Source organism: Sparus aurata, chromosome 22, assembly GCF_900880675.1.
Source record: "Sparus aurata chromosome 22, fSpaAur1.1, whole genome shotgun sequence".
In the NCBI taxonomy this organism is placed as follows: Eukaryota; Metazoa; Chordata; class Actinopteri; order Spariformes; family Sparidae; genus Sparus; species Sparus aurata.
In genome coordinates, this window is record NC_044208.1 from 17,346,338 (window position 1) to 17,418,426 (window position 72,089).

The following is a 72,089-nucleotide window of genomic DNA, read 5'->3' on the forward strand; positions in this document are numbered from 1 at the left end:
TAATCCTAAACTACTACTACTATCTAAACCACTTACTGTACAGTTATTTCAAGTACCACTGCAAATACTTAAGCTGTTATCACTACTACTCATTTTTAATATTGTATTGCTGCATCTTTGTAGTTGAACTTTTTCACATACATCTAGTAACCGTAGATATGCATGGTTAAACACTAATACATACCACTCAGAGTGTGTGGTGTCAACAGACGTGACACACCATGAGGGCTGAAATTATGAGCAGAACCTGGAGCTCTGAGTACCCGAGGAGGGTCCAGCCCAGCAGGAAAGAATCACTCATCGCAGAGACAAATGGATCCCTTGCCCGCTGATAGCTAAATGCTGTTAGGACGGCCATTTTTCTGAGCCGCTGACTTCCTGTTTAGACCAGGCTTCAGCAAATCACCAGTGGTATCATTTGAACGGTGCCAACAACACCACTTCCTGTCAACACAAACATTACCCTCAAATTTATGGCCTCGGTTTCCTTCTTCTCACCTCGCAGGCAAATAATTGTTGTTGCTGGAGTGAACGAACCTCTCCTCTCTTCTCTTTTTTGACCCCTTCCTAATTCTCGTAACTCATGCTAATCTGACTGCAGCCGACTGACAGGACGGAGCATGTTTGCAGGAAGTGCAACGTTCCATTTTCTTTCTCCTCCTAACTGCACATTGATGATGTCAGGGGTGATATATCGACCAGGCGGCTGGGAACCCAACCCTCGAGGAGGAATGTATTTGGACTCACACACGCACAAACACAAACGCACGCACACAGACACACACGCTGAAGGCCTCTCCTGCCGGAGGTGTTGAAATGCTTGTAAGTCTTGAAATGCCAGTTGAGACGCGGAGCTCGCCTTTCACACACACCGTGCAGCGAGAGACAAGAGGGCTGACAAATGGATGCGTTGAAACATATTAACCATCTCCCTTTGTGAGCAGACAAACATTTAATCTGGCTAATGACCCCTGAGGATCAAAACAAATGCAGGGAGATAAAGACGGGTAGGGGAAGGAGGAGGGGAATGCTAAAAAGAGCTCATTGACCTCCAGGAGGACTCTGCAGGGTTCGCTCAGGCCAAGGCTCTGTCAGGGGTCTGTGTGTAAATGAACAAATTAAAGCCGAAGTCAGTGGACAAATGAAATACCTGCTCTTACACATCAGGCTGCCGTTTCGGAACACACAGTGCTCGGATGTGTGGGGTGAACACATCCAAACAAAAGCTTTTACTATCGCAGTCCCCATCAGTGTTCATCACAATAAACAAGTCACTTAGCGCAACGCTATCTCAATAGTTCTCTTCCCCTCAAACCCACATCGACTCCCTATCTCCAGTCACGGTCATCGCGGCAGTACTGTTATGATAATACAAAACGCATCACGTCTTATCTGTTATCCTTATATCATGTCTAACCAACAGCTGCACCAACCAGTCAGGGGAGGTCGACCTTTTGTTACCTTTTTCAACTTCCAGCACATTGTCTCTGTTGAAATAGCCTGACACAAAGACTAAGCCTGTTGTGGTTGTTGGAAAAACTTTGCATTTCTTTGTTTGAACAGGAAAAGTGTACATGAGAACAACGGACACCCAAGCGAGCTGCAGTCTTTACCATACCCTTCAACTAAAATGATCTACCTTAAAGGGGCACTCTGCCGTTTCGGAGAAGAAATTAAAAACTTGGTATTTTAATATTTACCATATTAATAAGTAATGATACAACTGTTTTTTTCCCATAACTAAATAAACACGCTGCTCTCTGAGGACAATAAGGTCCCCAGAACACTGTTTGAAGCTAGGAAGGTGGCAGGGTCCGCCACATATGAACAAAGTAAAACAGTATGAAGTTGTTGTTCTTTAAGGTCAGTTTGTTTCAAAGAGAGTTTGTCTATTTAGGCTGTTTGTTGTTTGTTTTTATTTGTTTTTGTTGTTTGATTTGTTTGCTGAAGTTAGAAAAGCATTTATTTATTTCATTGTTTATCCCCCAGTGTATTTGCATTTTATAAGTTGAAAAATTACCAAAAAAGACGTTAAATTATTTTGGCTGTTTAGGCATAAATCCTCAGGCGATGAAGCTCTTTCTCTTCTGATTAAAATCTCTTCCCCAAAACTTCATAGCACACCTTTAAACTTTGATAAGCAGTGTGACACAGTCTGTTAGGTTCACATTCTTGCCTAACAAGATCACACAATGCTGATCAAGCCTTTTGCTGCCAGATAAATCTTTCATTATTTTGCAGTTTGTTTTTAATGTAAACTGTCTGGAACTTCATCTATCGTATGCTTGGTGCTGAGCAGGTAGTGTACGGTTATAGCTCTGTCACTGAAAACACTGTGGCAGCAGTTGGAGCGAACCTAATAATTAAAGTTACAGATTGTACCACCAAGACAGTGAGCTCAAAGAGGCTAAAAGGGGATCCACAGAGTTGGGTGATGTATCTCTGTGGCTGTTACTATGAGCAACACCTTTCACATTACACACAGCCATTTGATCTAATTTTTGTAGAAAAAAATATTGGTTATAGCAACTTTAAGGTAATCGCAACCAAAATATACTGTTTACATTACACTCCCACAACTAAACCCCTTCAACTTTAGAGAGTGATAACACACAAGTGGCAGATGAGCACAGTTCAACCACATCAGTGTCATGCAAAGCTGAACATTTCACCTTGGTGTCTTAAAAATTAAAAAAGCTTCTTCTAGAATATGATATGACAACATTGTGTTTTTGGTAGTAGAGCTGCAGTGATAAGGAAAGCAAGAAAATTAGTTGCCTACCACTTTGATAATCAATTTGTTATTTCAGTAATTTTCAAGCAAAAACAACACATATTTACTGGTTCCAGCTTGTTAAATCTGCGACTTTGTTGCTTTTCTTTGTCATTTGTGATAGTAAATGCGGTATCTTTGGCTTTTGGACTGTTGGTTGGACAAAAGAAGCAATCTGAAGATGTCACTCTGGGATCATGATGCACACATTTTGACACTTCGATTAAACGTTTATATTGTGAAAATAATCAGCTAATTAATTGATATTAAATAATCGTTAGTTGCAACCCTTTGTCAGATGATGTAACATAAATTGCTGTGAGAATGCGCTGACTGACTGTCGGCCAGGGGACCGACAGCTGCACCATCAGTAGAAGATACTTAATTTAGACAAAATGATTTAAAAGAGGCAAATAATATGATCTTAAGTGCGATAATGCTGCAGCAATGAAGCAGAACAGGTTTAGAATATATAATGGCCATTTAGGTGAGCAAGAATATTCATTGGATAAATAGTGTTGATCATTTTAGTGTCTTTGCTTATAAGAGCAGGGCTTCATTTCAGAGTCTGTGGCTCTCCTGTCTGTGTGATTGACCCCCACACTGACATAGGTTAAATAAGGCTTCCTTCTCCTGATTCACGACTCAACAAACTCACCAAAGCCTCCATTTTTTTTTTCCAAAGAGCAACAATAGGCCTATAAAACTGTCACAGCAAAACAAAATTTACGCGTGACACTTTAAACAGTCGGACTGAATGTTTCTCCCAGGCTGAGACAGGAGAGGCTCTTGTAAATGGGTGGTGGCTGTGGGCTTCATTGTGACACCGTGACTCGGGTCGAGCTGGCGGAGGAGCTTTTTTCTTTTTCTTTGTGAAACCGATCAAACCAACTGGATCGTGTTGCCCGCGCTGTTAATCCATCACTGATATTGATTTCCAGTTGATCGTCAGGCCTCCTAATGATGTTCACCTTCAGGGCCAAGCTCATTGATTCCCGGTCACTTGATCCATAACTGGTAACGCGATCCATGCAACAACAGTGATGCACAATTATCTCCCATTTTATGCTCTGATGGGAACTGGTGAAGCTGCAACTGATCAATGAAATCACTGGCATAAGGGCATTATAAAGCTCAATTAAACATCTAATAGTCATAATACATGTTAAGTGTATGTTAAACCCTCCCAAACAGTTATCTGTCTCTGATCTATACTTTCGTTTTCAGCAAAAGGATGAGAAAACAGACGTGCGTATCGCCTCTCATCTGTCAGAGAGCTCACACACAGAGAGGATGCCTGGTTACCGTCTGCGTGAAATCTCTAAATGCATTCCTCACCTGGTCCACTGGTGGTGGGTAATGGCATTTCTTCCAGTTAATGTGTCTGATACTTCCTTCACAGGAAACCGCAAATGACATAAGTAAAGTAAGCCCGTATCGTAACTGACACAGAGGTATGGTATAGCTTCATTAGGCTGTGTATCACTGTCGGTGGTAGAAGTGCTCCGGACGTTTACTGAGGTGAAAAAGGCAATACCACAGTGTAGAAATACTCTGTTACAAGTAAAAGTCCTGCATTCAAAACTCTACCCAAATACAAATGTATTAGCATCTAAGTATAGCTTAAGTACCAAAAGTACCCAATATATATTATCTTATTGGATTATAATTTGACTGCTCAATGTGTGTATGATTTTATTGTTGGAGCTGGTGATGGTGGTGATAATTTTATTTGCTTTACATGCCAGGCCAGTATGTAGCTTAATATATAATGATAATATATTGTATCTTATTTGGTGGTAAGATTTCGTATTCAGATTTTTGTCTTTTCTTTTTCTTTGAAATCCAAAATTAATTTATAAGCAAAATTGAGGAGAAATTATTTCTTCAGTAATTTCACAAAATACTGGTTGATTTATATATTTTACAGCATTTATTAATATGATTATTCTGTAATGTTGTTTTTGTAATTAGGGTTAGGTTACCAACCAACCAACTAACATATAAAACCAACAAATAGACCAACCAACCAACCTACCAACTAACATACAAACCAAGCACCTTACATACAAACCAACAAACAAACCAACATACATACAAACCTAGGAAAAAATAAACCAACATTTAAGAACTGTACCATCAAAAAGTCATCTGAATAAAGGCTTTTTGACATTTAGCCAGAACAGTGCTTTGGATCTTTGCTTTTTTAAACTGTGTTTCCCACCAACTTCCAAGCACTTTTGCTAAGGCACAAGTATCTGAAAATTGCACTTACTGTAAATTATAGTACTTAAATAAATGCACTTTGCTTTTTCACACCACCAATGACTGTAACATTTTGTGTCCCTTTCTATATATGAGGATATTCCCCCAGAGGAGTGTACCTTTAAATCCATTTTTCCAACTGTCTCCAAACACATTTGCTAATGTGACAAAGGAAGGATTAACCTGGGTGGAATGGATTGCACCTGAGATTCTGGCACTAATGTGCAGAAGCATTACTCAAGTGGAAAAAGTGATGTTTACGCACTCTGTGAATCATCTGATGTGCCGGTTTAATTGTACAGGTAGACCTGTGGGCATACTTAGACACAGTTTGGAGGGCAAGATCTAACAAGACAGCGGCCACTTCTCCTCACACAGGCACACTTTTGGCACTCTCAAAATCCAATATCGAAAAGACTAAAACACTTCCTCGAAGTTTATTCTTCCCAAAATAGACTTGATGGGAAAATATGCCCTCAAAATAGACATGGGAAAGCGTTCTTTTTTCCCCCCACAGCATACTTGTCGTATTGGTTTATATTCAAAATAACTTTGTAATTGTTAGGAAAATGCTTTGGTAGGGCTGTTCGCCGAGGAATTTTTATTAAGATCTCACACAGATTCCTCAGTGCTTTGTTGCAACTCGCTCCAGCTTTTCTCTACAAGGTTCAATCTCTTGCAAAATCTTGATGAAGTCATTCCTGGCAGAGAGATTGCAAAGAAAAAAAGCTTCTTTTTACCTGAATCATCATCTGAGGATCGTGTACAGTCAAGATTACGAGCAGTGTGTTTGGGATACAAAGCAGAAATTGTCCTCCACTTTTAGAAGAGTGCCCTTGGGCAATTTTAACAAGACACAATACCAAGGCACTGCATCTGACCTGATAACAGGAAAAGCATACTTGAACTTTATGGTATCACTCAAGAGATTCACTATCAAAGAAAACTGTTCATGGACCCGTCTTTACATTTGTTTTCGTCTAAACTGTGTTTCCTAGTGATGGACAAAACACATGTGGCACAGTAAATAAAGTCTGCCTCCTGCACAGTCAAAAATGCATAAAGGAATGGTAACATTGCCAAGAACTAAAAAAAAAAAAAAAAAAAGAAGAGTTGATCCAAGATGTAAAAGTGTTTGATTGGATTGCTGTTAAGTCGTTTTAGGGGATAACGTTAATGCCTGGCTTAGTTTTGGGGTGAGGTGAAGGTGAAGGGGGGTCGGTGAATGGGGGTTTGTATAGGCGCTGTGTCGAGGTGGAGGGTTTTCACTGGGGCAGGAGCAGGAGCAGGAGCTGAGATGTAATGATGTGGATCATGGACAAACACGGCCTCTTGTTGGTTTGTTTGAGGGGAAGATGCCACTGCGGAATCTGACCCGACATGATTAAAGAAGAGGAGAAGACCTAATGCCTTCCACAGACGTACTGAGCGAGAACGCAGTGCAGAGCTCAGAGCTCAGAGCTGCCGTACGAAACCTTCAGCCGGTTAACAAGCTCATTTCTTCTTGTGCAAGCTCTTAAAGAGACCATATACAAAGCGCCTGGAGTCATACATGAGCCTTTTCTACCACTATGAACGTTTGACTGCCAGTTCTAAAATAGACCTTGATCATTCAGGTGTGGAAATACCACAGTGACGAATGAGCGCTTACCCAATAATTAAAAAAACAAAACAAAAGTTGCTCAGAAAGCCGCGAAAACACATGATTCATGCATATTATATTGTCGGGCATTGTAAATTAGAAGAATGTTGTTTTTTTCGTAGAGCATGGGAAGGACAACGGAAGATTGTTTTTTTGTGTTGTTAGATGTAATGTTCATGTCCGACAAACATTTCACGGCTTCAACATTATTTTTGGGGTGTTTTATGCAAACTGTGACGTACGCACTTCAAAATCCACCAAGCACACATCTGCTCAAATACAAATACCGTTCTATTATACTGTCAGCTACTGTACAGATCAACTAGTAAAGCAAGCAAAAGAGATCTGTAACACGTTCTAATAACCATACTTAAAGGAGACAGTTTTTTTTCCCTTTCCTTCAGTGTTTTATAGGTTCTTGTAAAAGTTCTTGGAAGTTAAAAAGGTCCAAGTCCGCACCAACAGACGCTCCTCTCTCCCACAGAAAACACTGCTCCTGAAACGCCTCTTCAGTAGTTGCACCTTTAATTCTGTGGCTTCTCGATGTCCCACTACGTCACCATGTCACACATTCACATATTGTATGCCTAACAGCTAGTTTGGCACGTAAAGAATTCATTTAACACCATTGGGGAACATCCACCTGAGATTCATACAACTACGTATGAAGGATGAAGTGTAATCTGAAGTATACCAGAGCACACAGAAGGGGCAACAAACGTATTTATTTTACTTATTAAACTTATTAAATTCATTTCGTTAGTCATTTAATAAAGTTTGTTGGCCAAATGCGTGCGCTCCAGTGTTCCTGACATTTCTCCATGCAACATCACTCTGTTATTCAGGGGATAAAGCACTCTGTGGCACTTCATACAAGTCAATTTGGTGCTGTTGTGTCCTGTAATGTTGGTAATACACTATACTGATGAGGGGGTATTTTGATTTACCACTACCAAACAAGCATGTTCCCTTATCTCTGTCATGGTTTGGGTTGTTGTGGTTTGTTGATTTCCTGTTTTATTTTACAGGTATTTCCTCGTGTGTCTTGTTGTTATTTTCTACGTCCTTCTTACCTGTGTTCCCAGTGTTTGTGTGTCTGATTCCCCCAACACCTGTGTCACATCAACCTCATTAGTGCCGCCCTGTTTTCAATGTCTCCTCACCTGCACTTCATCCCCATGTTAGTTAAGTTCGTACTCTCGCCTGTGTTAGTTGGCTTGTTCTCTTTCCTCATGGATTTGTTGATGGATTATTGGACTGTTTTTTTTTTTTTTTTTTTTACGATTTTGGAATTTACAGCTTCGTTCATTAGAGCTCGCTTTTTGTTGTTTCATCCTGCCTGCCCTTTTGTCTGCTTTCGGGTCGGCATCATTTTGCAAACTGTGACGGCATCTGGAGAAAAGGATTTGTAGGATTTGCACCACAATGCTTTATTGTAAATGTTATGTCGTGACCCATTTTTACCTTTATCAGGAAACTGCAGCTCCTGCGATTGTGATTTCAATTAACTGCGGAGCCCTGGGGCAAGCTGTTAACAATGCACCACTAGCAAACCTATGTGAGATAAAAAAAAAACAACAAAAAAAACAAAAACACTTTTATACCACCAACAGTCAGTGTCGGTGTCACCCATGATGCACTCTCACTGATCGTTTGCCACATCATGTGTGAGATCGAGTGACGTGGTGACTGTACACCTGCTGTGTTCATTCAGGTCAGCTGCATCTCTGAAGTGTTTACACTGAAAACAGAATGATGACATCAGTAAGAAGCCTGCGCACCCACACAAACACACATACACACACTCGTACACACACACACAGTTCAAATATTGATACGATGTGCGTGCTCTATGACACAACACAGTTTGTGCCAATGTCACTGCAGCAGGTTTTACTCACAACAAGCTTGTCTTTGCGCTATCCACTGGGGTGACTTATGAATCTTTTATCAAAACTGGCCTAATTGCTTAACCATCCATGGCCCGGTCCAGCGGTGGATGGCGGGAGGGAGGGCTGGGCATGCCATAACTGTCATAAAAACAACAAGCAAAGACGCCAGCATTTAGTCCAAGTCTGCCTTTTTCCGTTACGTGTCTCTGTCTATTTCTTTATTACTTTTATCTGTCCAAGGGGGTCCAGTTTCTTTACTGGGGAAGGCTCCATACTGAGCAATGATTCTATCAATATAGATATATAAGCTGTCAACAACTGGGGAGAATAACATAATTTTCTTTTATTTGTGTGGGTGGATGGGAGGGGGTTTTACTGATATGAATACAAATCAGCAGTAACCAGACATAATAATCATATCAACATCTGGGCAATTTCAGTGCAAATCAGTGGTTGAACATGTGCAGTTTGTGTACCAGACAGCATAAAGTCAATATTCTCCCGATCCATGTGCTTATTTTCTGAAGTGTTTATTCTTCATAGGAAAGAAAAAAAAGCAACAGTACACAGCTTCCTGTCCTAACCCTGGACAAAAAAAACCACTTTCCCCTTCTGTTCTCACTCCCACTCTCTGCTCTGTGTTGCAGCAGAGGAAGCTGCTGCTGCTGCTGCTGCTGCTGCTGCTGCTGCTGCTGCTGCTGGTGGTGGTTCTGTGGTTCTGAAGGGGCAGAGCTGAGCAGCAGTTCGAGAGAAAAAAAAAAAAAAAAAAAGGAAAAGAGATCGGATGGACAAGAGGAGCCTGTGGGGAGTTTTTTTGACTCCCGAACCATCCTCCACACACAGTTCCTGGGAGCTGACGAGCCTGTCCCAGGAAACTCCCTGCTATTCCTACCCTGTGGACAAAACAGCTGCACGTTCTCACTTTTCGCTTTTGAACTCGCCCGAGGAACAAAAAAGAAATTCTGATAAGTCAAATGGCAGGGGCTGAAATAGTGAGTTGTTTGTAATAACTATAAAAGACAATTTAGTAACACTTTGTATTAAGATAACTGTAAAATGTATTAGTTTATATCATTATAGGATGACTATTAACATTTCTAAGTGTTAATAATATCATAATAAACACAATTATTGTTAGAATTAAGAATTTATAATACATTTGTTAAGACCATTAAAGGTGCATGACGTAGTTTGTTTATATGTGGCGGACCCTGCCACCTTTCCAGCTTCAAACAGTGTCCTGAGACTTTATTTTCCTCTGAGAACAGCTGGTTTATTCAGTTATGGACAAAAAGGGGAAAATATTTCTGATTTTGTATTATTACCTCATTAATATTGCAAATATTAAAATTAAGATTTTTTTTTCTCCCCAAAACTACATAGTGCCCCTTTAATATAAAGTGTAGCTGGTAATTTCACTATAGGCATACATATTCTGTTACATGACTTCTGTATTGCACCTTAAAAAGACAAAGCAAAGAAACAAAAGAATTACATAAGTCTACCTATTTTTATATTAAACGCTTGTTTTGATCATCTTCTATTGTCTGGCTCAAAAACACTGGATGTGATCCGTCTTCCTGCTCACAGCTGGAGCTCAAACCGAAGTCCGTTTTGCAAACGTTCCTTCCCTGAATATGTCAATATCAGAGGAGGCTGTGTGCGCCTGTGCCTGCGCGCATAATTACAGATGCGCCATTCCTCCTAAGCTGTCATTAGAAAAGGGAATGGGAATGACTCCAGGCTACAACCACCGCTTGCGGTTACGTAACATGCTCCCTCTCGGATCCTGTCTTATCCCGGAGACAGCTGAAAAACTCCCCGCTCCTTCACAGCCCCATTGTCTGAGGACATGGTGCTCCAAGAGAGAACCGGCCCCGGGAAGAGTTTGTTATTCTTTCCCCCCCGTAGTCTCTTCCATTTTATAAGAAACTCGACTGTGTGTGTTTTTAGGTCTTTGTCTGGCCGCTTCGCTCTGTCTGGTCGGTGGATCCGCTGCCGTTCCCTGAGTGTCCGTGTGAGGGCGCAGTGAGCCCGATGCTCCTCACATCCAGGGATGCTGCCGGTGGCCCTCAGACAAAAGAGAAAATGATATTTAGAGCGCTACAGGAGAACAGGAGAAGGGCAGGAGGGTTTGATGTTGGAGGAAAACACATCTCTACACATCCAAGTGTGTTCACAAGACGTGATGCCTGTGTCTAATTATTCATTTCATATTTGGAAATCATTGTTTTACCACTAGAATCTTCACTTTTCTGACCAATTAACCCCCCAAAATAAAAAATAAAAAATACGTCCAACATGAATTATTCTATATAAATAGCTGTGATGTGAGGATCATGTGCGTGTGTTTGTGTGTGGGGGGCAACTCTGCCTTTCACTTCGCAGGTTCAAGCCCCCTCGGGTCAGCAGTAGCATCCAGGCTGCTGCTGTGCCCTTGAGCAACCTGAGCAAGACATCACATCACTCCACAGCCTCTGGGTTACTTCGACTGTTTCGTAGCCGTTCTCAGGTCTGATGTCCCAGCGGAGAGGTGTGAGGAGAGATGGGGAAGACAGCTTCGCCTCGGGGTGTCAATCACATGTTTTTCTTTCTTCCTCCTCTTTTCTTCCGTCTTATTTGCCTCCTTTTCTTTTCTTCTTGATTTTTTTTTCCACTTTGCCCTTTGTTTTTCTTTGTCTTCTTCTTCTTCTTGCTTTCATTCTTCAGCTGCAGTGTTTGGGCTATTTTCTCGCTTCACCTTGAAAGAAAAGCTCCCAGCCAGCCTGTCTCCCGCGCCGCAACAAATGCAAAGCCCGACTGTACCACCCCCCAGCCAGGGAGGGGAGGAGTCTATACTTTCCTCCCGCAGAACTGAGTGTATAACACTCTGCAGCCAGCCACAATGTGTGTCAGAGGACTGTCTATGCTCCCAAAGTAGATGACTGCTCCAAATCTGGTGTCTGTATTAGTGACTGCGAGATACGAGGAAAAAAAATTGGTTCGCACGTTATCATCCCGAGTCAGGACAAGGTGAGCATCTTCTCGCGTACAAAAAACAAACAGAAATGTCTCGTTGTCTTCTCAGATTTTTCACACAGATCACACTCTCCGCTATGTTTAATTGTTGTCATTTCGTGTGTTTTTCTCTAAACATGCTTTTTTTTTGCGTGTGTGTGTCACGGTCATATTTCCTTTTTTAAAATTCTGGCGTGTTCAGCGAGCGCTGAGCCAAACGCGTCGTTTTGCACACTTTGTGCGTCACGGTCACATTTTACGCACATTCTCCTGTGAGATTTGTGTGGTTTTTAAACCCCACACAGGAGTGAGTGTGGAATTTAGTGGAGCAGACTGTGTGTCTGTGTGTGGGCTTTGACTCATGATCTTCCTAGAGCGGAGTTTTCAGGTGTGATAGAAGGGGAGAGGGAATGGGGAGAGACGCTCGTTCCTTTTGGAGACTAAAGTGTCTTTTGTTCCTTCGCAGGTTTTGTGATTGTGGGATAGAATGCCGGCGGTCATAAGTAAAAACTCCGATTTGGAGTTTGACTCCTTACAACCGTGTTTCTACCCGGATGAGGACGACTTCTACTTCTGTGGTCCCGACTCTGCGCCACCGGGGGAGGACATCTGGAAGAAATTCGAGCTGTTGCCCACTCCGCCCCTCTCCCCGAGCCGAGCCGCGCTACCGGGGGAGCCGGCGACTGCCTCCCCGGAAGCAGACCCTCTCGGCTTCGGCTTGGGGGACCCACTGGACTGGGCTTCGGAGCTGCTGCTCCTGCCCGAGGACGATATCTGGGGGGCGTCCGACGATGGGGACCTGTTCGGCTCCGCTTTGGATACTAACCCCAACAGCATCATTATCCAGGACTGTATGTGGAGTGGCTTCTCCGCCAGGGAAAAGCTTGAGCGGGTGGTCACGGAGAAACTCGGCAAGGCTATTTCCACGGCCACAGGAGGCGGCAGGAGCGTGTGCGTCAAGGCGCCGGAGGTGGTGAGCCGCAGCTCGGTGTCAGAGTGTGTGGACCCCACGGTAGTCTTCCCTTTCCCGGTCCACAAGAAGAACGGCAGCAGGGACTCATCCGGGACCGTAAACACATCCACGACCCACGCCAGCGTTCCCAGTGACTCCGGTAAGAATCTGAAGATGCGCTAAAAGCCTTTGTTTGCGTTTTTATACAGAAAGTCTGGTGCCAAGGAAAAAAAAACACATTATTATTATTATTATTATTATTATTGTTGTTGTTGTTGTTGTTATTATCATCATCATCATTATTATTGTTGTTGTTGTTATTGGAGTGACTCGAGCTTGTTCATGTGACTGGCCCAGAATTGGATTACCTCGTTACATTCCACGCACACACGCGCACGCACCGGAGTAGTGACACATTGAACGAGGTTTATGTAATCAGCGGGCCCTTCATCCGGCAGATGGCAGTAAAATGGGGAATTGTGCGCCTTCCTGAACTCAGTTGGCATCTGAGCCAAACAAAAAGACACCACACTCCGCCGAGTGCGGCAGGAGCAGGTCTGTAGGAGGAGGAGGAGGAGGGAGAGGGAGGGAGAGAGAGAGAGAGAGAGAGAGAGAGAGAGAGAGAGAGAGAGAGAGAGAGAGAGAGATGAAAAGGTGTTCGATGATGTGATGAGCTGATAAAGTGTCAGGTTCAAGGTGCAGTGGGTGCTTTCATTACGCATGGATTTGGGGGGGGGGGGGACGATTTGCGCACAGTGGGTGAGGAATTGGCACTTGTTTAGAGCGGCCTGTACAAACTGTCAGCTGATAACTGAGAGTAGCCCCCGAGAGCAACAACAGGAGCGGCTCACCACCACCACAACAACAAAAAAAGTCAAACTCAGGAGCGGAGACACGCTCTTGTTTTTCCGCCTCTTTTGAGATGTAGGAAGTAATATGTGTTTAGATTGTTTGTATTTAATCGCCCCGAGGCTTCATCTCCCATCTAGTCCTGCTTATGAGTTCCCTAAACAAACACTCACGAGTCCTTATCAGCGTGTTTTCGCTGCGAAACAGTAGTACAAAGGCCTCCAGCTTGGCACAGAGGGCAGACTCAGCCAGCCTTGCCAAACACCTCCTCCGCCGCGCGAAGAAAGGAGGACGGAGGAGGGCCCATGGCTGCCTCTTTTCAGGGGGTGAGGGGGTGGATGGGTGGGAAGGGAGGGGGGGGAGGGGGGTGACAGCTTTGAACAAGCGCTCCATCTCGACAGCTGTCTCCCTGGCGCCGCTCCAGCTCCGAGGCTTAAAAGGGTGGTGATCCGATCGCCTGCCGCCGCGCCATCCTGCGCGCAGCACCGCTCCAGTGCGCTTCCGCCGCTCGCAGCGTTGCAGGCGCGTCCCGTCTTTTGTGCTGCGCGCGTTTATGTGTGTACTGTTTCATCAAAGAGACGCGGACTTTGAAGGCGGGATTGCAGGTTTTTCTTTTTGTTTCTCTCCCTATTGTTAGGGCCAAGAAGTAAGGGGAAATCAGCTGTGCAGATGTGCGCCCGGAAAGAGCACTTTATCTCTCGCTTAAGGCTAATATTTTATCTCCCCGCACAGAAATACAGCTCCCTTTCTTCTATTTATACTCCCAATAAATGAGCTGTTCCCCTTCTGAGAGAGCGAAACACCAAACAGCTAAATCCCTGCTTCACATGTGGCAAAGCCAGCCACGCCCCCTCATCCACCCAGCTGTGCCCAGCTTTGTTTTGATGGCAGCGCCAGCCTGTGTGTGTGTGTGTGTGTGTGTGTGTGTGTGTGTGTGTTGAGACAGCAGCCCCGGTGCAGAAGTCTGAAGTGGGTTACTGTAAGCTGTAAAATGCCACACTCTTCAGATGCTCCTGAGCTGATAATGAGAGCCATTATCACAAAAGGCATTTTAACTGGGCCTCACACTCTCTGCCTCATGATTGGCTACTTCCCCTCATCTTCAAAAGGCGCCAGTCCGTGATAAGTCTCCGCTGCTCGGCACAGGTATTAAGATGAAGAGCTCAGCTAGGAGGAGATTGCGGCTTTTTCTTCTTCTTCTTTTTTTTTACTTCATCAGAGGTCAGAGTGAGTTCTTAAAGCCTCTGATGCTGAAGCGAAGTTCTGATCGGGCTAACGCTGTCTCGTCTCACCGGAGAAGATTAGCAGAAGTTTTGAGGGAGGGATGCAGAGTGAAAGAAATCCAGCCTGTCTGTTGAGCTGAGACTGAACATGTCAACGCCTGCAGAGTAGATTAGTTGAGGAGTGACTGACACTAAGCATTAAGAGATTTCTGCTTATGCAAACAGTGTTGAGCAACGCGCTCACTCCCACAGACACACACACACTCTCTTGATCTCGCTCGCATACTTACCTGTCACCTGCTGGCTCACACGCATGACATTGTGGGAATACTTGCGACTGAGTCACTCACATTCTGCTTTCTTTTTTCCCCAGAAGAGGACGATGACGATGACGATGATGAAGACGAAGAAGGAGAGGACGAGGATGAGGACGAGGACGAGGAGGATGAGGAGGAGGAGGAGGAGGAGGAGGAGATTGATGTGGTTACAGTAGAGAAGAGACGATCCACAACCATTAAGGCGTCACCCATGGCGACGGGCACCGTCACCATCTCCGTGCACCCAAGGAGCCAGGACGCCAGAGGAAGCGGGTCAGGGTCCGGCGTGGTGAGCCGCTTCGTCAGCCGACCTCCTCAGGAGCTGATCCTGAAGAGGAGCTCGGTCCACCAGCAGCAGCACAACTACGCAGCCCCCTCACCGTACGCCTCCGACGATGACCCTACCCCGCCTCCAAAGAAGCAAAAGACATCAGACGCTCCAAGGCCTCCCACCAGAACCATCTCCTCATCCTCCTCATCTTCCTCCACATCCTGCAGCTCGCTCAGCAGCATGTCAGGGGCGCGCAGCAAGCGCAGCGCCAGCGGGGACAGCAGCCCGCGCGGGAGCTCCGACTCGGAGGACAGCGAGCGTCGACGCAACCACAACATCCTGGAACGCCAGCGCCGCAACGACCTGCGCTCCAGCTTCCTGACGCTGCGCGACCACGTCCCGGAGCTGGCACACAACGAGAAGGCTGCGAAGGTGCTCATCCTGAAGAAGGCCACCGAGTATGTGAGCTCGCTGGAGACAGAGGAGATGAGGCTCCAGCAGGAGAAAGACAGGCTCCAGGCCCGCAGGCAGCAGCTGATGCGCAGGCTGGAGCATGCTAGGACTCGCTAACAGACAACCACTACAACACAGAAACACTCACATGTACCCTGGATGAACCCCCCCCCCCCCCTGCCCCACCCCCCCTGCCTCCGCTCAATCTGAAACACGAATAGATGCACACACACACACACACAGGTCTATACACTTAAAGCACAGACACATAGGCGTGCATATCTGTTCTACACACACAAACATCTCAGAGGACGTTTTTTTTCTTCAGATGCCGACACGCAAACGTAGAGGAGGACGCGGAGGGGGGTCACCGGAGGGATGAACGGACTTTCACTGCCGCCACTTTTTTTGCACATTTGTTGACGTTAAGAATGTTTAGGGTTTACTTTTTCAATACAGTCACATTGAGGAAAGATTTTTAAAAAGAAAAGAGAAAAGAAGGAGGAAGGAGAGAGGACACACCTTGTTTCAGTCTTCCCCCCTCCTCAAGTTTTTATATCATTTCTATTTGTATCTTGTTTTTTTTCGTTGTTTTTTTGTTTGTTTTTTTGTACTCACTGTGACACCAGCCTGGAATCAGGTGATTCCCCACAGGGATGGGGTGTCAGAGGGCACTTTGCTTGGAGAGTTTTCACGTACAAGAAAGCAGTGCACACTTACTTTGCCTTCACCACTGCAAAAAAAAACTAACAAAAAAATGTAAAGTAACAAAAAACTGAAGAGTATCTGACGACTGAGGGTCACGTAAACGATGCCACTACAGGTTCTCTTCCTCTCACTCCTCCCTCACACTGGTGCTCAAAACCAAGTCAGTGGATGTATAACTGTGCACCTTGCTAGCCGACACTTTTGTAAATAACAATAGTGTACAGACAAAAAAATACACTCAGATCTGCCTTGTTTTGTAATACATTTTGTCCTTGTTTTTTTTATACATGTCAGGAAGCTGCCAATAACTAGACTGGAAGTTTATATACCTTTAAAGTACTGTAAAGGCCTCGATTTTTGAGAGTCATGAAACTTTGTAATATAACAATATATTGTTTTTTTTTTTCTCCTTCTCTTTTACTTTGTATTGTATCATATTACTAATTCTACACACCTTTATGCTTTTAGTGTGAACCTGATACATACTAAATTTGATACTTATATTTTCGTATGAAAATGAGTTCCTGGTAGATATCACTTTATCTCGTCTTTTTTTTTTTTCTCCTTCTTATATCAAAAATAATTCTTTTGTACAGCAAATGTGTTCTATCCTCATGTACCTGGCCTTTTTTTTCTCCTCTCTTACTCTTTTGTTTATATTTGTAACTATCGGGTGCATAGAACTGGGTAAACGGATATAAGATGTTTGTTTTTTTCACTTTTAAAATGTACATTTAGTGCTGCAACTCATAGCACTTTGAAATACCTCATTTTGAAAAATAAATAGACATCAGAAAATCCTCATCCTCGCCTTTGTGGGTCTCTTCAATGTCCCCCCCCCCCCTTTTAACCCCTCCGCCCCTTTTTTTCATATCTGTGTATTTTCCCTGTCTGCCCCGACGTTTCCATATTTGTTTTTACGCTGCTTCTCAAAGACTCGTCCTGACAAAGAAATAAAGAGAGTGTCTTCTGAATCCTCTCTGTCTCAGCACCCTGCGGCTGCCTCCCCCTCTGTAGCCTCTCACACCCACCCACACACACACACCTACACACACGCGCGTGCTCTTCAAGTGCACCGGAGCACGCACGCACGCACGCACACACAGACACACACACACACAGGCACACACAATCACCGACATAGCCCTTCCTACCACATTGTTCAGGCTGTTGCCATGGAAACTGGAGCAGCTGCTGGGTGGCAGACACCGAGAGTGAGTCTTTTATTTGTCTGTTAGTGGTCTGTGTATTCCTGCCTGCATGTGTGCGTGTGTGTGTATGAATGCAAATGTCTGTATGTGAGTCTACCTTTTGTCCCGGGTCTGTGTGTGGCCCGGGCGCCTGATATCTGCGGCGTTGTGCGCTGCCTGCCACGATGCCAGGACAAGGCTGGATACTGTTTACCAACATCAGCCACATGGCTCTGGCCTCCTCCTCCTCCTCCTCCTCCTCCTCCTGCTCCTCCTCCTCTTTCCTCCTTCCCTCTGTGCCTCCAGTGCCGGGCCTTAGCCCAAAAATGTGCCACTCAGGAGTCTGGCCAGGCGTTCTCTGGAGATGACTGAAAGGGAAATCTGTTGCCACGGTCTGAGTAGCCATTCAGCGCGACAGTGTGTTCACAGAGGGAAAGAGAAAGAAGACTTGCCGAGAAGGGAATTAACAGGACATAAAAACACACATTGTTGATGACTTTGATTAATCCTTTTTTACCTAAGAAAGCGGTGACTGCATCGCGCCATATGATGCGGCGACCCTTTCTTCCTCGGTAAAAAAAAACGATATATTGGTTAGGCGACACGTTTTCGCTCCAATCTCGCCATTCACCCGTAGGATCAGGGCCCTAAATGATCCGGAGGTATGTGTACTATGTAATAGACGGAGCTATATGAAGACTGATGACTTTGTTTTGGAGGTGAGACAGCCCAGTACTGAGCCTCTCGGTGGGGGAGTGGAACTGGTGGATTACATAACAGGAGTCTGGTGGGTCTGGTGTCTTTGTGCGCACTTACTGTGCACGTGTGTGTATACGGGACAGGAGTCTAGTGTCTTTGAGTGTGTGTGTGTGTGTGTGCATGTGTGTGCGTGTCCTCTCGTGGGGACTTCCCCTTACCATCTGCCTAATGGCTTATCCTGCCTGGTTATAGGATGAAAACAAGTTCACGGACAATAACATCCCTCTGAATAAAAAAATTCAAGGCACACTTTGAGGAAATCCAAACTCAGAATTGTAATATTCACAATATCAATGAGGTAATGACACAAAATCAGAAATATACATTTTTTTTCCATAAGTGTATAAACAAGCTGTTCTCGGGGGGAAATAAGGTCCCCAAAACGCTGAGGCTAGAGAGGTGGCAGGGTCCGCCACATATAAACAGAGTAAAACAGTGTGAAATTGTCCTTTAAGGTCAGTTTTTTTTTAATCAGTCATGGAAACAAAGTCTTTTTAATAAAAAAGAGCAAACACACACACACACACAGGCGCGCGCTCAAACATACGCACGCACGCATCATAACATTGCCAGCGCCACATGTCCCGCCCACACTCCCTGCCTTAAACAAACACACAAAACTTGCACACCTCTCAGCTGTCCACACACACGCACACACACACACACACACACACACCCCCCCGAACACACACACCGCTAACGTGCTCACACGCTTCAGCTACAGTTAGGCTATCCACTCTGTGAAACGAGGCTAATTGTTTTAGAGGGGAGCTGACGTTCAGGGAGTAGCCATCTCCTGCGTTAAACAGACATATGGCTGTGGCTTTTCCCTGATTAATACCCATTATCCCTCTGCCCACTGACTGCCTGGCTGGAGCTGCCCAGACACACGCCACAAACTCTAATGGGCTTACACCCCACTGACGGATGTAACATTAGAGCGACACGCACGCACTATGTGTCATGTTTGTGTTTTTTGTTTTTTTTCCTCGTATGCGTCTCCGTCATCTGTTTGGAGATCTTCATTACCGCCGGCATTCATTGACAACACTTGTCGCAATGTTTCTATTGTCCTGTTGGACACCGGATCTGTATTCAGCATGTTAACCTTCCCATATGGAGGAAACAATGGCTGCTGTGTGTGTGTGTGTGTGTGTGCCTGCAATGTGCCCAACCTCTGCACAAAGGCATGCCCGTCACCCATGCGCCACACTGGGCTCTGTTTGCCAAGAGGGCCTGATATCTGTGTGTGTGTGTGTGTGTGTGTCACCATCTGTTGTGGGGTCCAGTGTCGCAGGTGCTCAGAAATGGTGCGTGTTGAGGTTGCGGTAGGTGGAGGGGCCGAGCCCAATAAGGGGGGTTAGGGTATCGGGGGGTATTGGGGCAGAAAACATGGATGTGTGTGTTTGTGGGGCAGTTCCTCAAGGGAACACGCTGCCCAAGCTGAGTAATATGCGGCCTTGACAAAAGAGCTGTGGAGCTACAGTAATTGCAGAGCACAAAGTGGACAGGGAGGCAAGAGGGGGGAGGGAGGGAGGGAGGGAAGGGAGAGAAAAGGAGGCCTGAGTGTTTGATCAAAGTTTACCAAAGTCTGAGGAGATTTGCATACAGATGGTACTGTAGCCCGGCCCCCGGAATACCTTTCCCTCTCTTTATTTTTCTTCGTCTCTCTCTCCCTCTCTCCCTCACACACACACACACACACACACACACACACACGCACACACACTCGCACACAAATGTAATAGGGTTTCATTGAAGAATCCATGAATAGCCTTTCAAGAGCGTGTTCTGAGGAAGAAACGGCCTTGGCTGCACAACACAGCACCTCGGTGGAGAAAGAGAAAGTGAGGGAGAGCTGGGGAAGAAAAACAAGGGGATGAAAAAAAAAAGTGAAAGAAAAAGGCAATGATTAAGACAGGGAGGGAACAAGAGGGAGCGGTAACAATGGGAAGAAAGAAGAGGAAAAGCCTCCGTCAGGCACTAATTATTAAAACAAATTCGCCCGGTACAGTTTACCTTTCAGCGGTCGTGAAATGCATTCATCGATGTAATATATCTGACGCCCGTTTCCCTCCCTTCACTCGTCCCGTCACATCTTCAGCCCTTATTGATTCTGAACGCCATTGTTGTCCGCGGGGCGATCACATAAGTGCTGTCCTCTGAGTAAGTTACATGTTCCTCTGAGGCCATTGTTTTGAGGCAAGCTTCAGGCAAATGGGCCTGCTGTGCCAAGTGTCCTCGCAATGCGTCCGTCAGCGCCTGAGCTCCTACACAACATGACATCTAACAGTTGACGACACAAGCGTGTCCGAACGCAGCCCGAACCCGCCGTCAGCCTCAAACAGCGCGCCGGGCTATTAGTTTCTAGGGTTTTAATGTTTCAATATCAACATAGCTTCAATCATCGCGTTACACACCTTCGATTGGGATAAACTCTGCTGTCAGTGAGTCATTTGCAGAGCACTTCTCGAAACAGCAGTTACAAAGTGCATTGCGGAAAACAGGAGACAGACAAGACGTTAAAAAAGACATCTACAAACTGCTCAAACCACTAAATATAGGTTAGATGCATCGCAATCAGAATGAAACGCCGAAGGACACAAGTGATTTTTAAAGGATCTCACATCACTGAAAAGGGACATTACAACATGGAAATAGCGACCTGGAGCTTGCCACAGTAAAGAGGAAGAATCTGCCGACCTCGGTGTGAACCTTTCAGTATTTTTTGGAGGCATTTTAGAGTTGATGGCAGAAAAATGATCAAAATAATCTGCAGTTTGTTTTGAAGCTCTATTGTGCAACGTTGACGAGTATCCTGTTTCACCACCTACTCATGCACATCACAGAGTTTCAGCTTTTTTTATCCAGGGCATCCACTCCCCCCCCCAAAAAAAATGTGTTGGTTTGATGGTTTAAATGTTCGTCCAGCTTGTTCTTGCAATCGTCAAATTTTGCGTTCACTCCAGCACGCCAAGTCTGACCTGACTTGTAACATCAGGCATCGCAGAAGATTGCAGTGTCCATCTTTGTCAAGTGTTTCAAGTCCAGTTCAAAGATGAGGTTGTTAGTTTCACTTTGTTGGAGATAGACCAATCATCATGTGTGTTTGTCAGAGCTTGTGAGCGAGACTCCACGGTGGGTAGCATGAAATGAAATAGAGACAATTCAGAAAGGATAAAAAATGAGCGGGGAGAGAGATGGTGGACGTTAAGTTTCGTGGTCAGCACCTGAAACCCCTACGACATTAGCCTCAAGGCATCTGTGGACTCACTACTCTCCTCTCTACTCATAAAGAAAACCCTCATGAAAACTGTCTTGGATAGAGAACGTCTCTGTGGTCTCGGCAGCCAGATGCACCACCTCTGGATCAGGTAAGGGGCTCAGTGTCTTGCAGTCACAGTCCACAGATCGACTTTGTCACTTTTACTTCATCAGGGAGGGAAAACGTTCTCGTCGTGTGGACTGAACCTGTAACCTCCCAGCCACATGTTAGTTTTTAGTGTATATGGGTACCACCATCAGCATTTCATCACTGCTATACAACAGCCCTGCATATGGGTGGGCTGTAAGATAAAGCTTTTATTGTGCCAAGTTTTAACACGCAGGCCTATTGTAAATATTGGGATTCACACTTGCAGCGGCCTCATTAATGTCGCGCCCATATGTAACGGAGACACATATCCACTATGTCACAGTGATCATTACTCTTTTAAAGAACGTGCGTGTCCGTGTGCGAGAGTGGGTTTTGCGCCGGTCCCTGTGTGTGTGCGAGCGTGCACCCACGCCTCCCCTTTCTGTGTGTGTGTGTACTTGTGTTTATTTGGAGTAATCACCGGGGCGCTTCTGTGTTTGTACATTGGTATCGAGATTGATTCATGACTGCTCCTCCAGAGGAAACAGATAACAAATGGTTTTCTGGTCCAATAAACACCGTCTGCCTGTAAACCAAATTAGTCTAAACTAAACCATCCTCCGCCTGCACCTTCAGCACCGGGGATGAATGGACGGCCAGGGCTGGGAGGCTGTCGTGTTCCGCAGTAATACTCAATGAGAGACATATTGATTGAGGGGCTAATTGTGGAGTGCCAGTGTCACCTCAGGCCTAGGCAGGACTTTCCAGACTCCCTTGTGATTTTATGCTACCAATCAATGGGTTTGTGTTTGAATGGGGCCACGCTCAGCTACTGCATTTTTCAAAACTCTACTAATAGTCCCTTCCACTTCATCTGTCAACCCAAGGGATTGGGTTTAAGATTAGACGGGAAGAAAAAAAGGAGAACACGTGTGTTTACGCGTGTCAATCTAAGGTATCTTTTCCATGCTACCTTGTGATGAAACGACTGATTTAATGGTCATTTAGGGTCCACTGGGGGCTTGGGCGTGTCTGACACTTGACCTTTGTGCCTGTTAGGAAGGGTGACATTGACCAGTGGGGAGAAGTTAAGGATTAAAACCTATTAAAACTGATATTTTACATTAATTTTTTGCATAATATGACTCTTTGCAAAGTAATTGTTAGGTTTAGGTACTGCATTTGCTACTCTTAGATGAACCTACAGAATTACGTCAGAACTACCAGGTACCGATTTGGGGTGAACCACGTTTGGGTGAGAGAGCGAGACTGTTCATACTCATCGTCACAGGGGAACAGGGAGCCAAAAGCGGTAACACTTTTCCAAACTTGCCGCAGAAAAGCACTGGCTGCAATATTTGTAATGCAAAATGAAAGCTGGACCTCGCAACACGTTCAACCTGAGGAAACAACAGGTCAAACTCAAATATATCTTGAGGCTGAAACTGACACCAAGTCTGATAGCCTTAAAGCCCTGGTTACGTTACCGTATTGGGCCCTTGCCATTATGTATGTAACAGTGCTAGTCTAGCACAAATACCTGACGGGGCCTTTTCAAGAACAAGATTACGTTTTTCAGCGCTTGTTGGCAGTTGTTTCATCAGTATGCATGAGTTTAAAACTCTTTCCAACGACTAGTCTGTCACAGTGTTAAAACAAGAGAAGCAGTTTTTCAAATGAAAATAGATAGGGTTTGATAAGTGACTAGTATCTTGGTCGACTCCACCAGCCCGGCCAGTCCATCCATTCATCCACTGACCCTTTCAGCCACTGCTGAAGCCTCAGTGATGACTGTGTACACTGCAAATCCCTCTTTGCATGCCCTGGGGGGGATTGCACAAGGCCTGGATCGGGGGCGAGAGCAGGATGTACTGAGGTAGTGGAGGCGGTTGAGGCACATTTTGCCTGTTCAGCAAGAGTCTGCCTCCACACCCTAACTAAGAAGCGACACTCTGACTATAAATTTACAGCTATTTCCTTTCTAAGGCTCTGATTAAAAATTAAGGAAACAGTTGTCTGGCTGCATTGGGTGAGTCACATCCAAAGATCCCGTAAAGTACACACCTGCGACGGCATGTAAATGTTTATTACTGGAGGTAAAATCACAGATTCTTGCCAGCGTTTTCTTCTTTTCTCTCTCTCTGCATCCCTGAGCCGCCACGTCTTGTTTTTTCTCTTCCAAACCAAAGATAACCGGCTCATATGTTGTACTATATATGAACATTGATCCTGCGTTGATGAGCTGATGCTTTCTTATCCTTTCCTTATGTTTATAGTTATAAAGATATGTACATCAAACTACAGCAAAGACTGAATGAATCACCCAAAATCACTTTGATAAGCGACTGATGCGTTAGAGTTTTAATTAGCTTTCATACTCATTTGAATTTAAATTACTCGTGTGTTATAACAGCAACAAGCCACTCAAGAAGTCTGCTCTTTAAAGTGATATCCTTCCTACTAATGCCTCTTAGCTGAAATAAGATAATATCTAAATCTCACTATCTTGCTAAGTAATTTTAAAATAACTGCCTAAATGAATACATAACACTATTGATTTGAAATCCTCAAGCGCAGAGTGCACAGGATCGATCGAGCAGCAGACAATCCTGAGGCAAAAAAGCCCGAGATAGAGTGCAAGGTTATCGACACTTCGGGGGCGACCTTGCTCCTCGACAGTTATCTGTCGGTTTGATGGCGAGCTGGAAGTGCGACGGGGCAGAGGACGGGGCCGGGGCGGGGCGGGGCGGGGCGGGGCGGCAGAATCCTCAGCAGGCGCCTCGCTGCTGACACATGTGGGACAGAGCTCAGTGGAAATCGGGTTAATGAATCGTGGAGAGAGGGAAACGGCGGGGTTACTCGTCTTTCAATATTCCCCCGTCATTATCAGTTGGACCAGCGCTCATCTGCACACCACTGGGAGAGGGAGCGATGGGGAGGTCAGTAGGTGGCATATCTGAACCTGTGAAAAGGATTTCAGACAATAGATCATAGATGTGTGCTAAACAAAGCACCTGCTACTCAAGTGTCATGCTCAATTTCTGATGGGAATAAAAGATGCTTCTGTCTCTTTTTGTGAGTGTTCATGTATATGATTTACTGTGAATATAACCGTTATATCTGATAGCTTCTGAGAGTTTTTTTTTTCTTTTCTTTAGTCTCTCTCTGTATGCAGTGTTCTCCCACCAGCCTTTGTTAGAGTGTATTCTCTGGTGGGTCTTTGGTCCATGACCAGTCCATTACAGGCTTGTCTGCCTGGCTGTCACTTCTCTCTGATGGATCAGTGAGCTCCAGACAGAACCACCAGTCTCAATTTTAATAACATCAGCCTGTTTCTGCACTGGGACCCAACACAGATGCAAATCACTGCCTTTTATTAGATTGACTAAAACCAGCTCTCTCCCACATCTACTCCCCGTCTCCCTGCAGTTGTTACTGTTCCCGGACGCTGTGCGCTGACAGGTTGACCCTGACAAACTTAAAGCTTTTAATTACCGGTGAAAATTTGGCGAATTAGGACCCAGTCTCTTCACAAACATAATTCGCCGGTCTAAGAGGATGAAATATATTAGCATATTTAATTGGCGGCTTATGCCCATCTCTTGTGTTTGACAGCTGTTGAGTCAGACGACGGCATTGTGCGAATATGAGTCAGTGCACACTAATCTAATCAGCGAAAACCTTGGCTGGGGATTGAGTTAGCATTTTGGACATCCGTCAGCAAGCTCTCAGGATTACACACAAGGTTAATTATGGGAGAATTAGATTCGGGAGGGACAATGGCTTTATCGCTTGTAAGGGTAAGGTAATAGTATTCACATGCCACCGGCTGATGTGAGCGAGGGCCTGAAGAACAGTCCATGATGCTGTGGTAACTCAGGCGTGGCATTGATTACTTTAATTGGTGGACTAGGAGCGGAGAACATCATTGAATTTGATTTAACACACACACACACACACACACACACACACACACACACACACACACACACGCACACACACACTTCAGATACAATCCACCGGTGCATTGGTCATTGTTAGATGTCTGAACTGGAGCGTTCGACTTCCATCTGGGATTTACCATCAAACAAATGCCATAATGTACGCCCTCCACCTTCCAGGCCTCGCCAGCACTTTCCTATGTCCTCCGATACGACCTTAAAGGACATTGATTTAAAAACAGGAAAGGACTTCAGTCAGGATTTTTCAAGTTGCTCGGCAAAGGAAAATTGCCTGCTTATTGACACAAGTGCAAAAACCCTGTCACACGTAGTTACTTCAGGTAGAATTACTCAGTGAACTACCGTAGCTGGTGAGCCAGTGGCTCCCACGCCAGCAGGCCGGGGGGCATGCTCGGACTAGAGTCACAATGTTGAGCTTCTTTCTGTACAATACAATATTGTTGCAAGATCAATATTGAGGTAGGGCTGGTTTATTCAATTTGTATTTTTACTGTCTAGTATCGGTTCCATTTATTGTTTATCAGTCTCCTTGATGACTAATAATCAGTATTGGCCCTGAGAAAATCTTATCGGTCGACCCCTTTTATTTTGTCCAGTCTGTAAAGAAAAATTCATATAGTTTATTCAAAAGAGATATTTGTATTATTGATTCCCGTTGCATAACAGTCTGCAGACCATTTCTGTTTTGTCTACCGATTAATTTACCAACAGAGGACGGTTGATTATCAATGGATAGTGCACCAAAGCTAATAAGCCGTGATAGTGTCCTCCATTTTGGACTTTCTGGCTTCCCTTAGCTGGACATGTGCAGCATGGTTGTTAATGGTCAGAGAGGCGTATTTGTGTGCCAAAGTTTAACTTCATTTTAAAAAATGTGGGAAGATTTATTTCTCCCCATGAGTGAATCCACCGGTCGTTGAAATTCAATTTGAATTGATTTAAATGACCAGGAAACTCTGCTGGTTTTAATGCTTGAGTGCCCGGGCCTCACAGCTAAACCTACTCCTCTACTGGAGGACATATGCTGCACTGTCACACAGTGTTACAGGTAGATCTCTCGGAGGAAGCTAAAACGGCCTGGCAGTTGGAACAGCTGCACCGATAAGACCTCGCCCACTCAAAATCCAATCAGACAACAGGAAGATTTACCACAGGAAACGTATTGAGCACATATTTCCCCTTTTGTTCCTCTCATCCAAACATTGAAAGTGATTAATTTGCGTCACTGGGATATTCCCGGCACGCCATCACACTCTCTCTCTCTCTCTCTCTCTCTCTCTCTCTCTCTCTTTCTCTGTCCTTCCTCCGTCTGCCTCGCACACACAGTTAAATAAGATGCACACACCAATACACTGACACATTCGAGTGAGTGAGCGCCGGGCATGCCATTGATGCTCTGCTCTGGCTTCATCCATCACTGATAATGGCCGAGGACAGCTGTGTGTTCAGTCCCCCCTCTCGCCATCATACCACGAGCTTGAGGCGGATGGATGGAGGGGAGGAGGGGTGTGTTTATTCTGCCCTGCCTCCTAATCACACATCTACCAATTCTGTAATACTGTCCTGAAACCGCTACCCCCCTCAAAACAGTCCCAAAAACCCCTCCCCACCCGAGAGAATACCCGCCTCGGGCCAGGCCCAGATGGCCGTGGCCCAAGGCGGCCTGCAAGTTGCCGCTATCTAGCTCTAGATCTACTCCAGGGCTGGAATAGGAATCACTGATGCAAAGCTGAGATTCACACACACACACACACACACACACACACACATTAACACCTACACACGTATTGACACTCGCGGACACAAAGACGAATGCCTTCATGCCCTTTTATGCCTGCATTTCTATGCATGCTTCCACTTCGGCAGTATCTCTTTCACACACATACATGAATACACTCACGCACACACGCACACACACCGAACAGGGATGCACTGTTTAGACTGGAGCTAATGAAGAGATAACAGCTGATGTGATTACTTTCCACATGAATGGAGTCCGTCAGGGCTTCATTCTGATTTCACTGTGTTCGGTGTACATTAGTGGGAGCGGGCTTTTTCATTGACACACCGTCCTTGAACTACCTTATTTAACTAGGTCGGATCACTGCATGCAGACTGTCGTACAGTGGTGGTGGGAAAGGAGGAGATGCAGTGCGCTCTAATAGCCGGCTCGAAGCTCCAGTGCAGTTTGGTATTTTGTGCCGTGCACAATGGAAAAACAAGATGAGTTATTTTGACAGAGCTATTGTGAGCTTTACGGTTGTTATTCAAAATAGTCTGTTCATCGTAATTACACACTGTCAACTGCATTATAGGGACCATTTTCCTGGTAGAAGTAAAAGTAGTCCTAATTGAAGCAGTTCACAATGAGGCGTGGGCTGTACGCACTGTTTCTAAGATATTATTGGGTCAATCCATGCCAACTTACTCCAAAATCCAGAACTTTTCCCAGTTTACATTCTCAAAAAACAATATGTGTTGGACACATGTGTTATAAAACATTTGAATCAGATCAGAAGAGATAAAAGTAGGGTAAGTGAAGACACTGCACATTTTTTCAGCAATTTCCATCTCTACTTGTTTTTCTGTAAAGCGTCTGCTGCCTGATGGTGATGAAATCATAGCATCATTAGTTGTCATCACCAAGCTGGAGAGAAGTCTGTTTTTGTCGCGCTTAAAAAGACAGCAATGGCTCTTATTTACACGACTCATTTTCAGATTCTTGCCTAATCTGTAATCTAAACAGTCCACTGAGGTCAGTTCCAGTAAATCTCCACAGATGGCAAGCTGATGTTATTCAATTAGCAGGTGATGGGGAAGGGTGGAACCCAATCCCCAACAAAACACCAGTCCAGCACACTCCCTTCTATAAAAGACACCTGTCAGAAACAAGAGCCTCCTTTACCCTGGCTGTTAAAGAAAAGCACTCTCCTTGTCTCATCATCATTTAAGACTTAGGCACTTCAAAGCCGGCCAGGTACAATAGCAATGAGCAGGCCGCCTTCAAAAGAACAGCACAAGTTATGGCGGGGTGGCAGGGGAGAAGAATAGCCCTGTAAATCATAATAGAGGGGAAAATATAAAAGACGAGGCGGAGAGACGCAGTTCACCTGTTCTCTGTAACACAATCACTTAACGATCCTCGGGGCGCATTGTAAGGGAGAACGCTCCTGTAGCTCGCGCCCTCGCTTTGTGCCCCGCTGGAGCACAGAGATCATCTTCCCCCCTCTCCGCAGACCCCCTGACCTCCTCTCTGTTCCACTTACACACACACACCCATCGAAATTACCCTTACTCCTCACAGATTAAGATCAATGTCATTCATCGCGTTTAGAGTATCAGCCTTTGATTCGGACCAGAGAAAGGGAAGGGAGGGCACACGGGGCACCTGGGAGCTGTGTGAGGATGGAGAAGGAAAAAAAAGTCCTCCATTAGATGTGGATGAAAGTGGCTTTTTTTAATTTGCCCTTGAGCTGGTGGGTGCTTTATGTAAAGGGTAGTTTATCTCTGAAGTCACTGCAGGTTAACAAGACACATTTGCATATGCGCATATCACGCGAGGGGTTTCGTCAAAAAAAGTCCCTACAACATCTCTCTGGTCACGCAGGAGATAGCAGTACACAGGGCTGCCCTGACTGGCTCTACAAGTGCAGTTGAGAAAGGGGAAACATGAATCAGGAAGTCCAGACTGAATGGTGTGTTAAAAGAGCAGAATATAACATTGCGAGTGAGCCTCTGTGGATTTTCTTTTTTGGAGAGTTTACAATGGAGGCAAGAAATGTGTGGATAGTGACAGGGGGTGGGTGACATGCAAGAAAGCTACCTGAGAAAGATAAACAACCAGGAGGGAATCCAGAAAGAGGACAAACATTTAAGGCCTTGGTGGCAATTTTTTTGTGCTGATCGAACATGTAGAATCTGTAGCTCATCGCTGAGAAATAAATTTCCCGCACAGGTCAGCGGACAAAAAAGAACGAAAAGGGAAAGTTGGGTAACCTGGAGGCTCAGTTGGTAGAGAGTCTGCCCCGTGTGCAGAGGCTGTGTCCTCAATCCGAGGTTTGTTCACTCTGCAACTGTTTTTCATCAGACTGTTTTTTATCAGACTGCCTCTGTTAGAAGCAGCAACTTCAGTGTGAATTGTGTCAGAAAATGCAAAATCCTAATAAAGGTTTCCTACATCCATAGGGAGGTACTTTTTTCACACAGGCGCAGGGCGTACAAGCTTGTTCGCCGTTGGCTGTAGTCTTTGCGGTGTGTTCAAGTGCAGCTTTTTGGCACGGACGAAGGAGATATGAAGCGACGCAACAGTCTGCTCTCGATGCAGCTATTTCCTTCATGTCGGTTTGGTGTGACAGGCTAGATCTTGAGGCTGATTCGAAGAGCGACTTTCACTAAATTTCATAGACCCCATCTCGGAGTCCGTTCTCATATAACATGCAGGGCACAGCAGTTAAGACGCAAAAGTCGAGCCAGGGTCAACTCCTGCCCCCTCTGTGCCAACGCAGTGTTCTAATTGAAACAAATAAAGAGCAGCCTCGGACTCAAGCTGCCTAGTCTGTCTGTGATCAAGCCCAACCCCCCGTTACCTCTGCTTCTCTCTGCTTTGCCACAGGGATTCCTCTGTGTGTCTAGTCCCTGACCTTTGACCTGGCCCATAGGTAAGCTTAGCTTTTGGACAGTGCTGACTCTTTTCTATAGATTGCTTGTTTTCCCATTGAAGTTCCAAGCTCTCCTATCTCCACGCTCTCTCTCCGTTCACCTACCTCCCCCAACATCCCCACCCTTGGAGTCAACCAGGGTATGTGACGGTCTAAATGCCCCCTATTGTTGGCAGAATGGACCTTTTGTCCGCACCCCCTGTATGTGCTGACTCAGGGACATCCAGTGAGCCCACTTTTGAGTCCATCCAGGGGTATGAGAGGGGTGGATACCATAGGGTCAGCTAAGCCTTGCAATGAAGCCCCCCTCCTAGAGTGTTTGAGGAATTTCCTGATTCAATAACTTTTTAAATAGCTGGCCCCCTTGCCTTTATATACCTCCAATGGCAGCCTCTCTCATCCTCACACCTAGCACACGGACTAGACTGGCCTGGCCACATCTAAACAAACAGGTTCATTTAAACACGTATCTACAAGTCAAACTAATCTCTGTCCATTCTCTGTCTCTCCCTTTTTTGATCGACAATCAATAGACGCTTTATCGACAGCAGTCTTGTTCTGTCGCCTATTTTTTTTTTTTCAGAATTTATAGTGAGCAGCGATCAGCAAAAGTGCAGAGATATCTCCCAGCTCTTTACTCTCCCCTTGATTTATTGACAGCTCCCTATAAATTGGGGGTCGTGAGCACTTAGCAATTTGTATGTATGCTCAACATAGCTCCTTATTTATACGCAAACCCTTCACAGATGCCATAAAAGAGAGTAGAGGCTCCATATGTAGACGCATTTTAAGAGACAGGGGAGGAGGGTTGAGTGTAAAGACAAAGAGACAGACAGGAAAAAGATAAATGAGAGCGTTAGCATCCGGTAATATTACTTTATTTCTGCAACGAGGATCTGCTCACGCAGCAGTTTGTGGACCAATAATTAATCTCCTTTACATCCCTTTTTAATAGACTTCCATTAACATGCTTTTAAAAATGGTGCTTTTAAACATTACCTAATTCACTGCATACATGAGAGCACACATTAGTGCTGAATAGTATTTACTGGCCAGCCTTTAAACAACTCCCCTTAAAATCTAATCCGCTAATGTATCCAAATCACACGGCTGTCCCGGGCCATATATCTTTAATTGTACGTCGGTCCACTTTAACAAGAGTCAGATGCGTTCCAAAGACTCCTTTACATCAAAAAGCTGCCGCCCAGCACCTAATATCCTCTGCCGTCACAATGCTGCCGTTTCACCACCCATGTTCATAAAACACAGTCTCCCCACCGTCCCCCCTCCCCGAACCCCCCTCCTTTCACTTTGATTGGGCTAATTGTGTTTCCTGCTGAATGCAGTAAACCTAAGGGAAGCTAGGAAGTGCATATGCACGTACCCTGGAGCGTTCATACAAACTCAAATTCACACTGTAGGCGGCTTCTCTAACAAGAGGCCATTAGAGACAATAGGCAGGCTCGTTCACTCTCTAAGGGTCCAATTTACATGGCAGTGGCAGGTACTAAAGCCTCTTCAGTCCTATGGGCTATGAAGTCCCTCTCTGACACCTCTCTGCTGGTCATGCGTTGGAAATAGCTCATTATCGCTCAGTGGTTTAACACATGAAGATCAATTTCAGCTGCGTATCTATCCATGTATCCACTGGAGTGTCCTTGGGTATAAACCGAAACCTGTAACTCACCCTGAACTCTGACCTGCTGTTAAAAGAAGGCAAGAAGAAAAGGAGGCTTTTTAAAACATTGAGAAACAGATAGGAAATCTTCACATTTCAACAACGGATTGTTGAAGAGCTACACAAGTGTAAAAGAGGTTTTCGAAGATAGCGGCGCAACATCTGGCCCAGCCGGATCTGATAACTCATCGGTTTTCACCCGGAGGGCCATCACAGAACCGCGCCGTGGTCGTCTTTGTTATCACAGCCTGTCGCTGCTTTTCCCTTCATCCCTCTCTTTCTCTTTGTCAACATGGGTGAGCTCCTGTTGACCCGAGGGTCTCTGCGGTGAGAGTGGGCCACACTGGACCACTTCAGAGCCCATCCCAAAACCACACCAAGCATCCCGAGCAATCAATGGGTGTATTTCTCTTTCTCTGCACTCTCTGTCTCTCTTTATCCGAAACCTCATCCCTCTCTGTGCTGGTGACCCGGTCCGTGTGTGTTGCGGCCTCGGCAGAGGCAGACAGTGTGTTAGTGAATGGGAGGGAAGTCATATGTTAGCAGTTTGAACCTACAGCCCCAATTAGAGGCAGCTGTTGCAGCGCTATCGCACCACAGCGGAGGGGAGGGGGGCTGAATTTATGGTCTGCGTCTCTGTGGCGACCCCTGTTTGATGTGCAGATAATTAGGAAGTGAATGGCTTCCTGTGGGTCGCTGCTGGAAGGGGCAGCACCATACAATAATAAAAAGCAGAGAGAAAGGGAGAACAAGGAGAGGAACAGCTGAGAAGTAGGATGCATATTGGAGTGGTTGCAGGGTCAGGTGGTGTGCCAACATAAACTTGAGCTCGTCTGCTCTTCGCAGGCCTCGCCACCGTGCACCGCTTCGTATCAATGTGCATGCGTCAGCGCGGGGTGCATCTCCTGACACATGCACGCTGACACACTTGACCCCTCGTTTTGTGTGCGCACCCGAACTCGTCGCATTCAAAGGCCGAATCAGTCAACGCATTGCTGAAATCAGCTTTGAGCTCCTCTTCTCTCCACATACCATCCTTTGACTCGCACGAGAACACGCCTGTGCAAGTTAGCGGCTCTGAACATATTTACAAGGAGAGTTAACAGTCCAAGAAGTCGAAGAAACAAAGCAGATCAAAGACCGAAATGTATGTCCCTATAGATAAAGAAAAAGAAGGCCTCCTCATATTTGTCAAGACATGTAATTTCAAACATCTTGAATAATCTTCTGTCAAGTTTGTACCGTGGAACCTTTTAAAGCTTTCCTCAAAGGCTCGGTCTTAACTAAAATACCGTTGGCGTGTTCCATAGCAACACTTTGTTTTTCCACTTGCTTCGCCGCCACCTTGCACGTCATTTCAACTTTGACCTCTTCAGCCAGAAGTCGCGACCCTCGCTCATTGTCCTCCTGATTTCCCTGAAGGGGATCAGAATTAAGAAATCCAATCTGAAAAAAAAACCCCTCTTGAATAAAAATAAATAGTAATTGATTCCTGAGATTCCTCACAGTCAAGTGTTAAGTCAGTCAATAAAACTTTCTAACAGACTTTGCTGGCCACTGTATGAGCAACAATAGGGCCAGATTGTGATGCTCGGCGCCTTTTGTTTCTCCCAAGCTTTTCCGGTGAATGAAACACAATAGGAAGGAATGCATTGGTTTCTGCTTGAGTGCTAAACCCAATCAGGATGATAACAATGTGCTTTAAAGGACTAAGAGAGTCTTTAACTATCCTCCACAGCATCAGATTAGCGTGTTACCATCTACCCCCTCCTGTGGCTCGCTATTCACGTGCAACGCAAAGGCCAACACTAAACAACAACAACGGCGTGCACACACACACAGACACAAAACCTCACATCTGCACATAAATGTATCCATCTGGTTATTCAGTTATCTGATTACGAATCAATGAATAAATCAGCTGGGTGTATGACGACATTGCTTTGTCACCGTATGCGTGGGAAAGTGTTGACACAGGGAAGAACAAGAGGACCATGAGTTGCACATGTTATCTTAACCTTTGTAAACCTTTGTTTTTGGCTTTAGCTTAGAGTTTGTTTAAAGTAGATTTGGGTTTAAAATCTTAAGACTTGCTGAGAAGCGGCTGAAATGTGGACGGATTATCATGCATTTAAGCGTATCAAAAACTTGGTCAGATTGTTAGTTTTGATAACTTACTGTAAGTGTGAAAGCTGAAACATTCACTCTAGATACTCAAATCTTTATACTGTTGTTCCTATTCGTATGTTTTTTTTCTCTCTCTCTCCTCATGAAGCAAGAGTTATCTGAAGAAAGGCAGTTTTTCATTTTATTTTATCACAAAATCTGACTGTTAGCATGTCCCTCCGTTTAATTTTTTTTTTTTCTCTCTCTTTCTTTTCATAATGCTCATGTACTGTACGCTTGAACACAAGATCAGCGGTTCAAATCCTGGCCATTGGTAAGGCAGTACAAGGTCATATCTGCATTTTCATAAATGGGCAATTCAGCTTTCACTGTGTAGTCAGATATTCAATTATCTGAATGGGGAAACATTTCCAATTGTATCAATACTTCTTCTTTGGTTTGCTTTTATTATTCTTCCAATGCCGAATGTTTTCTCTTGACCACAAGAAGAAAATGCCGACCATTGGTAAGGCAGGTCGAGGCAGTTCAGGAAATTTCAGTGTTCCAGCGTTCACATCGTATTTTCAGCAGGGAACAGTTTCAACAGGTTCAACAGTTTTAATGCTAAACAACAAACCTTTATGTGTGAATTCTCTGAAGTAACCTACAGAGATGCAAAGAGTGTGAAGACTTATACGAGTGTCAATATGTCCAGATATGATCAAGTGCGAGACAGATCCTTTTTTGTGGTGGAATCCAATTGTGATCCTCCAAATTAGACCTAATATCAATACTTTCAGTGTCAATTTGCCTATCTAAGGAAGATAAGTTAAGATTATATACATAACATATATTACAATGAAATTCCTGAAGATTGATCAATACGGTGTTTGACTTCACCAAACGAACTGCACTCACTCTCTTTTAAATCAGACATTAAGCATCCTGGCTATACGTCATGATGTCATTAATGATGCAGGAGCATCTGGGTTATGCAACAGACAACCAACCACACACACACACACACACACACACACACATATATGCATGCCATTTATCACAGTCAAAACAAGCTCTCCAACCAAGGACCCTCACAGCTCGGCCCTGTTCACAGGAATGTGGAGAACTTAAGGGGAAATATTCTGATAAGAGGCTGTTTTCTTACGGGCAGCTGGGAGGGGTCCATCATATCTTGTTATGCTTAGCATTTGTTTTACTCTATGAGAACATGCGATGTGTCTGAGCCAGTATCTCTATTCCCATTACGACATGTGCCTCGGTGCCATGAGAAAAGTATGCCTGCCTGTTGCCCAAGGAAAGAAATCCAAGGCTTTCATGAAGACGTGACAGGACGCAGAGCTTAAATGACAAGGGAAGGGGAGCGTATGTATTGTGTCGAGGGCCCTGATTTACTATACTGCCACTCCATCCAATTAAAAAAGAACATCAACAACAAACCTAATTTCTCGCCCCCTCTTTTATTCCTCTTTTTCTCATTTTGTTTTTCCATCTTTTTTCCTTTTTTTAACATTGAAAATCCATAGGCCCCTCCCCCCTCCGCTGCTCTCCTGCTTTTCTGTGCTGAGGGCCGCTGACAAAAGGAATTGTGCAAACGAGCCTTTAAAATCCCTAAATGGTTGTGGTCGGCGCACAATGGGCCAAAGAATGCGGCGCTGGACAAAGGCCGGCCCTTGCCCCACCACTCCGCCCTGCAGTGATGGATCCGAACGGACGCATGAACGTGGGCTGGATTTGGGGCTGCGGAGGCGCCACCTCGCCCCCCACTGGGCCAACCAAAAGGGACAGGCCTCGGGGATACACTGGAACCCCAGCCAAGGGCCTCAAAACAATCACGAGCCGCTAACTAGCCTCGCCATCCATAGGCCTTGATTGATATGGGAAACGCATGCTTGCTTCTCCATACAGCTCCCACCATCACTATTTATCATCCTCAAAGCCTGAAATTATTCCCCCTTTCAAAGCCAACGCTACAGATTAGATGTGGGCAGCCATTAAATGCTGATTTTATGTACGTAACAGGTTTATATTAGCCCTAAAATCATGTTTTATGAGCGTCCGATATGCCTCACAGGGATGCAGACTGTAACGAATGGCAGAGAAATATGAAAGAGCGGTGGTGAAATCAGAGAGCGAAGGTATGGACAAATTATAATGAGTGTTTTATTAATGGGGACTGCCCCCCTCCGGGCTGATAGCACTAAAGAAAACGTTAATTTGCATGGTTCGAGGATATGGAAAATGTGCTCTGACAACCCTGATTAAAGCTGGTGTACAGGATGGCGCTTTGGAGAACAGTCAGACTCTATAGGAACATTGAAAACAGGTTATAGCAGATACTCCACAGTTGTCTGAGGGTACACTATTCAACCAATTAGCTGGAGGGAAAAGCAGTCTGATGCCGTTCAGTTATTTGCCCGCCTATTCCTAAATCCATCCATTACGTGCGCCTGCTTTTTCCTGTTCGGGATCAGAATTTATCCCAGCATGCATTTGGGAAAAGGGAAAAAAACAACCTGTTTGGAGTTCTCAGATCACCTGGTCTTCCGGTCTTTGAGGAAACCCATACAAGCATGAGTGGACGGAGCGTTCACTACTGATTAATCACACTGCTCCAACCAAAATAGATGAAAAAATTGCAAAAAAACCAAAACAAAACATGCAAAACAATACATGAACATTAGTGTTATGTAATCCATATCCAGGATGCAGCTGCAGAGCTTGGACATCCTTCAGGAGCTGGATTGGCAACTGATTTCCTCCATCCTTTTGTTCCTGCTACGCAAGAGCCTGAATTTGCTTCAACAATGATAATAACACAACGGTTGAGGAACATGACCAAAAGTGTGTTGGTTGGCAAGACGGGTTTTAACCTTTCCTGTCTACTCTGATCAGTGCAAGAGCAGCATTATTATTGACTGTCCATGTCCCCTTCCATTATGTGGGTGTCCTGGTTTTATCACAGGGGGGAAAAGTTGAGGCGATCAATTTTAGGGAACCATAACCTGTGCCAGGGCCGAGGCTGCACAGTCGAGTCAAACAGAATGGATATTATCAGCCTGTTATCATCTGGAGGAGGATTTAGCCTGTGATGTTTGATTCATTCAAGTGTGAGTGTGTCTGTGTTTGCATGTGTGTGTTGGTGTGTTATGCCACCTCTCTGTGCCTCCTTTAGATATCATGTAATGTAGCATTGAGGGGGTGCCAATCAAAACCCATTTTGGTTTTGCCAACTAAAACGGGTTTCATGATAAACATGCTGAAGCTCAGGCTCAAAGCATTTCGTTCAACATCACACCCCCCAGTTTCATCTGACTTGCTATCTGCCGCTTGAGCTTGTGAACAAGCAATCATTTGAGCAATGAAGGTCTCCGAGGGCCTGTAGCTAATTTCTAAGAGATGAATGGCAAGAAGCAACAATTTAAAGGTTTGTTATTACAGCACAGCAGGACTGGAGGATAGAGGAGTACGCTTTGAGCTGCGGGTGATATTTTGAAACAGTCGCTGCTATTATGGCTCCACACAATGCCCGATTACATCTATTTGGGTACGAGGGATCATGTGATTGTTTTTACTAGAACTTGAAGCAGTTCTCTGGGTGTTTGTTGTTGAGGGCTGTGGGTTTAATGTGCCATCAGAGCGAGTCGTAACAGTTTCTTGGAAAATAAACTATTGACTTCATGGCTGCATCGACATTTGTTCATGAATTTGTGATCCCAGTTCTCAAGTCTCAGTATCAGTAATGGGCGTCGTTAGGAGTGCAAAACATCTGAGGCTTTAGCCCCACAGACAGTGTTGCCTAAGTTACCTTGAAAAAGTAATCTGATTACTGATTACTCCTTTAAAAAAAACGTAGTTACTTTACTGATAACTTGTTTTTAAAAGTAGCTAAGTTAGATTACAAGTTACTTTATTAGTTACATTCAGCAGCCGCCGCCAACATCCCGCCATCTCAACATAAAAATGACAACCAGTTTTGCCAATACTCACTTTATTGGAAGTGCATTTTTAACAGTAACGTCAAGCACGGCATTGATAGTAGTAGGGATCTTGTTTATTATAGCACGAAACGAGGGCGAGTCAACCGTGTTTAAGTGCAGCATTTCCTCTACAGCATAACGCCCGACCAACTTCTTCAACCATAGTGTTTTTAAAGCTTGATGTACTTTGTCGCCAGCACAGAGTGTACAACGAACCTTAATATTCTCATCTTTAGCTGACACAAACTCAAAATGTGAATGACTGTATTTCCAGCTACAAAACGCGCATCTCTCTCCTCCCTCCGTTGTTGTTTGTGTTTGTGTCGCTGCGTGGTGTTACACATGCTGAAATCGTGACTTGTCGCATACATGACATCACTCACACAAGAAGAAAGCAAACACATATTTTTTTACTAAGGAAAAATAACAAAAAAAATAGTTACGCACAGTGACTTGAATAAGTAACTTTAGTCTGATTACTGGTTTGGAAATATTACTGGTGTGAAATTACTTGTTACTAAAAAAAGTGGTCAGATTAGACTAAAGCGTTACCAGCATCACTGTGCGCAGATAGAGTCTCTTTTTAATGGGGGTCCGCGGATTTCCCCCCCGGAAATTTTGAAAATTGGGCTGTTAAAGATGCAATTTAATTGAAGTTTGAGAAGAAAAGGAAGGCCAGTCGCTGGGGTCCTCATTGTCATATTTTAATCACAAATAAAGCTAATTTTCCCTCACTATAGGCCTACTGAGTAATGTTTACGTTAAAGATATTATAGCCTGTAATAAGACCTGTGCTGTTCGCATAGGCTATTAGAGCAGGTATCCATATTATAATTTCTTCCTTCATTGTCTATCCGCATCAGGTCTACAGTAGGCTTTGTAGGGTATTAAGAGAAAAAAATAGTCATTTAACAGAGACTACACACTCAGACTACACCCATGACCACAAATCAATTTTTCACGACTCTGAGCTGATGGATGTTTTATCAGGGGTTGGGGGAGATGATGTCTCACTCTCCACGTCTTCTTGCTCTTGCAACTTTTTTTTTTTCCAAAGAACCTCTGTATTTCCATAATTACTAACTACTATGAACGCTGCAATGCAGTCGGCTAATAGACGGGCTCTGGTAATATCAGTGATGCATAGAGGGGGAAAGAATAAAACTGATGTTGAATTTGTAACTAATTATTCTGACTCTGCCCATATTTAGGCATGTGTCTTAAGGAAAGCCAGGTCAGCTTCTGTGCAATTTGCGCTGGTGACAATGTTGCATTTGTGGCAGCTGTCCGTTCGATATGCAACCACATAAAAACCTCTGGGGCTATTTTCATCATTAGGTAATTATATTAGATTTTTTAAATGTATTTCTTATTTTTTATTCAGGCACAGAGATCCGGGGCTATTCCTAAAACATTGGGGGTTTATCCCCAAATGCACAGGTCTAACAATGCGCCTGGTATCAGTCAATTTAATGTCTTGTTCTTGAAAACAAAAAGACTTTCGTGCATGATTATTGACCACAATTAAACATATCTGAGCAAAATGTATCTTCACATTTTTATTACTTGTCAGTGACATCTTATAAACCAGCTGTTAAAGCTGCCTTACTCTTTGAACTGACTTGATGACACAGGGATCAGAGTGTTCTTGAACCGTGCCGCTTTTTCCCACCCTTCTTTCATCACAATTTTATACACCTTATCTCACACACACACACTCTCTTTCACTTTCTTTATTTTCTCCAGATAATAAGCTGTAAATGTTACATTACAAACTCGCTCTTACTGCGCTGCTCTATTGGAGCCTCCCGTGATAAGACACGGCAGGAACAAAAGAGCGTTGGCACAGTGATGTGCTTTCTTTTGATGTCCTTTCGCTTTTATTGCTTTTTTGCAAGTTGCAGGGGCATTTACTGTAAATGAAATTTGGATGTAGATGTAGCAGCAGCTGAATCTTTATCAATAGTGGATGTTTTTTGTATAGCCTTGACTTAATCACGCATGAGTCTTCTAAAAAGGGTTCACACACCTCCTGTGTGTATCCAGTGATTGCCTGAGGCCCGTATTACTCACAATGGTGGTATTTTCGAGTCCTGACTTCATATCCTGCCCTTGTTTTTTGTCTTATTTGACTGGGGGCCCCCCAACCCTCTTGGAACGTGCACCCCAATCTATGTAAATCCCCTATACATACCTCAGCTCCACTTAGAAGCACGTCGATTGCATAACAGATGCTGCGAGGTTGAGCGAACGCAGCGCAATCAGAAGTGCCGCGAAAAACAGAGAGGTGACCCAGCGCTGTTTAATTTTTAATTCAGGACAATGCCCACATTCATTCATAAAACCAGGAAAAAGACTGTGCTCTGTTAATGATCTACAAAATTTGCCTTGGTTAATTCTTGCCTTACCAGTTTCCTTTCACTGAGAACACACACACACACACACACACACACACATACACACAGAGAGAACCCCTCCCTGCACTTGTTTTATTGCTTTTGAGTGGGTGGTGTTAGTGATACCTCTCTGATTCATACTACTGTTTGAAGTAGGATCATTTTTCCAGCTGTGCACATGCCATTCAGCCAGGTATCCACCCACAGACACGGTAATGCTGCTTTTCAACCACCTTCTACTTTGACTGGTAACGGGTTTTGGAATGTGATGGAAGACTGGAGCTGAAAAGATTGCCACCAGCATAAATAAAAAGCAGGATACCAAAGAGAAAGAGAGAAAAGACCCACAGGCTGGACAGACAGAGGATGGTTATTGTGCATGTGAGACAAAGAGGCGTGTATGGAGAGCAAGACGTGGACGGAGGAGACCAGCAGTGATCTTTGGTCATGGTTCAAGCTCAGATTTCCGGTTGCCAGTTTGCTATAAATCCATGGGGGTGAATCAGTACGAGTAGTACAGATATCAGGTGCCCAGGCAGGTCAGCTGAGCCCAACACCCTGTCAGCCATCCCACGTGACACTTGTGGAACTCCATATCCGGAAAAAGAAATGCTTTTCAATCTAATCACACTAATGACGTCAAAAAAGTTCTTGTCAAATCCTGTGTTGAGAATTGAGATGAGACAGTCCTTTGGCAGGACTGTAACTTCTCCCTCAAGCCCTCTTTTTTTTCACTCTTCACCCAACTTTTGTGTGTATAATTCAATTAATGACTTTCAGGAAAAGTCTGTCCGTGCATAGTTCTGCATGCACAGCTGTACCGATCTGAATGATTCAACAAATCCAGCTCCTCTCTCCGACAGCAGACTCAGAACCGATAAATCATATTGAAATTTCCATGATACATGTTATATCACGTTCACATGACACCTTTATGACCCGGGAGTTGGAAGAGTTGCTGGTGGAGCTATGCTAGCCACAGGGCTGCGAAACCGGTGACTTCAGTTCAAGTTTATGCAGTGGGGTAAGTGTTTATAGCTGGTCCGCACAGCCACACTCGATTGTTGCGTGTTCCTTTATTCTTCGGTCATTTAAATATGGGCACAATTGCGTAGATTTTCTGACAATCTGCAAACTCGCATAGTGTTGAACCTGTTTCTACACACAGAGCATGACAGAACCAAGCTTAAGAGGGATGTTCAAACCCTGCTTACCTTTTTTAACCTCAGCACACCTGAGCAGTGTGTACTGTTTCCTCAACTTGGATGTGTGTCCAACTCTTTACCTATCGTTGACTGTGATATAGAAGCCAGGGAAAGAGATTTGGACGTTTATGGATTTAAATGTAGCCGGGGATGACCTGAAAACACACAGTCAACTCATTTTTTACCATGTAGATTTTATATTTAGCCGACTTTAGTGTACTTAGTGTGCTGTGCGAGCCAGCTGTTATGTAAGCATAGGAGTACATGCTGTACATCTATTATAGCTGCAGGATCAAGTGACTGTATCCTTGATGCGGTTGTCCTCAGATGTGTTCAGGTCTTTTACAAAATGCAGGGACTTTTCCTCGAGGCAAAGCTCAGTGCCACTGGAGGCCTCTGTAAAGAGGGACTATAGCTACACACTATTAATGTTAGCCACACTCCCCAACAAAACAAGGAACAAAAAGCTACACAACAACCTACTCATTCCTTTAACCAAAGTCACGCCAGCAAGGGTGCAGCGCAATAAATTAACGTCTGATTAAAAATGGCCGTCTCGCCCGCCAAATTGTCATCAAGTGGCACCATTGATACGGGCAACAAAACCGGGCACATCACCAATCACCCGCTCAATGAGAAAAGGAAGGAGCTAAAAACAACATTCTTGAGCAGGTCGGTCTTTCATGAGCTGGATGGGGGGGGTTGGATGCTAAGGTTCTGGGGTATGTAAAGCGGGGTACACAGGACCCCACAAAAGGGGGAGAGAAGGAAGGGCCACCCTGACAGCCTTGGTGGTGCAGGTTTTTTTTTTTTTGACCGGTGTGGGGGTACCAGAGGGATGGAAGGCAGAAGCTGGGAGGGGGTGTTCCCCCTCTTCAAAGCCTTTCCGCTGGTTCTGGGGCCCTGTGGATGGAGAATGTAAGTGGGGGGTGTGGTGAAGGGGTGAGGGTGGGTGAGGGTAAAGGAGAGAAAGGGAGAATTAGGGAGCCCTCTCTTTGTCTGCTGGCATCAGGGGGGTCGGTTAGACACTGAACGCCTCGGGAAGATTAACCAGCCAGGCCCAGTCGGAAGCTGAAGGGTAGGTGGGTGGGTGGGTTGTGGGGGGGGGGATAATGGGAGCCTGCTTTGTTTCTGGTCCACGATAGGATGCTGGAGAGGAGAGATGGAATGTAAGAAATGGAGATTGATTGATCGGTACAGTGGATAGCGATGCAGGGAAGGAGGGAGAAAGGAGGAGGGGGAGGAGGGCGAGGGAGGATGTCAGCGCTAAGCCGCGAGTCGCTCCCCGTTTCTCATGCGGTGAGAGAAAAGGGATCACCGGTGGGCAGTTTGGATTTTTGAAATATGGAGGAAATACGGCGCGCAGGGGTTGAATGGTGGGAGTGGACGAGAGTGAAAACTGTCAGAAATTTTTCAAAAAAAGAAAGAGAGAAACGGGGAGGCTGTTAAGGTGGAGAGAGGAAGGGACGGGGGAGGAAACTTTGAGGGTGGGGGGGCTTCCTCAATACGGATTAGTGCAGCTCCACAGTGGGGAGAGGGAGGATGGGGTGAGAAAGGAAAGGAGGGAGGAGAGGATGAAAGTTGGGGGTGGGAGGGGAGGGTGAGAATGAAGAATTGCCATTCGCTTCACTCACTTCACTACACAGGAACAAAGCATGATGGGAGGTACTTGACATAACACTCTTCCAGGCCATGTTGGTTGGTGTGTGTGTGTGTGTGTGTCTGTGTGTGAGAGAGAGAGTGAGAGAGAGAGTGTCTGTGTGTGTGTGGTGTCCAGTATCTCAAGGGGAGGCATGGACATGTAGAATTTGGCATTTGTATACTGTTTGTATTTCTATTGTCCGAATTCTGTCATTCCTCGCCAATTTACAATTTACAATGTTCTTGGGAGAACAGGCCCACATTCTGCATACATTTTCATTGTTGATTCACCTATCAATTATTTTCTTGATTAATTAATTTGTTGTTTGTTCTATAAAATGACTGAAGACGATGAAAAATGTTGATCGGTGTTTCCCAAAGCCCAAGGTGATTTCCACATCTCGAAGATATTCAGCTCAGTTCAATGAAAGAGTAAAAACATATTTTTTCTTAAAAACTATCAAACAGATTAATTGATTATTAATTATAGTTACATTATAATATCATAATTTAGTCATTCTGGAGCAAGATAGTTGATTGTTGAGTCTCATTCTCAGACCTTCAAATGCCAACACTTTAGGTTAACGGTTTGGGTCCAATGCCAAAGACCCAATTTGATATTTGATCCATGTGATGGATGGATGGATGGATGGATGGATGGATGGACCGATGGATGGATGGACCAAGACTCAACAATAAACCATCTTGCTGCAGAAAGTTACATAGTGTTGCTTTAAAATAGGTGGACATCAATTTAACAACTGATCGATTGATCGTATGTGATCAATTAATCGCTGCAGATATTCAGGATATTTAAATACTAAGCCAGAGAAGGCTACAGGTGGTTTAGTAAATGTTTCAGAATGTCACACGGAGAGACGTGGTCGTGAATGAAATCCAGTCTGATGAATCATCATTAAACAAACAAAATATTTACACAAGATTTTTCAATATTTTCTTGCATTTTCCTGTCACAGCTCAAGTTCTTTTTTCACACTGGAACCAAACTGCCATATGACAAACGAGGAGCGCTAATCACCTCACTTGTAGTGTTGGTGTGGAAATTGCCTCTTAATTTCTCTCTGTTCTCCCACAGCTTCGGAATTCAAAGACATGCTAAGAGGTATGCAACAGCTGAGAGCAAAGTAGCACTTAGCAGCAGCGGCAGCGTCTCTGCCTGCGGCTAATGACCTGAGGCAGACTTACAGAGCCTTCATTAAGGCCTCATTAATTACAGGAATGATAGAGATTAGCTCCACAGGTGAAAGCCCACCAGGGACACAATTCCCCGAGGAACTATGAATACTGAGTCTGCAACAGGTACAAATTAGTTAAAATCTTTCACCTTATTTAGATGTTATAGACCACATAGTGTGGCAGCTCTAAAAATAAATTGATATTTCTGAAGTTTTTTGTGATGTTAAAGGCTCTTTAAATATGAAAGATCTCTAATTATAAATTATTGTTCATAATATGAGCACAGTCACAATCAATTATGGAGGGAACTTGGGATCCTAAAACCATTTTGCATCCTAACAATTAGAGCCTGACCATATATATCGGTTGGCTGATATTATGAGCTGATGTTGGCCAATCGCAGATATATCGGTATCAGCGTATATATCCCTTGATGTGTGCCAATTGATAAAAACAGTTTCGTAATATCAGTATTGGCATCAGCCCCAAACATCGAGCTTGTCCTTTCCGCGTGGGCACCATTCATTTTCGTTTTTAGCTCTCCTCGGGAAAAAGTTTGTTACAGACAGAGGATAAAAATATCTGCCAGCATCACAATCTGTTTCTGAATCACATTTGTCGGTCTGCAGAAATCTGAGTCGGTGTGTGCTGTGGAAGTGGAGGTGTCTTGATTAATGGCGTGCAATCAGGTGTGTGACACCCTCTTTCCATCTGTGCTTGGCTCCACACAAACAAAGAGGTAGACGTATTATTTAAACTGTCAGAAAACATCATTTTCTGCTGGAGCTTGGCCAAAAAAAAAAAAAAAGAAACTGCGTCGCTGGACGCCCCAGAGCCACTGTCAACAAAAGCAATTTAAGCTGGAGAAAGCCCATCTGCTGGCTTCGGATAGGTTAAAAGGCCTGTTTTCATTTGAAATCCTCACTTTCAATTTCGCTCCCTCGTCCTCTCTCACTCCTCCCTCGGTCTTCCCTGCCCCATATTTACTCCATGATGTGTGTTTGTGTGAGTGTGTGTGAAGACGCTGAGAGCTTTGTTTGGGACCTGTCACACTGAAGGCTGAAGGTGGAGTGGGAGGGGAGAGAGAGGAGAGGCACTGGCATTGTGGATGGATTATGCCAGAACCAAAAGTGGACCCCTCTCTCTCTCTCGCTCTCTCTCACTCACACACACACACACACACACCCCAGCTCCCTGCAGGTACAGTACCCCGCCCCCCTCCCCTCCCTCTCACCCCTCCCCTCTGATCAATGGAGCTGAAACAAGGAGGCCAGGAGGGGCCTCTGGTTCCCACATCAGACCCCACTGTAGCTATTCTCTTCCCACCCCCCCCACCCACAACAGACCTTTACTGTACCCCAAACCTGTTGTCTACCACAACATGATCATGATCTCTATGATAACTGCTCCTTAACTAAAGAACCTCACAGTAACATGAATTTGTGCGCAAGCATGTCTGACCGGGGGCAAATCTAAACTCTTAAGTGCGGATGTTTATGTTTCTTGGCAAACATTTTGACATTAAACAGATGCTGATACGGCGGCATGGGGCAGTGTTGTGTCAATACAGCATCGAAACAGACAGGTGAGAAAACACGTACAGTCGCTTTTTAGCTGGTGGCTATCTGCACTGCTTCATTTAATCTGAGCCATCTTTTGTCAGTATTGACTTAAAGAATATATGTACAGTGTGCTCTAACATCTTCCTCACGTAATAAAACCGAGGGAACTTGAGCTCATTTAAAACAGCACAATGTAGTTTTGGAGAAGAAATACAAACTCAGCAATGTTCATATTTACAATAATAATGTGTTAATAATACAAACTCTGAAATATTAATTTTTATATAACTGAATAAAAGAGCTTTTATCAGAGAAAAATAAATAACACACCTTGAAGCTAGAAAGGTGGCAGGGTCCGCCACATATAAACAAAGTATGAAATCGTGTCGTCAGTTTGTTTATTCAGTCATAGAACTTAAAAGTTTGTTTACGTAGTTTGTTTAGGCATTTGAAAAAAAAATCTGTCAATTAAGGTTTTTCTCTTCTGATTAAAAATGTCTTCCCAAAAAACTACATAGTGCCCCTTTAATGCTCAATTAGTCAATAAATCAATGTTTCAATTGTCAGAAATATTATTTATAAATAGTTTTGATGACTGATTTAGCAAGATTGCCAAAAGTGTACGGCTCCAGCTTCTCAAATTTAAGCATTTGTTGATCTTCTGGGGAGCATTTTGTAAAATTTTTAAAAATATTTTATAGACTCAAGAATTACTTGAACAACCAGTAATGATTAACTTATGAGGAAAGTAATCCTCAGTTGCAGCCCTAGATTTGTTGTGTAAAATGGTATCTGTTCATACAGTATACGGCATTACATGAAAAAGGTGTGTATGTACATGTCCATCACATTCATCAGCAATAACAACAACAACAACGATCCAGAATCCTGTATTTTTGTCCAAATCCTTTTTACTTGTATCTCAGCATTTGCATTCCAATACATGGATGTATAGATACATGCACACAATTGTGGTCACTGTAGCTACCCCACCACGAACCCACAGCACATACACCAGCAACAAGTAATTAAGCAGGCATCTGAAAGGCAGAATAATCCCTCCACCTTCAGCCATTAACAGACAGAAGGAGTGGAAGAAGAAAAGCAGGAGAAGGAGACCCTTGCACTAAAGGAGAAGCCCTTTGAACTTTTGCAACAAGCTCTTTCCCCTAAACAAAAACACAAAATCTTCCCCTTATCTCCTTTCTCTCTCTCCTGGTCTTTTTTTCCTCCCTCCTGCTCTCTTGTTTCTCTCCTCTGTAAAGTCAGTGGTCCGACTCTCTCAAAGGAACCCAGAGCCCCCAGCCTGCTCCTATTGGTTCCTCCTTGCTCTCCCACACTGAGTGCCCATGGCTCCTGAAGTGATGCTCTTTGTGTGGGGTTCAGGGGTCGTGCCTATTAGCGTGAAGAAAGCCCTGCTGGGTCTTATCCCGACCCGGAGGAGGACGCAGGGCTCTTCACCCCAACGTCGGCCCGGCCAACCCCCTCCCCCGGACGGGACACTTTCATCCTTTGTCAGGAGGTCAATGAGCGGACCCCCAGAGGGGAAGGAGGGCCCCCACCAATAATGATATGCATGACAGTCATTGTATGACCCCCATGGGGGGGTCATGGTTGGTTGAGGTGGGTGGGACAAGGGAGGGGAGAACTGGCTGCGTAACTAAGGATGGTTATCTTATCCAGAAGTAACTGAGTTACAGAATGATGGTGATGAGGGCGAGAGAGCTCCACTGGACTGTGACGGATCTGTTCCCCCATCATATGTGACATGAAAAATAGGACAATAGGAAGTCATGGCAGCATCTTCGTGTGCTTTCATCAGCAAATTCAGATATCAGAATGAAATATTGCTGTTCTGTACTTTTATCTATCTTAAGTAGGCATTCCTGGACCCCCCCTCACACTCACACTCATCTTAACCCCTAACCTCAACCCAAGCTTTCGCTTGAGAGATGGATTTGATTTGGTTCACTTCACTCCCTGCAAAAAATGTCAGCTATTTGCCTTGATATGCAAATGAGATGTTACATAACAATCTCATCAACAGCTAAAAACGCCCAAACGCTGAAAAAATTAATATTTCATTCAAACTGCCTTTGAAAAACATAATCAAAATTAAATAAAAAAAAAAATTTCAGACGGGCAATTAAATTCCAAAATAAAATTGAAATAATCTTTTTTCTAAATCAACGTCTTTTTTATAAACAATGGGTTCCTCTGACATGGACACACTGGATTCTGCCGAAGCTGGTACAATTTTGTTTATTTTTCTCAACTCAGTATTTGATTGCTCTCGTCTTACTGGTTAAAATGGGCTGTGATCTGTTCGAAAGGAGTGATGTCACATATCAGCGCACCAATCAGACTACATTTATATTAGTCAGAGAATAATATAAATGTAAAATTGAAAAGGTTTTAGATTTGAAATAAGGGGTCCCAAAACCTATTTTCTCAATCATCCATAAGAAAAAAAAAACGTTTCTGCCAAAGTTAGAACAGTTTTTTTCGTAAGAGATTTGTGCATCTATGTGTTGTTCAAAACATTCAAAGGAACATGGATGAATATGGAGTATTCATGTTATAGAGGAGCATGTAGGAGTGGAAACAAAGTTTTTGGGTGTCTATAATTGAACCTATTCACTACGTCAGCTTCTTACTTGTCGGACACTCAATTTAAACTATTTTAGTTATCTCACAAGAAAGATTTTTGTGTTTTCTGTGTCCAAAATCCCTCCCTCTAATTGTTGAAAAGTGTCAATTCAAGTTAAAAGTTAGAACAATTGTTGTTATTTAAGATGAGCGATTTGTGTATTGTCTAACAATAAATATATTAACGAATAAACAAAAAATCCAAGACTAATATCCCATGTTCTTTTTTTTATATATATATATATGTGACTACAGCATCTTAATCTTAATCAGCAATTTTCTTGAATGAGGAGAACATGTTTACTTAGTACAGACCCCAAGAAATGTCGCGTTATCATCCTGACAGTATTATGTATTTGTTTTTTTCCAGAGAAAATTTAAATTTTGATATAAGAATGATCATTCCTAGAAGTCGTTTATCAAATTACAAACATATTATCTGTCCTCTCACTATGTAAGAGAGACGTTTGTTCATAATTCTGATTTTAAACTCAAAATTAATGTCAGATTAAAGAATAAAAGTCAGAGTTGTGATTAAACACATTTTTTTCAGAACCCCCAAAAAGTTCAGTGGCCCTCATCTTTCTTTCGAGTCTCACTGGTTTCAGCATGGCTCTATTAAAAAAACTTAAGATCAGATTTTGCTGTGCACCAATCAAAATCTGGCTAAATAAAAATCAGTGAGGCAGATTACCTCATGTTTTTCGTGACTGGTTGTTTATTTAGCGAAGAATCTTGCAACAACAACAAAAAAAAAGTTGTAGCAAAAACAGATACATGGTGTGAAGACTGAAGGACCCTGTAGACAGTGAGTGTGTGGGAGGGGTCAGAACAGAGTGAGGTACACACACAGCAGCAACATCAATATGTCTGTGCGGAATACAGTTGCGGTTGCAGCTGTACAGAGAAAAGTGAGCGATCAGCGGTCAAGTTTACCACGAAGAGGAAGATATAATGAACAGAATCAGATGCAGGAAATCAATTCTGAGCACTGGCGGATCTACATTCCTGAGGCTGAAATATGCGCAGGGGCTGAAGTGCACGTTGTTCCTTATTGATTCAGGAATATGTCATCGCATCATGTTCAGAAGCGATTTAGCACCTATCGAGACCCAGACGGTGCTAATCTATTATTAATGTCCCGAGCAGTCCTTTATGGTCGGTTCATTAAACATGAAAACTCCGGTGCAGAGACGGTGCACCTCTGTGTATTCCACAGGGCCCTCTATCTCTCCACCGTGAGTCAAAAGTAGAAAAACACCATCATTAACAGAGAGAGAGAGAGAGAGAGAGAGAGAGAGAGAGAGAGAGAGAAGGGTGTGCTGGAGAACAAACGCTGAAGATTTAATAAAAAATCCACACTTTCATATGGAAATGGTCATAATTGTGTCATGGCAATACAATGGTGTCTGCCAAGGCTGAAAGTGTCAGCGAAGGGAACAAAAGCACATGCAGTCGTAATTTCACATAAATGCGTGACATAATTTGCTGCGTCAAGACTTAATTCAATAAATAACTAATTCAAATGTAATTAGAGACTCACAGTTCAATTATAACATGGAATTTAAATACCAGTTATATACATTTTAAAAATGTTCCTCTTGATAGCCATTGGAAGTATTATTATTTGGGACAATTTGAAGGAGGACACATTGAACAGTTTTATTTTACATCGCAACACTGAAATTCATCAGCTCAGTCATGCACAAATCAGCAATAACAATTTAACATCAGCCAGGTAGCTAGTTAGCTACAGAGACATGGTTTGGCACAATATAAGACATTATTGTATATCGCGACATCTGCTGTCATGTGGAAAATGTTTTCAAAATAACGGACATTGAACAGCTTTTACTATGGCATATTTGCCAGCTTTTATTTTGAAAAGAAACTGCATGCAGGGCTGTTGTCGCGGCGGAGGCAACGCACATCAATATTTGGAAGGTTACTTCAGGTTAATTGTTGTGACGTAGCAATATGGACCCAGGACCTAATTTTGTTAATATTTCTGGTTTAAAGTGGAGGAAAATCAAGGTCCAAGGTATTTGAATGAGGCTGCATGTCGTCTTTGCTGTAAGCAGACTTTGATTTAACAGGGCAGGACCACAAATGTGCAGTCTTACACAGTGCAGAACGAGCAACAGTAATATTGTATATAGCAATATTTGGGCAGGACAATTTTTTGATAGAGAATGTTGCATATTGCCAAAGCCTAATTGTTTTTTTATTTGTTATGAAGAAAAGGACCATAATACAATAAAACAGGGGTCTCACAACCTTGAATTTGAAGCGTGCCTCTGTTTAGAGGGCCAGAACACTTCGCCCTATACTGTACCTATATCCCAACAAGAACTGGGACAACCTTCCCTTGGACATGAATGCCCAAAAGGAGGGTGAAGGCTAAGTGGTAGGGGCAAGGGGTGTATTGGGACTGGGCCTAAAAGCATCTCCGGAAGTCACATTAGTCAGTGTTGAGCAAATTCTGCATTAGACTCATGAGCCTCACACAGCCAGACTGCATTTCACCAGCTAGTGTTTTGCTAGCAGACTATTGATTCAGCCTAGTCAGATAAATAGCAGCCTAATCAACAAAGCAAGAGGAGCACTTACATGATGATGTGACTCATTTCCTCTCTTTAGAAGATCTCTCACCATAGAATTATTTTTGCAGGAAAGCTGAGGAGAAAATGCACTCATTCTCAGAAGGGACAGAAAAATCAGTGACACTCAGTGATGGTGAGAGTGCCCAATCACGTTGATGTACGAGTAAATTAAAAAAAAAAAGAGAACTGTCAATCTATTTGTAAATTACCTTTGTCTGACTGAAGTTATGTCGATATTATAGGGACAAAAAGGCTTGCACACTGACAAAAAAAGTAAAGGATGAGGCAACAACTTCTGACTTGAAAAGCTCTTGACATGGAAAACCACCCAAGGCCTTGACACACAGACTCATCAGCTTTCGGAATTCAATTTCTAGATTTAAAGCTATATCATCACACCCACAAATTACTGAAAACACTGCAAAAAAAAAAAAAAAACTTTCAAAAAAGTAAAGAAGTAAAAGCTTGACGTGGTGAAGTATACAAACAAATAAGCATAAAGATTACATAACCAAGTATCAAGTTTCTAAATGCACAGATCCAGAACCTCTCATACACCTTCTGTCATACCCACAGTGTAACCGTCATCTCACTTCCCGCCAAACACACTCTTGGCTGTGCAACTGTGTTAATTAGGTGAGACAGACAGGAGGAGACAGAAAAATAAACGCAGTCGACCCCGACAGCCACTTGACTACACCTTCTGCCAGCCAAATGATTTTTCTTAAAAAGATTTTTGGAACGAGCGTCGCGACGGCCACACTGTCCCCCTCTGTCTGTCCTCTTGCTGCGTGTCACCAGCGCGAGACAGATCCAACAACCAGCATATTTGTGTGTGTGTGTGTGTGTGTGTGAGGATGAAGAGTATTAGGCAGTTCCCTGCTGCTAGAGCTGTGAGTGTGTGCTGCCAGAGGAGAGGGGGTAATTATGAGACCTGTTGTGTTGAAGGGAAGCCAGGCCACCAAGGAGGGATTAGGACCGTCAATCTCCTCTCCTCTCCTCTCCTCTCTTCCTTCCATCGCTTTGGTCCTCCCTTTACCCCCTCTATCTTCATTAAACTAGTAAATTGATTCAATTAGATTTGGGATTAATTATATAGTTCAATGTTTCTGTTAGAAGCTGAATCTGTTAATTGAAAATTGGCTTTTCAATTTTGATAGCTGAGCTCCTTGATAAAGTTATTAATCAAGCATTAATGTCAAATATTTTTCAGGTTCCGGCTTCTAAAATATAAAGTCTTGCTGTTTTGTTTTTGACTTATATCACTGTAAACCGAATATGTGTTTTTTTTCAGAAGATGCTTCTGGTCGTATCCTGCATCCCATCTACAGAAGAATACATAGGTAATACCTTAGATTACGGAACACATATAAACCATGAACTAGTTGCCTATTAGCTTAGCTTTTCACTATAAAGCATTAATTAGTGCATTATACCCAACTTCAAAATATGGTACACACCCTCTATCAAATAGATTAATTTTCAAGTTACTCATTCACTATTGACAATTTTGGTTTGTAACTTCCTGGAAAACATTAAAAAACATTGGTTTCTTATCTTTCACTAAGGGGAGAAAGTGTTTTCTGCTGTCAACCAGCTGCTGTGCCACATCTCTGGACCGACAGCTTTACTCGATGGCTAAATAACTGCTAAAGATTGTTAACCTGCAGCCTCCCAAAGAACATCTCCAGACCGGGGCTGTATGCAGCCTTTGGGTCCATTTACAGTACCAACATGAGTTATGGAGGTTCCTGCTTGACTCACACCACTAGTTTTGTCTCTAAAGTGATAACTAACCAATGCTAAATTGTAGCAGCTGTTAGCAAGTGAGCAGTCAGAAGCTAAACCTGGCAAGAAATCCACCTTGGTCCTGACTTCCCTGTCTGCCAAACTGGCCTCCCTTTACTCTAAGGCTGTGTTGGTCCATCCAGGTCTTTTGCTTATCGTAATCTTTTCCTTTTAATTGACCAATCTCAGATGTGTCTTTCTCTTTGCTTCCCTGCCTAGAAGGCCAGCATCACTTCCTCACTGCTGATGTTGAGACAGGTGTTTTGAGGGTACCGTTTAATGAAGCTTCCAGTTTAAGAGGCATCTGTATCTCAAACTAGAGAATCTGATGCGCTTGTCTTCTTGCTCAGTCGTGCACCAGGGTCTCCCACTTGTCTTTTTATTCTGGTTAGTGCCCATTTGTGCTGTCCTATGTAGGGGTTTGAGCACACCGTTATATGAAATCTTCAGTTTCTTGGGCAATTTCTCATGTTGATTTCACAGAAACCTGAGTCGAAGAAGACAATTCTTTTTGTCCGGCAATTTTGAAACATTGATGACACCTACAAATAAGGATGCTCCAGATATTTATCTAGTCTAAGAAAGGACAATTTTGTTGCTTCTTTAATTAGCACAACAGCTTTCAGTTGTGCCGACAAGGCTTTTCTAATGACCAATAATGTCCAATGTGCCACTGGACCACAGGACTGATAGTATCTGAAAACGGTCCTCCTTGGACGTATATATTCCATTAAATATCAGCCATTTCCAGCTAAAATAGTCATTTACCAAATTAATAACATGGTCATTTCTAATTAACCTCGAATCCTTTGAGTGGCAATGGATGTCTGAAAGCTTCAGGAATAGCTAATAAATGGACCTTGAATTCAGAATCGCAGCAGAAATTATGAACTGCTTGGAAATATACTAATTAAATATACCTAGAGTTACTTTAAAGCACTCATGGCTTAGGTCATGGCATAAATGTAAAAAGAGTTGAAAATCATAATAATACAAAATATTTCATGCACACACCAAATGATTTGCCAATTGTCTCCTTCTATTCGTCTTTCCTCGCTCGTCTCTCTCTTCCTGTCTTTACAGACATCTAAACGTTCCCCAGAGGCATGTAGAGACCCTAACACCGACCTTTACTCCCGAAGTTAAAAGCCTGTCTCTCCGCATATGCGTAGCATGTGCACATACACGCAAGCGCGCACACACACACACAAATACCATTGTGCTGTGAAAAGGGAGCCCTTTGACAGCTCCATTATGAACCCCACACAGGCCAATTATCTGTTTTAGGGTGATTGTCTGGCCTCCTCTACCCCCAGACCGCCTTTGATCCCCCTCATCCCTCCTCGTGTCACTCTAGATCTGCGCACAGGTATAACATTTCCACCTGGGAGCCTGAACGCCTCTTTTTAAAGTTCCACTTGAATAATTTTTGCTGCCTCTAAAGACACGAGGGGGGGGGGGGTAGAAAAAAAGTGCTTCCTCTTTCTCTTTAGCTCCTGATGAATCACGGATCATTTCTCCTCTCATCATCTTCTCGCTTTCTCTTTATCTCCCTCCGACCCGCCGCCTGTGACACTGGAAATTCCGGGTATCTGAATAACGCTGATTGCGAGTGGCAGGTGGCAATTAAATAGAAGCGGGGGAGAGGAATAAAAGTACATGTAGGGGGGGAAAGGGGCAGAAAGTGAAAGGAAAAAGACCCCCAAAAACTGGAAAACATGGAGGAGACGGAGAGAGAGAGGTATAGGAAAAGACCAGAGAGAAGGGAGGGAAGATAATAGAGTGAGAGGGAGGATGACAGAGATCTCCGCTGGTGGTTCGTTTGATCAGGGGAGCGCAGTAGTTATCTGGGTGAGCCCCGTCTCTCTGTGCAGTTCAGTCATCATTGCTGATTCATCCAAATGGATACCAGAACACCTCAGTAGCTCATAGTACCGTAACCGCCTTATATCCCCCGACAGAGCTCTAATATGAACCAGACCCACATAATCACTCACAAACTGCACCTCGCTGCGCGTACAATCAATCTGTCGGCTCGGCTGTAATTTCTCAAACTATTGTGATTAGCCCATCATAAAAGCAACTGAATGGGACCGATTGCCAGACTTTACCGAGCAACTTATACTGTAAGCTGAGTGTGCGCCTGTCCTGTAGCATCAAAGGAGAGCGGCATGGACACCAAAGACTTCTTTCACTTGTGTGTATCCATGAGACTATATGTGTGGGTGTGTGTGTGTGTGTGTGTTGATCATCAAAGGCCAGCGGTGAAGACACCAGAGCGGCAGGGATCGGAGCATCCCCACAGCGGCGTAGCGACACACAAAACAACACGTACCAAGAAACCTCCTCCAAGACAGTGAGAGAATATCATGCCTCTTCCTTCTGCCCGTAACCGGGGCAACCCTGGCACAGAGCGGTACCCCATCCCCATCCCTGCGCCCGCCTCTCCCTCCCCCGCCCCGTAGGATCCTTTAGACTCCGTCCAGCGGCACGTCAAGTTCATCCCCCCCACACGCTGCTTCCCAGCAGGCTCTTGACTCGGACTGGCGCTCCCCGGACGCTGAAGGGGGCGTTCGCGTCGCAGATCCACCCCGAAGTGGGGTTTGCCTGTGTGGGGTACATCTCAATCAGCAGGGGCACGGTTCAGAGAGGCCCCTCTTTTCCATTCCTTCACCACCTCACCGCCACCTCTCGCTGGCATGGAAGCCTCCATACCCTCCCACTGACTGGTGTGTATGAAGCAAGGGGTGCCTCCCCAACCCTCCACCCTCCACCCTCCGAGACGTCTTTTCATTTTCAGTTGCTCCCACTGTCCTCATGTGAAAGCAGCGAATCACACTCTGCTCTCAAAGTTTTCTCTCTGAAAATGAGGAGAGAGGAAACAATGCCAGGCTGAATAAACACTTTGATAACTAGACAGAGGGTGAGGAGGACAGACGGCGGAGGGAATGGCAGGGCTTAACAGGGACACTGATGGCTTTATACAAACCGACTGGAAGAAAGTGTTCCTTCTCTCACACATTTCTCTCGATGTCTCTCACCCCTCCTGGCTGCTTCTCCCCTGCTGTCGAGGACAGAAACAGGAGAAGTTAAACCAGAGAGAAACTCGTAGCACAAGAGCCAGGAGATGGGAGTATGCCGAGGGAGACGGGGGAGGATGAGACAAGACAAGGCGGGACATTATCACAGCAGGGGGCGAGGAGGGGAGTGGAGAGGACGATGCTCAGCAGTGGCCCGTCCCTACCCATCTCCTCTCATTACTATTTCATTCCTCCCTCTGTCTGCATCTCTCATCCTCACTTCCCTTTTTCTTTTTCTTTTATTTGCAGTGCCACTTTTTGTCACATCTGCTCAGGGGCAAGTCAAGCGGGGGCAGAGACACAAAAGAAACTAACTAAAAATTAAAGATGGGTATCAATCTTTTATACCCGTTTGTCACTAACTCAGAAAACTCTTGAGTACAGAGAGCTGGCACGAAATGACTTGTCAGATTCGGATTTCTTGTCTCGTCTTTTTGCTTCTTCTGCGAAATGAAAACATTGCAGAAAAACATGTTGATGTTTCTAAAAGTAAGGTATCATAAATGGATCAGTGCACACGTGTATCTGACTGGTAGTGGTAATACAATCAAAGCAGCAAAAATGAGTCGATTTTTTCATTGCTCTACCATTTTACCGCCATTTTTAAGCAAATGTCAGACATCCCCCGGTGATCATTTCTCCAATGAGAGGATTTCCAGGTGTGGCTCAGGAGGCAAAGCTGTCGTACACCAATCGTTGGGTTGGTGGGTTCAATTCCCAGCCACTACAGCAAACATATCATAGTGTCCTTGGGCAAGACACTGAACCCCAATAAAAGGTTATTGCCTCTGATGAGCAGGTGGTGCCTTGCATGGTGGCACTGTGTGTGAATGTTGACTTGTGCTGTAAAGCTCATTGAGTTGTCAGTAAGACCAGAAAAGCACTATAATTGCAGTCCATTTACCATTTAGAGATGAAAATGTTTGGCTTTTGAACAGTTAGTCAGACGGTGAGGAAGTCGACGGTTATGCGTGACGATTCATCGGTTGATTTGCATACACACAAAAACACCCTGCTAACGGCTTTGCTAGCTCACAGCCTGAGGTTAAAAAGTGAAGCTCAGTGTGGGATCATTTCCTCCAGAAAGGCAACAAAAGCAAATGTAAGTTGTGGGGTGTTGCTCTTCGGTTTAGCTGAACTGGCAGATCAAGTCCAGTGTGCTCCAACTCGAGGAGGAGTGCGTCCTCACCAGACAAAAAGGACAGCGTTACCTTTATTTCACGTCATTTCGCATTTTTTTAGTTTTAGTTTCTGATTAATGGGTGTCGGACTGTAGAAAGCAAAAGTAGCTGAAACTGATTATCCTGAGTTGGACGAAAAAAGACGTTTGACCTTGGACTCTGGGAGACTTTGACGGACACTGTGCCCTTCTTTTCTGTCATTTCATAGATCAATTACATACACGACATTCAGCACCATCCGACCATGGTAACATTTGCAGAAAAAAAAAAATCATAATATTTGTGACAGCTAATTAACTGTCTACTAGTGCCTGCAACATTGTGTAACCCTCAAGTGTTCACTAGAAACACATCGCCAAGTCACATTGGAGCCCTTCAGCAGCTTTGTAGCACGTAACTCACTGCATGCACACACACGCGGCCAGCCCGACTACCAAAACAAAGAACAGAGACGCTTGGATTACAACACACATGTAGGAAGTGAAACTTTATTCTCCAGTCAGGATGCCATTACTCCACCATATCTTTATAAAGCAAATAGTTGTTAATGTTCAAAATCTCAAACAAAGAACCTTTCATAAAAAAATCCAGCAGTGAAGATAATCATTAATCGCAGCCCAAATGGAAACATCTTCAGCCATAATAAATAGTAAACATGTTTAATTGCCCCAAGAGTTGAAGCAGCGCGTGTAACCATATTTGTGTGGCGAGTTGGCCGACTTAAAAAACAAGACCTTGGTGATTTCAGAGCTAGGTCAAAGGGTTCAAGAGTTTAGACTTTGTGCTTGAGTAGACAGTCAGCATCCTCCTGAGTCGCCCTGACTCCTCTTTTCTGCCCCCCACCCCCCATCACACACGAACACAGACATATACATGCGCGCACCACACATGTACCCCTCCATCCATCCTCCGCTTCCCCAGGGTGTTTCAGACTGACCCACTTTCTCCTTCTCCACCCAAACAACTCGAGAGCAAAAAGGCTGATGTCTGACATCCAGTCTAGAAGCTCAAAAGGTGTGTCAGCAATAAAACGCTGCCAAGCCCATGTCAGGGCTTAAAAGGAGTCTTTTTCTTTTTTGCATTTCAAAACCTTAAAATATGCAAAACGCCAGGGGAGATGAATAGAAGAAAGTAAAAAATATGTAAAAATCTAAGATGCGACATTCTAACCCGGCCCTTTTTTATGTACTTCCTTGTTTATGTATAGACAATGCCATCTTTTCAGAAGACCGCTCTGCAGTTAATTATATTTTCCAATCTTCCTTACGTCTATAAACCGCCGCTTGTACGCCCGGTTCTGTCCTCTGGACACCCTTGGGTGAGGAGTGTCATTACCGGCGTTGTCACAGCTGAACCGCTCGGCAGCACCACAGACTGAGCGCCGCCTGGTCGAAGCAGAAATGTCAGCAGATTTCCAGGGCCTAAGTGCCACCGTGTGTGTGTGTGTGTGTGTGTGTTTGTCTTTGGCCCCCGTCAGCCTCTGTGCTTTCTCTCTGCGATGCATGGAAAATGAAAAACGCTGTGTCGGGACATTCTGTGGTCCAGAGGCTCCCCGTGTCTTTGGTGAGTGACCAGTTTAACATGCATCACTAGCGCCTTCGTCCAACGCGGTGTCTCTGCTCGGAGGTCATTAAACGACACAAACAGATATTTATTCACCCGTATCTCCTTTCATCGCTTATCTGTAACCTTTAATTCATCCTTGTTGTGACGCTGGACCAATTCCTGTGTCCTTGAGCACAAATCCTGAATGTTTAGAATATTGATGACATAGCGGTAGCCACAATAACAGCAGCGGCATTCAAAGAAGCCGTAGAAATAGCTGTATCATTACACAGCGCTTGTTTTGGATGCCTTCAACAAGCAATCAAGTTGCAGTTTACATACATGTCTGCGCATTATCATATATGCAGTAAAGTCTTGTATTAATATAATTATGTGATTACAGTACAAATATTGAAAATACTACATCTACTGCTAGATCTCTAACAGATATCACACGGGATGCTTTTGAGGCGCGTAAAAGACGGATAATGAAATCACTCTTGTGTTGAAAAAAAGGACGAACTAGATTGACTGCGTAGAAAAATCAGTGGACTCTTTCCAAAATGTTCATAAAAAAACAAATACTTGTATGCAGATTTTTTACTGAATTCGGCTGCACAGAAGATCTATACGATCACCACAGTTTGAAGGTGGGCATCCAAGATTAGTGTCACCAATTCAGTATCAGACCAAATGTTTACCGTAGACACAATCCCCCCTCGTTTCCTGAGATATGTCGCCACCATGTCGGGATGACAAAAAAGGGGAAGGCATGATCTATTATTTGCTCAATTTGGAAACATTTTGAGCGGTAGTCGATGGCAAGAGACAAAAAATGAACATTTCTGATCCTGTTTGAATTGTGCGATGACTTGCTCATGTTTGCCAATTAAAAAAGATAATTTTTCAAGTCAAGAAAGTCACAGTTTGTCTAAAAGAATGTAAAATATTCATTTAGTTTTGTGTAAAACCACTCAGTGAACTCAACATACGCCACCAACACAAACTTGGCCGTCACCTTGGCACAGAAGGAAAAAAAAAGAGGTTAAAATCACAGACATGTCCAGCCATATTGACAACTGCAATTTTGTGAAAGGAGTGTTTGTTTGGGGAGTCAGCTAATACACTGGAGATTTCATTAGCTTGACGACAGACTGTGGCTTTATCCAGTTAAAAAAAAATGCTCTTCTAAATTGACAAAACATCATCATAAAATGATTTGTCTCTCTCCACTCACTACCTTGCATGAAATAAGGTCCCATGGTGGTGCACAGGAAGAAGCATGACTTCGCCTCTCTATGACGGTGTCAAGCATTACTGTTGCCATGGTTACCTGCGATGTAAAATACCTCGCAAAACAAATTGCGACTAGATTTCATTTGCGTTTCTGTTTGTTTTGGGGAAAATCCCAGAAAAAAACGAGTTTCCACATCCCATTTTTCTGATTGTTTGTGTCATCGCAGCATCTCAAGAGCTGCTCGTGCTGCTGATAAGATACAATGAAATAGGGAAAAACTCCACTGTCACAAGCCTGATGCAACTGTTTGTTATATAATCTGCCAATCACAAACAAATTAAACCAATTTCATACACTGACTCGATTCCCCACTCCCTATCTCGCAGCCTGTTAACAGCCCCTTGGGCAAAGTGTGTGTGCGTGTGTGCTGTGTGTGCGCAGGCGGTCGGGTGTGTGTTGGGCCGCATTCTGTTCAGTTGTAGTGCTGGGCCGCGCCGGAGGAACGAGGCTTGGCGTTCACAGCGACACTTCTCAGCCAAACACAGAGAATGTTCTGCCAGCTCTATCTAATATCTTTTCAAACACTTTGCATTCCTTCTTAACTTGCACAACAACTTCTGCTCAAACCGCTCTCTCTCTCTCTCTCTCCTCCGCTCCGCGACTCGCTCACAAACACTCTATTGTTCCTTTAGGTTTTTTACTTATGCATAAAACCTTTTACAATGCACCTTGTTGCTGCCTGTGCATCCTCGGGGTAAAGTGGCACCGTGGGTTACAGTTCCAGGGTGTGAATGAAAATATGATGATTTCCACATACCATGTGGTTTCGAGGTTCACTGCCAGCAGTCATTTACAGTGTGACTCAGCGGAAAATGCAAATGAAACAGGAAAAAATACAGTTTTTATACACTAACGCGCTCCTTTCTGCTGCAATTAACCCAGTTAGGTAGACAATGAAAAGTAGACGAGCAGACTTTAATGTTAAGAACAGTTCCTTGTAACGTTTGAGATCCGCTTAGAGTTAAAGGTCTTTTTCCCGTCAGGAACAGGACTTGAAATTTTCTACAGTTTGAGGCGACATGTGAGAGAAGTACAGGAAGTTCAACCCAGGTTTCCCCTGGGGCTTTCAAACCGTTAATCAATCAACCCTTCCCACCTTAAAAAAACAGCTTTGGGCTCTGATCTGCCCCCATCATCATTCTGTCACCCGCCCCATCCAAGCACAAACCCTCCACCCCTCGGCTCTCCTCTCTCCGCCCCCCTACCCACCTAGGAATACATACATACCAACCGCACGTTTAGCCGCGGCTGCTTTCCCACAGTTTCACTCTCCCTCATCTTTTTTTGCTCTCTGTCTTTTCCTCCCTCTGCGCCTGTTGAACCCCGATCCCGGAGCCCCGCGATCCTTATCGGAGGGGGGGGGGAAATCAGACTTCCGTTCAGTCGAGTGTGACGACTGGAAGTTGGAAGCTCCAGGTGTGACGGAGGTCTCGGAGAGAGTTTGTGTTGCGTCTCCTCAGTCCCTCATCACCCGCAGGACAGAGTTTATACATGAAACTAATCGGATTAGAGGGGATTATGACACCGGCATATCGCAGCTTCTTGGCAGTTTGGGGAAACTCGCACATTTTCACTCCTCAAATGAGTCTTGCTCATAGAACCAGTACAAGTTGCACTCAGCAGCATGCCTACACCCACTCAGGTTCATGTGCAGCCACTTGTCTCTAACCGCTTTGAGAAAACTGAGCTGTAAAGGCTTAAAGATGACATCAGGTATGCAAAACGATATTTCCCTCCACCCCCTCCTCCGCGCAGCTCATTGTGCTCGCAGGGGCATCCATCATGCGAATGTCACCTCGCTCGGATTTTAACTGCAGCGAGACGACACTGTTGAGAAACAGCACGTTGATCAGTAGTTCAGAGGTACAAATGAGTTTTCTTTTTTTTTTTTTTTTTTGTTGTTCGCAGAAAGCGAGCCCACACCAGCAGCCCTCCTGTGTGATTTACACCTGGCTGCAGGTTAATGGGGTCTCTGTCGCTGATCCCTCTCATTCCGACTCGTCCGATCTTCTCTTCCTCTTGATGTCAGCCCCTTTAGTCTCCTTTTTCCTACTTTTTCTCTTCTAAGCCTCTCTTTCCATCTGTCATCTCTCTCTTGAAAGAAAAAAAAAAAAACGACATGCCCCCCCATCTTCCCTATTAAACAAGTCCTCTCTCCCTCTCTCCCTCTTTCGCTCTCTCTGTCTCATCTTCGCTTTTTTTTTTTTCTCACACACACCCACATACCATCCTCAGTGTTGGCAAGCAGCGGCCCATCCAGCCTGTTGCATTCACTCCTCTTAGCGGCTTTCGGCGATCAATCACATGATTTGATGGTTCTTATTACAGGCCTGCCTTTCCGGGTCAGGAGGCAGGAATCTTTATAGCAGCAGATACGGGCAGTTTCCAAAACTTCACATCCTCTCGAGGAGGAAGATAGCCTCACACAGGTGTGATTTATTATCATTTTTTTCTTCCTTTTCAGGGAAATGTCAAGCATGTTTCCCCTAGATGTCTTATGCTGAAAGACATTCAATATTCATGGCTGGTTTTTTAGGCTGGTGTGAAAATCAATCCCTGAAACCTCATTTTACCCACGAGGAGCAGCGCCTGGTCTGCGGCCTAATCTGACACAACCTTTCAACAACCCTGCGAACACAAAACAACAGAAAACTGAGAACAAATAAAGCAGCGGTGCCAAGATTTTGCTGCGACACGCAATCACATATTTGCACATTCACTGAATCGTAAAAAGACACCGAAAACAAAAACTCTTGACGCCTGCCAAGTCACCGACTTTGGACATTTTTACATCCTCTCTTTCTTTGCAGCGCCCTTTGCTCCGCAGTGCTTCCTGTTGCGATGCAGATAAGGACTTCTAAACACACTCCCAGCAGCAGATGCGGGGAATCTTAAGAACGTATAAGCAGCCATGTAAGGTAAACTATTTCGCTCTTAGCTGCCAGGTAACTGTAGATACCTGTGCACACTTACAACACAGTGCACCATTTGTCACCTGCGTGTCAGTTAATGAGCTACATCACCTTGTGCTGTTCACCTTAAGAAGTGCTCTCATGTTGCAGCTACTTGGAGAGTGATCTCAGAGGAGTAAGAGTAAGAGAGAGAGTCCTGCTAAGCCCAGACAGTCATGTTGACACCCCGGTGCAGGTGAGACACTGTTTGGGAATGCAGCCCACGATGCAGGCCCATTCAGCTCCTGCAGACTGTGTTAGCCGGGATGTGAGTGATTTATGGCACAGCGCTAACAGACCATCTTTGATTTACATGGCATTGTTAGCGCTGCGGCCGACTCCTGTGCCAGCGAACATCCGTCAGAGGGCCCCGCGCGCAGAGCCAGAGCCCCGCTGCAGCCAACCTCAAGGATTTTTTACCAGCGCTTTAACAGCCTGGCCACCTCTCCTCCCAGCTATTATCACTGGATTCCTGTGGGCTGGTTTAAAGAACTGTTTTCTTCCAGTTAGTCGGCTTTTGTGCTGCGAACAATGAACTTGGTATTTGGGTCAAACAACTTCTATACATCCACTTGGTCGATATATATACGGACTGCTCTCTAATGTACACGCGTGGGTGTTTTGGGAGCGCCTGCTATGCTCTGTGTATAGGAGGTTAATGACACATAACTCGGCGCACTGTTGAGCTCTTCCGTGGTTAAAATCACACGGCACCTATTTTTGGCGCCCGCCTGAGTGACAGCGTGACCCTTGAACCCTGACCTTTACACAGCATGACCTCCACAGCCTGATAATGGAGACAGGAAGGTATTAGGAGTGGGGTTCAAGGGGCGCAGGGGGTCAAGCCCAAAATGATGCAGCGGAGAAGAAGGCCGCCGTCTTCCTCCGCAGACAATGAGGCCTCAGTTATTGGTCTGTAATTTGGTCGATTGATTACCCCAATAATTGTTACCATAATGAGCTGGTGAGGATAGCCGGCTGGTTGTCAGTGTGTTTGCAACCGTGTTTTCATGCCCGAACGACTCTGTGCGAACCATCACAGGTGTGTATGTTGCAGCAGCAGCAGTACAGGTTATATGTAGGCCTGTCCTTGCCTGTGAAGGCATCTGTCACTCATGTGCGTGGAAAAAATGAAAGATATGTCATCATGTTCCCAGGCTGGTAAATCCTCCTGTACATCCATGTCTATAAAACTCAGAGGTGCAATTAAATATCAGTTTCACGGTCAAATCAGCCAAAATATCAATCTGATGTAAAACCCGCAGGTTTACAATGATTTATCATTATATCACTCTTTTTTTCCCTACAGGGTTTTCCCTCCCATCACAGAGTGTAAGTGCAGCACCCAAACCATTTTGGGCTCAACCAAATTAACATAATCAATCAATGTGACGAGCATCAAAAGTAATTAAAGGTGTAATATGTAAGAGTTTTAGTTGAAAATGTTCAAAAATGAACTAAAATTATCAATAGAATGTAACAGTTCTGACAATGTGACGTCTATGTATTGTGTTGCAGAGATATCTACTGAAGTAAGCATGCTATAATATTCCTGTGGTGGAGCTCTCAGTCCACACCACAAGCTTCATAGCTAACTGAGCATTCTGGCTAACAGCAACAGTTAATCTATTGACATGCTGGCTTCTATTAGTTTTGAGTACGATTTCGATAACACCTTTAGGCATTTTTGGTGTCATTTGTTATCTGCTTTTCCCACAGTACACAGAAAAGATAATAATATTGGTCCAAAGTATAATGTCCTGTTAGGGGAGGACCCCCACATACATGCACCTCAGTCTTCCACAAACCCAAGGTGAAGAATCTTTTAGTGACTCCCATGAGCATAAAACAAAAATTCCTAATGATGTGATAAAACTGATGATTAACCCATTGAAAATGATTTATTCATTTTTTAATGGGTTAATCATCCGCATCATCAAGTTTTTTCTCAAATCAACACTTGCCCATTAGGAGACAATGACCTTCCATATTCCACTGTAACAACAATCCCACTTTTACTTGACAAAAAACATTTAACATCTAACATTATGGGCTAAAGACAGGCAAGAGAAATTCTTTGAAATGCTTTCTAAGACTTTTCAAGATCTGCAGAACTCAAGTCCATGAAATGAAAGGGAAACAGTTTTCCATCACGATTCTTTTGCGCAGTGTTCACGACAGATTTTGCATTTAAGATATGTATGATGATAATTTTTCGCATCACAATTTTCATTTTCCCTGAAAGAACTATTCAAATCATGATGATGTAACGTTTGTTTGGGGCTGTAGCAAACAAACATGTTCTCTTACATCTGGAGAACAAGATTTGTAGGTCAGGCCGTCTCTGCAGCGCTGCAGTTCTTCATTCTAATGCTGTGTTGTCACCAATTTTACCGTCTTGAAAAAAATGCAGCATCTGTGATTTGGATGCACTTGGGCATGTTGCAATTTTAATAACATTTCGATTAATTGTTCAGCCCTAGTAAAAATGTGCCTCAGAATTTCACAGGGCCCAAGGTGCCATCTTTGATTTGCTTGTCAGGTTAAGTCTTAAACCTGCAAATCCTTACGTTGCAAAGGCATTTTTTTCTTAATACTTATCCAATTATCATAAATAGGTACAATGGATTATTTTCTAATACTTCAGATAACAGAGACGTCATGTGATCTGGAGCAGCAACAATTAGTTGATTAGTCAGTTGGGTAATTGACAGACAACAACCTAAAACATTTTTGATAGTCAATAACTCATTTAGGTCATTTATCAAGCATGAATGCCAAATGTCCACAAGCTTCTAGCTCGTTGTATGTTTATTTTATTGTAAACTGAATATCTTCGGGTTTGAGACTGTTAAACAAAAACAAGACATTTAAGGATATCACTTCAGAATCTGTACATACACTGTAAATGAATCTTAAGTGTTCCAGTGGCTTGTTACAAAAACGCCTTTCCTCAGGGCATCATTCATAAATGTTCATTTCTCTGAATGTGGCTCTTTGTCTATCAAATAACATTTTATCCACACAAATTGGAGACGCAGTTTACATCAGTGATTTATGGCTGTTTTGGTCTCACATCCCATAAAGGAAAGAAGTGCTTTTGAGCCCTGCAGGGTCCTGGAGAGAAGCTCATCTCAGGGTCAGTGAGCCCACTGGGGGTCTTGTGCTCTGATGGGTACATACAGAACCAGAGGGCAGCGAAGGCACATAGTGGGGTCACATCAGAGTGTATCAGACGACACAGATGATATCAGAGCCAGTTAGCACGGAAAGGGTAGACCAATTATGCGTGCGTGTATGTGTGTGTGTGTGTTGATAGACTAGGTCAGTGAACATGTCAACATCAATAGTAGGGGGGTGTACATAGTTCACTGGTTCGCCCCCAGGGGTGTACGGAGCTGCCTGAAGAGGGTTTTTGGCTTCTATAAACAAGTTTTTAATCACTGTGAGATGTTTATTATAACAAAACTCCCTCTGTAGTTAAGGACGCACAAAACATATCTTTAAAGATTAAATCTTTTGACAAAGCGTGAGATAGCAGCCTGCACAGTGTCAAATCACATCTCATCTGTGACTGTGGCCCTCTTTGTCTGCCGTTCGACCCGCCCGAGTTCCTGAAGGGGGCAGGAATGCCGTCTCATTTCCAGATTTCCTGCTGATAAATCCAGGTGAGTGACAGGGATGACACAGACTTATCCCACGATTACGGGAAGCTCCTGGAATTCTGGCTCCATCAAAGCACCGTGAACTTCCCAGGCTGCGGTTTCACTATTTGCTGATCCCTACACATAGCTCCCAGCATATGAAATTCCCAATCTCGGCATCCACAGCGCGCTTATGAGTACACACAGGAGAGGTCAGCACTACATTGGAGCATTATCCGCCGTTTCATCCAGCTCACGGACAAAAAACGCTGGATTTGACTCGAGTTTAGATAGTAGATCACTGGAAAATTACCACTGAAAGCTTGTTGCGCTGTATTACACGGGCCTGCATTCCACACGTATGGTTAACAATAATAAAATGTTGATTAGGTTTTATAGTCACGGGAACTGGAACCCTTACTCAGACCTAGACATTAAACTGTTGGAACGGGTATGATGCACTGTAAAAAATTCAAACCAATTATTACTACGCAAGAGCAACACCAGAGCAACAACAACACATGTAATGAACTTGAGCATGCCATACATTCATAACAGCCTAGTGCATTTCGGGGGCTCCGTCCTGAAACTTGACTCCAGAGAACACAGTGTCCTCGCACTTAAAAGATCCATAGATGTGAAAGAGCGCAGTGTTCTCTACAACCCTTCAACAGCACTGGGTGTTCTCCTCAGACACGCTTTGAAAAACTGAAAACTATCAGCAAAATGAATATTCAGTAGTGATTTTTGATATATACTCCACAGGAAGCAGTACAAAGACAACATATGTTGTGTTTTACCTAATTCATTTCTCATTAAGTTATGTAAAGTGATGCATCTTCTGAATGTGATGCTAGGAAAACATTTTAAACAAACTGAGGGCCAACAAGAGACTTGGAAAGTTGTGGAATGCTCCACAGGTAAACAGGTTAATTGGTAACAGATGATAGTATCATGATTGGGTGACTTCATAAAGCTCACAAACAAGGATGGGGCGATATCCAGGAGTGCCCAGATTGCCTCTGGCGTTTGTCAGAGCACAAATGTTTTCTTCTTATTTCTTTCTACCATTTAAGACAGGTTCTTTCAGCACCTTCTGATGTGTACAATTACAATCGTCCAAACTTTACTTGAATACAATCAACAGGAGAATTCTAAGTCAGTGTTTTTGTAAGCAGTAGTGCTATAAAATGTGAGTGGAAATAAAAGATGAGTCAAAGGAATAATCTACTCATTCATTCATTTGTGCTATGTAGGCTGCTCCGAGCATGGCAGTGAACATGGTGACCTCTAGGGCCGGGAAGTATATCGATTTTAAATCATAATCCTGGTATGAGACCATAGATCATCTTAGAGGTATTGTCTTTTCCTCATTTGAAAGGCTGCACTGGTGTATAGAAGTGTATTTTCGCTCCTGGTCCTGCATGTTTTTAGATGTGTCCCTGCTCCAACACACCTGATTCAAATGATCAGCTCATCAAGCTCTGCTGAAGCCTGATAACAAACTGTTCATTTGAACCAGGTGTGTCGTTGCAGGGAAACATGTGAAGCATGCGGGGCAGGGGGACCACCTCTTGGTCATTACATCCACATTAGTGATGATTACTTAGCAAAAATATCATTGTTTTTACATTTTGTGAAAGCACAAATAGTCATCTCAACAAGTGCTTTTGAGGAGATTTATCTCGATATAACCTAAAAATATCTCAATATTAGTTTAAGGTCATATCCTCAATTTATAAAGTTCCTTAACTGCATTTTAAACATGTTTTCAGACGTAATTATTGTTTCTATCCTCTTTTAATCTGTGAAGACAAAGTGCAAAATAAGAGAAATTCATCCTTATAACAGGGGTGACTTCCAGGAAACCCCTGAACCTTTTCACATCCTGTACCTTCACACTCCTACTCTCCTGGAACAAAATGTACCCGAGTGGATACCATCAATTATCTAATCCGGCCTGCTTGTGCGCTCATTAGTAACCGTGGAAACAGATGTAATCGGGCGCTTGTTATTGTGTGACAGACTGTCCAATGGCTAACACAAGAGATGAATGTTGTCTGTGTGTGTGTGTGTGTGTGTGTGTGTGTGTGTGTGTGTGTGCATGCGCGTGTGTGTATGTATGCATATCCTCTTTGCATTCGTCCATATGTTTAAGACTGCGGGCCTTTAGCCACACACGAGAGAGGAAGGGCCAAATGTTCCACTTCCTGTGTGTCTGGGTCCGTCTGCACAGCTGTGGCCAGACACAGAGCAGGCCGGCGACGACGCGGAGGTGCGTGGCTCTCCTGAAAGCCTTGAAATAAAGGGTTATTCTCTCCTGCGCTTAACCCTAAACCCCTCTCTCCTCCCTCACAAATGCGTTTCTCCCCTCCACTACCTCTGTATAAGTCTCTCCTCTTTAAGGCACTCCTGCCACCTATAGAAGGGGGTCCATACCGTTGCACACAGGTTGAGTGCCCCAATGACCTCCAGAACTAATGAAAAAAAAAAACCTCAAATTCTCCCCCATCCTCGCTGCACCCCATTACTTATAGAAAAAAGCTTCTACCTCACCCTCCTCCAGCTCTTCGTCTTTACTACCCTCCCTCCTTCTTCAGTAGCTCTCCCGCTGCGATGCGGTTGGCTCCTTTGATCTGGCCCAGCGCTCTAATTAGAAGGAAGTGAAGTGTAGGCCAGCGAGGTCGCCATTACCCGCGACCCCTCTCATCGACCACTCCAAATGTCGTTAGGGAGCGAGACGTTCTCACGCCGTTGACCCGCTGGCCGCAATGGCGGGGGGATCTGGATCGCGTTAGGGACCCCCGTAAAAATCAGGCACAATTTACATCTAATTTGAGCCGCTGCAGAGGTCAGTGTGCGGCGTCTCGTTAGTGTCCAACTGGGGAGGGCAGGGGGGAACTATATTACTGCCGGACCGAACTGGCAGAACCCTCGTTAAGGCCGCCTGGCTGGCTCAAGGTTAGGAGTTCACTTGGAGCAGAACTGCTGGGCCGGAGGTTGAAAGTTCGTCATAAAGAGACATTTAAGTTCCAGATTTGTCATGAAAGCCCGGATTGGGGCTTCAAGATTTCTAAGGCTGAACATAAATGGAAGCATCGGTCCCGACATTGCTGAAGGATTTACAATGAAAGCAAAAACTTGGATTTAAAGTTTGAGATTTGTCATAAAAGCAATGATTGGGCTTAGTCAGTGGATGAGAGCGATGAAACAACATGTATGACTACTGCTTTTGATCATGGCTGTAAAGTAGCGGGGGCTTACAGTGTGTGTTGAGGGATAATGTGTCATTACTTCAGGGATGTGAGTCACCAGGACAGGCCGGCGCACACATAAACCAACAGACTTGAGGAAAAAATGAACGCTAATCACACTTTGACTCTGCTTGTTAAGGGTATTTCCTCCTGCTCACTCAAACTCCCAGAGCGATTAAATCTCCAGAAAGCCTGTCGAATCCCTGTTGTACCGTGGCTTGAATGGAGGGGATCCTGGCACGCAGCGAAACCTCAGTGGCTGCATACACACACGTACATACATACACACACACACACACACACACACACACACAGATGCACCAAAACACAAACCATTAGCCTCATCTAGTGCATGTCTACCTGGCCAAGAAACCAGGCATGTGTGTGTGTGTGTGCGTGATCACTTTTAGCTTCCCGCAAGGGAACCAAGAGGGAGGGGGAAGGGTTTTAAGGTAGCACATCAAAGCTAGAGGGATATTTTACTTTGGATAGGGTAAGAACACATCAAACGACAGCCCCCCCGCTCCTCATCGCCCCCCTCCCTGTCCCTCACTCTGCATTGTGTTGTACTAAAATTAAGGGGGTTGGGCTAAAAATCCATATATCTGGCAAGAAAATGTCTGCGCCCTGACAGTTCAAAGACCTTGTCAGGGTGGGAGAGCAATGATTTAATATGCAATGAAAAGATACACCGTGGGTACATCTTCACATGCGCTCATTATATACTCGATCCTCAATTGGGGCGATATTACCTAATTGCAGGGTGGCATTTTTTCTGCATACTGTGCTTGCCCAAGGTGGTGAGCAACGTTCAGGTGCATGCAGGTGTGTTCATCTGTTAAAAGAGCAAGGAAGATGATTTATAGTACTCTTTATAAGTGAGGAGGCACTTCATGTAATTATCATGTCAAAGATAGTCTTGTATGAACGGGGGGGGGGGTGGGGGGGGAGTATGTACTGTATGTATACGTAGGTGTGCTGCATGCACATGGTGTTCAGTGTCTGGCTGTCACCCAGAGGGTTGATTTAGGTGGATTATGTTAAGCCATACCTGCTCTGTGTCTGTCTCTGGATGATCTCTGAGCAGACTTACGAAGCAGGGCCACCCTCAGCTGAGAGCGGAAGTCCCCTGAAACTGTGTATCCACCAGAGTCTAATACCGTGGATACACAAGAGCAGACGAGGGGGGGATTTAAAAATGTAGAGATATCAGGATTATGCATGCATCTTCTCTGGTTTGACTTCCTGGTTAGAGGAATAGTTTGACATTTTGGAAAATGCGTTTCATTCACTTTCTAGCAGATTTGAGATGGAAAGATTAAAACCACTAAAAGATCTTTCCATTAAATACGAGGCTGCAACCTGTTAGCTTAGCTTAGCTTAGCACAAATTATAAACAGGGGAAATCAGCTTGGTGGCTCTGAAAACAAAATCCTCACACTGGCACACTAATTAACACATCTTGTTATATATTATAAATACATATCTGTTGGATTTATACTCTAAACAAATAGGGGCAGCACATCACCAGAGTAACCAGCAAACTGCTGCTTACTGTATTTGTCATCAGCTAGTTAGCTCAGTTAGCCATGTAGCTAGCCATGTTTGGTCTGGCAGTTCAGAGCAATGGGAATTGGTGTTTGTGTTAACAGCTTTATTACTGAAACCCTGGTCTGCAGGGGTTAGCTGGTTAGCATGCTATATTTCTGTATATTTCTTCACATTATATTGAACATTTTAATTCACTTCAAAATAAAATTCTTGTAAGTTGCCCCTTTGTTTAAGCTGTACAACAAGCAAAGTGTAAAACAGCAATACTCAGCCTTGTTTGAAACAAGGCTGTTTGCTGTATTATAGCAAAACATTCTCCTGCATCCCACAAAGCATGTGGTATTTGTATTCTCTTTTCACTCTCCACAAGAAAGTGAATACGTGCATTGTCCAAGATGTCAAACTATTAGTTTATTAGTTTTTTTTATCAAGCATGCACACTCCTCTTAAGTGGAGAACAATATCCAGCCAGGGGTCATTTGGCAGTAGCTTTGGAA

At 44.1% G+C, this 72,089-nt stretch overlaps 1 protein-coding gene across 2 annotated transcripts; it reads left to right on the forward strand.

Annotated features, from left to right (window-relative positions):
- The first annotated feature begins 11,412 nt into the window (after window positions 1–11,412).
- mycn (MYCN proto-oncogene, bHLH transcription factor) lies at window positions 11,413–17,146 on the forward strand. 2 transcript variants are annotated; one of them, XM_030405965.1, is made up of 3 exons: window positions 11,413–11,584; window positions 12,036–12,681; window positions 14,970–17,146. In XM_030405965.1, the coding sequence occupies exons 2-3, from the start codon at window positions 12,057–12,059 to the stop codon at window positions 15,749–15,751; spliced, it is 1,407 nt and encodes a 468-aa protein (XP_030261825.1). In that variant the 5' UTR covers window positions 11,413–11,584; window positions 12,036–12,056; the 3' UTR covers window positions 15,752–17,146. The 2 variants fall into 2 exon arrangements, with proteins under 2 accessions (XP_030261825.1, XP_030261824.1); XM_030405964.1 differs by having other exon boundaries at window positions 11,414–11,584; window positions 14,967–17,146.
- The last annotated feature ends 54,943 nt before the right edge of the window (window positions 17,147–72,089 follow it).

Excerpts from the sequence above, each read along its gene's own strand:
- mycn (XM_030405964.1), top strand. The coding sequence starts at position 12,057 with ATGCCGGCGGTCATAAGTAAAAACTCCGATTTGGAGTTTGACTCCTTA. Across the intron at positions 12,682-14,966 it reads CAGCGTTCCCAGTGACTCCG|AAGAGGACGATGACGATGAC; the intron begins GTAAGAATCTGA and ends TTTTTTCCCCAG.